The following is a 72,089-nucleotide window of genomic DNA, read 5'->3' on the forward strand; positions in this document are numbered from 1 at the left end:
ACAAGTATGTGTGTGGTATTATGTTCAAGAATGATATATCTACGTCACATGGAAGTTCTATTTCTAGTCCTTTTTCCTCTTTGAGCTATGGCATCTCTCTTTGAATCCTATTGTTTATACCAGAAACTTTCTTCCTATCCTTCATCTCAGATCAATTTATTTATTTATGGTCAGAGCATTATACATTCCTACATATATTATACATTCCTATACACCTCAATAGTAGGCGCATATGAACAATACTTATTTGACTCAATGAATCACAAGAAAAAATAAATAAAACTAAAAAAGGAGTTACGTGTTGTGACAAACCCGACAACAGCTGTTTTCTCTGAAGAGCACAGATAGTAATGTGACCCAACAGAATGAAAGGGCATCTGAGACTTTCTGAACAACAGGGTCACAGCAGAGATAGGAGCAAGGGGCTGGAGGACTTCCGGGGGGCGTCTAAGCCTGTTTTAACCTTTGGAGCTTATGTGGGATGCGAAGCCTTAAGAGATGCATCTCATTTTGGCACCTGATTGTGCCAAGCACTTTACCGGGTTTCACTCCGAGTTACTCCGCCCCACACCTCAGGAGGAAACAGGTAAAAACTCTCAGTCCGGATTTCACTTTGGAGACAGTTCTGAGAAGCGGCAGACCCACGGTCTTGCGCAGGCGCACTGTTTCCCACGTGCGGGGGGGGCCCCAGCTCCGACCTAGGCGAGCATTCGCGGGGGTTCATTTATCACCTTTCCTGTGGGAACCCCGCCCTCCAGTTCCTATGGGTAAAGCCTCGCGAGATCGCCTACGGCAGGCCCGGGCGGTGCCATCTTTGTGTCTGGCGAGCGAAGGCGCCCTACGGAAGCCCTGAAGCCGGCAGCTCTTTGGCCAACCTCTCCCCGAGACCGGATCCAGGAAATACGAGGCGGGCTTCAGTGGGAGGGACGCGGCGAGGGAGGAGGAGGCAAGGGGGCGGCGGCAGCGGCGGCTCACACCGGATCTGCCCTCGGCGCGGCGCGCACCGAAGGGGGTTCGGCCGGGGAAGTGGCGCCCGCCCGGACCCCCCGTGGGAGCCTGTGGACAGACTGAGGGCCAGGCAGACGAGCTTGGAGAGACAGCGAGGGCTCGGTGAGTGGTGGCAGGGAGGCCCAGCACCTGCCCGAGGCCAGGACTTTCGGGGTGCCCTGGGGTCGTCCTAGTGACCCCGCGCCCACGACGTTGGGCGTGTGCGAGACTGCGGGTGTTGGCGGGGCTCGCCTCGGCCTCTGGCTCTTAGCCCGTCCGGGTAAGTACCTGGCTGCGGGAGATTTGCGCAGGGCCTGTCGTGGCGGCTGCGCCCGCCCGGACGCCCCGAACGCCCCGAGGGCCGAGGGGAGAGGGAGTGGCTGCGGGCTGAGGGTGGAGGGGCTTGATCGCTATCTGCGCTCACGTGAAAGGGAATGATGCGGTTCCTCCTGGGCTCCTGGACATCATGCAGAATGCACCTCTATGGACAGGTTTGAAGTCCCGGTAACGCGTATGGGGATTAAGGCTCGCAGAACTAAGGCTAGTTCTCCTGAAGGTATTGGGACATGTGCACAAGGTTGTGACAGTAGTGACTGTCGTGGAAGAGGTTTGCAAATAATTGTTGGCTGATATTGAGTAAAGCTAAGACATTGCGTCCTTTTAAAGATGACACTGAACAGCCGTCCTCCGAGGTCCAACAACAGATTAGAGTTGGTCCTAGTTGGAGTTTTATAGTTTAGTACCGAGTACCTGCTTATAAAGTAGAATAAGTAGGATGGGTGGAGGTAAGATGTAGGCAAGGTGAAGGAGAAAGTAAGCTTCACAATAAAGAACCAAGTTTAGGCTCAAGGCTTGTCGAACTATAAAGCACTTGTCTGTTCTGAAACATAACATTTAAATTTCCTGTTAGTGGTGCAAGGTAGGGCTCTTCAGTTGTGGTCTTCAGTACCCTTTGTCAATCTTTGTCATTTATTATATATTTACTTAAGAGTTTATAAGAGGAAAGGAAGTAGTAGTATAAGAACAACTTGATGAACCAAGCTTGCTATGTATTTGGTGGTGGGATCTGGGCTGGGGGGGAGTTTTCTTTTTTGCTTTATGAATGATTTGTAGGACTGTAAAAAAACACATTTAAAAAGGAAAGAAGTTTCTGGATTTTTTTATTAAATGGAGGTTTAACTGTATAATCAATTACTACATCATCTTCTGTGGTAACTTTTTTTTCAATGAACACTGAAGTGTGCAAGCACTTCTTAAATTCTACACATACATACTTTTCAGTCGGTGGGTTATATAATTTTTACAGATGTAGAGTCCCCCTCCCCTTTCTCCTAGAACTTGTTTAATCAAGGCAAAGTTCACTTTAGTGAAGGTAGATATTAAATATGTGATTACCGTGGTTATAGGGCATAATGAATGTTCCGCCGTCACCTTGGCTTTTTTCTGTTATTTGACATATTAATTTCTTTAATTGTATTTGCAGTCACTGGGCTTGGTAGGCAGTATGAATTTTAATTTAATCTTCCTAGTTTCTCCATGTTAAATATAATGTCTGTTACACAGATAGCAGCATACAACTTCAGTATTTTTCTGTGGCTGAGGTTATATAGCCTGTAAACAGCAAAGCTAGAACTCAGATTCTTGTATATCTAAGTTTAGAACACATGTACTTTCTACATATGTATATATGTTTATGTGCTGATACAAATTTCTTGAAGGTGGAAATTTTTTTATTGTAAAGAAATCATTCAATTCTGTTGAAGGTTTTCATGTGTCTTTAACAAAAGATAATCTCAAATATTTTTGTTTTCCTTTTAGATGTATCCATTATCTGGACAGAAGTACTATTTGAGCTAATGTTTAAAGATTCTAAATAGCTAGTATTGACCTCTACCTGAAATTCATGGTTTTGGTAACTTCACCTTCTACTTCAAAGAGTAAATGTTGTATCTTCTCTGATGTTGGATTATATTTATAATTGCACTACTAAAGTAAAGTAGCAGCCTCAGTTTGCTTTACAGGAGTTTGGCGATAACATATAGTTACCTTTTTAGACCTCAGTACAGTATTTGTTAGGCTATTTTGCTGTTCTTCTTTGTATTTAGTTCCAAAGTTTTAGGGTTAGATTGTGTTTTGCAGAAAATGTGGCTAATATGAGGACAAGCAACATCATCTCTTATGGGCCTAGGGGTGAACAGATTTTAGATCTTCCAGAGCAGCAAGTTTCTGAGCCATTGGGACACTTTGCAGAGGTGTTAGGTTGGTGAAGGCATCGCTTTTGGCTCCCACTGGTCTCTGCTGTTGGGTCTCCTGACGTGCTGTTGAGCTCTGTTGAGCTCGTTGTCCTACCTCTTATCTCTGTTCAAGAGACAGGCCCCACATCTGGGTAGAGTTCAGCTGGAAGAACAGCCAGAGCAGTTGGGGGTGGGGCAGGGTGGAAGACACCTAAGTGGTGCTCATCCTCCAGCAGGTCATTTGGACAGAGTTAATTATGTGGTTAATTACCTTTGGCTGGAAATTCTAGAAATGCTTTGCAGTTCGGGATTTTTTTAAAGGTATAAGTTATTTTAGAAGCCTTCCTGGAGCAGACCTGTCTCATAGACACTGAAAAGGATTTCTGAGTTACTCAGTCTGGGTATGTGTTCTATGGAGTATGGGACAGGTTTAAATAGCACTTTGTAATCTTGATGGACAATCTTTGGGCTGAAGGAGCAAGTTTTTAATTATAGTTGTACTCTCAAGAAAGAGTTCAATATACTTTACTTGGGAAGGTAATTACTCCTGGTATTTGGTCTCTTAGAGTGGAAAATATTAACAAATGAGAACACCTACCTAGAAGTAAATAGAAAACTTTTCTGACATAATTTATATCATCACTACATGGAAAAACAGGCACAGCAGGAAATTGTATATATCTAGAAGCTTATTTTCATACCTTTGTCATAACTATTAATATCATAATCATGAATATTAGTCTAGAAGTAGGAAATATCAGTCTAGATTTAAGGAAATATCTGAAACTTTCCAACTGAATATTTAACAGCATTTTTGTAATTTAATTAATTGAGAGCTCTATTGGTTACTATCCAACTGTCCAGAATCTCACTTTTCTTCTTGCTTAAAGTCGTTGAGCTTGTATTCCATCCTTTTTTGATGGTTTGCTGCCTTCACTTGGGTCTTTAGTTCTCAGTTGATCTTGGGGTCTTTTGCAGGGTGCATGAAAAATGAAGAGGACTACAAAGCCTTTAAGCCCATCCCTCTGGTCTGAATTCTTTTACCCTAGCAAGTCAATAGGAATGCCGTTAAGACCCCATAACCTACCAGTTTGTGTCTTTAAAAGGAGAATGAGAATAACAGATTGAGGGAGGCAGTGTCCAGACTCTTGCTATGGTTTCCTGTCTCCCTTCTCCTTAAGAGTCAAGGAACTAAGTTTATAGAAGCCAGTGTGCTGCAGAAGTGGGCAGTGTTCCCTCTCCTCTTCACCACCCACCCCACTCTCAGTTGTTTCATTCTCTCCTTTAAGCAATCACCGCAACTTCTGTCCTTCTAACTAGCTTTGGCCTTCATCCTCTCTGATCTCTCCCCTACCCCCAGCTCTGACTTCTGTCCTTTTTCATGCCCTTTCTCCTGCACTGCTTTGATCAGATCTTAAGGAATCTCAGACTGTTTTCTTAGTGAGGGAAGATTTTCTTATACTTCCAGAATTTAATAGGGCAGGGTTACTTGGTATGGTACTGAGTTGGCATGCTAAATGGGTTTTCCCATAGAACCATTGCTCACCAAGCTTAGTGTTTAGTATACTTGTTACCTTATGGATGTTTAAGTTTTCATGGATTGGTTCAGAAATGTACTATATTTATCATTGTTTCCCAGGAAGCCCATGTTTGAGGTTCAAATGTATGATTTTAAAAGCACAGCAAGGCATGTGTGAAGTGGAAATTTCTGGTTTCTTTGGCGACTCAGTTGTGTCATATGAAGTTTTTATGGAAACTGTGCCTTTCCTTTCCACCACCTCTGGTGGGTGGTGGGCTAGAAGAGAGGGTAAAACATTTAAGTGCCCATATTAAAAGTAGGTCTTGAAAAATATAAACCTACATAGCTCTACATATGAATTCAAAGTGATCTCAACAGTGTGCACAAGACTTGTACAAGCTCAATACGGGACAAATCCCAGGAGTTGGGCACAAAAAGTATTGGTAATTGTTTTAGCTGTTAGGAGAAACAGAGTTAGTTTTTTCTAACAGTAGACCCTGATACGTTAATTACACTCCAGTAAAAGGCTACACATCCAGGAGTATTTGGGGAGCACACATTGGTTTTGCTAGGATTTTCTTTTAAAGGACATGAGGGAATCCGGGAAGAGTTGGTAGAGGGAAAGTGAACATGATCAGAACATACTCTTTTTATAAGGTGCCTTGTGTTCCAGAAATTGTTGGAGGTTATCTGCTTTTTCTGAGAATAGTAGTTAGCCCACCTTTGACTATCCAAATTTAATGTAGTTATGCTGATGGGATGGCTCTTCTAGGAAATAAACTGATAAAGTCGTTTTAAAGTCTATAGCTTTTGAAAATGTGTATTTATACATATGAGAGCTTTGCCAGCATGTGTGTCTGTGCACCGCCTGCCCCAGTTGACCAGAAGGCATTTAGGTCCCTGGAGAATGAAGTTAAAGAAAGTTATCAGATGCCATGTGGAACTGGGAATTGAACTTTTAGGATGTCAGTGAAATTATTTTGAATTTGGGTACATATTTTTTAAAAAAATGATTTGTTTCATCTCAACTTAATGTTTGTTATTAAAGCATATGTTATGGTGGTGTTAGAACAACAGTTCTTGTTTGTCATAAAAGAGTTAATCTTGTTTGCACTGTTTCTTGGCCATCCTGGTGTTATTTACTTTGTTTTTCTTATCTATCGATAAGAAGGTTTTAAAATAAAGCTTTATTAGTCTGCTGTGATACATGCTGTAAATGGTTGTGGTATTGAGATGATTAAATGAGAGATTCCAAAATAAGCAAAGCCAAACTTATTTTGTACTTGTTCTAAACAAATGTATTGAGCCTTAGCTTGCTTGAAGGAAATAGTCTGATAAAAGTCAAGATGAGCCTGTTCCAGGCCATTCTTGTTTGAAAACTGAATTTCACTTTATACCCTCTGTTCATTTTAAGTTTATCAAATTCTCTAATTATATACAGAATATGATGGTCAAAAACAAATCTGCAAAATTCTCCAACTGCTAGATCTTTAGACACAGACTAGCACTGTGTTTTGGGCAAATTGCTTAATCTCTGACCTGTTTCCTCAGTTTTGAAATGAGGATGATGTGGTATTTACCTCGTGAGCATTAAATGGGCCAGAGGATACATTATATTTAAAGCATGACTAGCAATGGTAAATGCATAGAAGGATTGTTTTTGCTATTAACATTGTCATTATTGTTAATACTTGACCTTCCTTTGGAGAGGATAGCCTTTCTATTGTGGTAGGAATAACTGTGAAAGATGTCTTTAGCTTCTTGATAGTAACCGTGAAGCCAAAGCTTCTGGAGGGGCCCAGACTCCATACATAATAACTGCTGGATCTACTCACAAGTGCTCACAGTTCAGGAAACCCATAGAATATTAAGAATTCTGGCAAGAATAAAATAAAGACTATTTGATGTATGAGCAAAATAGGATTGAGTAACTATTTTCTTTATTAAAATTTAATGATAATTGGCATCAATAAAGTTAGAGTCTGTAGAAAGGGAGCCTCAATTTCTATAAGGTCTATAAATACATTTTTTTAAATTTGAAATGTACTGCACTTTCCCATAGGGGGAAAATTATATGGTGTTCTGCTTTTCAGGCCAGTTCAGCATATCTGAATTTGAATATTGATAGTACTGTAAAAACTAACTTTGTCTATGACAGTGTATCAGCAAAAACATTCATGCAGAACATCAGGTACTAAAAGATTATGGATGTAGCTTTGCAGAAGAGACAGTGGGCCCCTCCTTCTGCATGAACAGCAAAGATACACCATGCCTTGAGGAAGAGCTTTCTTTTCTGGTGGAGGTTATGAATAGGATAAGTAATGGCAAGAGCCATTCACATGTATTCTCAGAAGTCTGTACTGACTAGTAAAGTGGCTATGACTACCAGCTATGCATCCAGAGTGCCTGCCTCCACATCCCTGTTCCACTACTGACAGAACGTCTCATCTATACAGTATAAGTAGAATGGTACTTTCCTTACAAGGTTTGTGGAAGCATTAAGTGTATTGGTAATGGGTGAAATACATAAAACCATATCTTTCTGGAAGGTGGATGTTAGATATTCATCTTTGTTACACTTTACTGTTTTAGAATGTCTAGAACACCCTGCTCTACTTGATTGTCGACTGCCTGTCTCTGGTGTACCTTAAATAGTATTCTCTCCAGAGAGAAGTGGATTTAGATTCCTCATTTTTATTTTGATCCAAATTGAGATAAGTTTTGTTTTGTTTTCGGCCTTTTGGGTTTGATGGTATAATGTTAGGAAAGTAGCTAGCATTTAAAAACTCCTTTCTGGGGGCTCTCTGTTAGATCTCCCCCTTATTGCCACCCCACTCCACTGCCAGTAGCTGGTTTTATAAAGGTCCAGATCACCTCAAATGTACCTCAGCACCCATCTACAGCAGAGTAGCACTATGTATATCCTTTTCCTTCCTTATCTAATAGCCATAGATCCCACAGCAATATTGAATAGGATACACAGTTAAAGGGATGGCTCTTCCTACTGCATATATTAAACAAAAAACTCCCTTTAGTCTCTGGCCAGCCTAGACTAGAAGGAGTTTCTATTTAACAAACAAGCAAGCAAAAATAACAGCATGGACAGAGAGATGGCTCAGTAGAGAAAACCTTTGCTGTGCCAGTGTGAGGGAGGGCTTGACTTCAAATTTCAAACCTACATAAGGTTGGGTGCCAAACTAGCCAGATAGCTCAGTGGGTAAAAGTTCTTGCTATGCAAGCGTGACCATCTGAGTTTGATACTCTGGACCCATGTAAAGGTGGAAGGAAAGACCTTCACAAGCATGCTGTGGCATGCACACATACTCTCCAGAATAAACAAACCAATAAATAACTGCTTTAAAATCTTTTAAAAGTCTGTTTTATAGTCTCACCCCCTCTTCATTAGGTGGACATGGAAACTTGCTTGTGTCCTGTTGAGGTATACATTTCACAGTTTTTAGTGCCTTTTACAAAACTATTTATTTTTTCTTTCATTCATTTATTGTTTTAGAACATCTTTAGACTTAAATTTGCAGAAATAATATAAATTGCCCACATACTCTTCATCCAGTCCTGCCCTGTTTGTCAAAACTAAAACTGTATTACTCAAGCTGCAGTTTAATTTTTATCATTTTCCCTCACTACTACCCTTTTTTGTTCCAAGATGTCATGTTGCATTTAGTTATGAAATAGGTGACTTTTTTACATGTATTTATTTCTTCTGTATGTGTGCAAATAACAGCATTTGTGTGGAGATCAGAGACCACGTGGGGCTCCATACTCTCCTTCCATATGAGTCTCCAGGTTTGAATTCAGATCATTAGACAAAGTGGAAGTGGTCTTTTCTTTAAACTCACTGAACAATTTTACTGGCACCATTTTTAATTTTTTTGCATTTACATCATTGTTATCTCCATTTTGTTAGGAAAAATATTGCTGTAAAAGCATTCTGTGATTTATTCTTCAGTTTTAATGCAGGTTCTGAAAGGCTAGGTGTTTCCTCTATGGTTAGCAAAGCCAGAGATTCATCTTAGCACTGAACTTTATACTCTGAAATAATAAAAGGTGAGAGTCCTCGTTAGATTTGTAGTTGAAACTAAGCACATTTATCATTTAAAACCATCTCCACAAGATTAAATGGGCAATTTGTATTGTTGGTGTTTGATCTTGTTAGCTTCAGAGTGTGACAAGGCATTCTTTTAAAAGTATAAGCATGCTTATTTGTTGACATAGATATAAATTGGGATGAACTGGAGAATTTAATTTTTAAGGAGTTATGATTTAATAGGAAACTAGTATAATCATTTAAAGTCAACAGTTAACACATTTGATTGTTTATATAAACTTTTAGAAAACCCTATGTTTCAATCAATCAGTGATTGATTTCGTTTTAAACATTTCTTTAGAGATTCCTTCCATATGTGGAGATTCCCTTATTCCGAATTTTTAAAAATGCTTTAATTTTACTGTCAAAGTCAACTTGGTGTAAACAGAAAGTTATCTAGTAGACCGCATATCACAGAGTTTACAGAGTCTTATCTTTTCTGCCACAGAAATAACTTGGCCTTTACTCATGAATGGCAAAGTAGTTTGGGGTTGGTTGGGTGGAAATGTTTCAGATAAATATGGTGTATATTGAGAGATGCCTTAGAACTTAGCAAATTAGGAAGGGTAGATATAAGTTAGTAATGCCAGGTGTTTTGTACTTACTCAGATCTTTTTATAACCTTGGACAAATCATCTAGCTCTAAAGAACCTTGGTTTCTGTATTTGTAAAATTAAGGGATTTAACTAGCTGTGTCAATCTATTACCTTCCAAAATTTATAAAATACTCTTAACAGAAAACTACAAGATGGCTCTAGATCTTTATGAATCAACACTTGTCACTGTTATTAGACAGAAATCAGTTAATCCTATTGGACTCAAATAGTTTCCAGCCAACATTCAGAGTTTCTTATTTTGACACCTGTGTAAATATTTTTGGTTATTGGCATTTTATTCTTGAAATGATAATTATTTTAATTTTGTTCTGAAACACTGGATATCAAGCTTTTTGCTTTCAAGGTCCTTAAAAAACTTTGGAAAATGTAGTTTTCAGCTCTTAAAAACAACTAGTAGACTCCCTTAGAGCTTTAATAGAAAGTGCACCTTATCCATAGTGAACTGCTCAGTGAATTTCCATTAGCCAAGCACACATTTGTGTATCAGCCCATAGAGTAGTAAACTAAGTAGTAGCAACTATGAATGAAGTCTTGCCTCCCGTGGTATACCAAATGCTAGTCTTTACGTTTACCGCCACAGGTGAATTTTGCCTACTTTTACACTTAATATGAATGGGATTGGGTTGTACCCTTTTCTGTCTAATTTCTTTGGAGTAAGATAGAGCTTGAAAAAGGAATCAGTGTACAGTTCTAGCCTAGTCTTATTACTGTATGCTTCCTTGTGTGAATATATCACTATTTATTGCTGATGGACACTGGTGGAGTGTCAATGTTTGAGAAGAATAGGCAGATTTCTTAAAAGAGGTTTTTCAGTGATGATTATTTCTCTTAGTGCTGAGATTATAGGAGGAATAAGAGGTGTCTTCTTGAATTATGAACATTTAATAATTTTTTTACTTTTGAGACAGGGTTTTACTATGCAGCTCTACAGAGATCCACTTCTCTCTGCTTCTCAGTGCTGACATTGCAGATGAGTAACACCATGCCTAGCTTAACACAATTCTAAAAATCTTTAAAACTTTAGTATGCAAATCTCATGGAGAATATCAGTATTTTAGCTAAATGTTATAGTTAGAGGTCTTTCATAACTCTCGGGTATATATAATACCTTGTCTCTTGTCACTTGCCCATTTGTGGTTCTTTATTATGTGCTGGAAATGAGCTCTTGCTAATTACAAATACATTCTGCCACTGTGTGATGTGTTCTTCCATTTCTTATGAGTCTTTTCAGAATAAAAATGTCTCCTTTTTAATATAGTTAATATTTTCCTTTATGTGTAAAGTACACACAGATTTCAGTTTAAACCATTTTCTCCTATCATGATTTTAAAGATTATTTTCTCACATCTGGAAGCTTTGCAGCTTTGGTATTTACACAAATATCCAGTGATTCTGTTCTTGTCTCCATATGGATAGCAAGATGTCCCTGCACATAGTTTTCCATACTGTTGAGAAGAATTAAATATGCATCTGTATCATTGTTCTGTTTCTGTTCTCTCTGTTCCCTTTGTATCTCCTTGTTCTGACACCACACTGTCTTGTTTATTAAAGCTTCATACTACGTCTCAGTAGTCAGTAGAACAAGTTCTTCTACCTTGTCCTCAGAACATCTTGGCTGTTCTCAGCCCTTCACACATTTATATGAATTTTAGTATCATGTTACAAAGACATACATGCATATATGCATACACAGTCTGTTAATGCTTTAATTATGATTGTAGGGGTGCTCAACATTTGTGGAGAAATGACATCTTTGTTTTCAACTTCATTAACATTGAACATTACTCAATTTATTTTTTCTCTATATTTATAATCTCCAGAAACTTTCATTCTGATATATTTGGTATTTTCATGTTACTGTATATAATGCTTGTAGAAAATGTAAATGCATTTGTTTACATTTTTATGCTGACCTTATATGTAATCATTGAGTTATTGGGTATGTAATCATTACCCTTAGTACTTATCTTTGAAATCATTTACTAGGTAGTTAACCATCTTTATCTGCCAATACAGGAAATTTTATTTTTATCTTTCAAATTTTTATATGATTTTTGTGTTACTGCACTGGTTAATTCTCTAATACTGACTAGAAGTAGTATTAGTGGGAATGGATTTTATTCCCTTTCTCAAAGCATTTACCATTTCTGCACTAATTAAAATATTTGTGTTTCACATGGTACAAACTCACTGATAAGTGGATATTAGCCCCAAAACTCGGATTACTCAAGATACAATTCACAGACCACATGAAGCTCAAGAGGGAAGACCAAAGTGTGGATGCTTCAGCCCTTCTGAGAAAGGGAAACAAAAATATTCACAGGAGGCAAAATTTGAAGCAGAGACTAAAGCAAAGGCCATCCAGAGACTGCCCTACCTGGGGATCCATCCCATATACAGACACCAAACCCAGACTATGTTGCTGATGCCACGAAGTACATGCTGACAGGAGCCTGATATATCTGTCTCCTGAGAGGCTCTGCCAGAGCATGACAAATACAGAGGTGGATGCTCACAGCCAACCATTAAACTGAGAATGGAGTCTCCAATGGTGGAGTTAGAGAAGGGATTGAAGGAGCCTAAGGGGTTTACAACCCCATAAGAACAGCAATACCAAGCAATCAGAGCTCCCAGGGATTAAACCACTATGCAAAGAGCAGACATGGAGGGACCCAAGACTCCAGCTGCACATGTAGCAGAGGATGGCATCGTTGGGCATCAGTGGGAGGAGAAGCCCTTTGTCCTGCCAAGACTCGCCCCAGGGGAGGGGGATGTCAGGGCAGGAAAGGAGGCAGGATGGGGTGGGGTAGGGGAGCACCCTCATAGAAGCAGGGAGTGGGGTGGGATAGGGGATTTATGTAGGGGAAATTGGGAAAGGGGATAACATTTGAAATGTAAATAAAATATATCTAATAAAAAAGAAAAATATATATGTGTGTTTATTTTTTCCTGGCTTTTTTAAAAATAAGGAAGCTTTGGTTTGTTCTTAGATTGGTAAACATTTATATTATTAGTGATGGGATTTCATCAGGTGTTCTTTCTGGCAAAATAACCATATCATTATGTTCTTCAAATCAAATTTATTGATTACTAGTCAGTAAATCAACTTTACAACCCAGTCGGGTCAATAAAACAGTTTTCTTTTACATTACTTGGAAATTTCAGACCTTTGTTCATGAGTAAGATTGCCTTGAATAACATATTTTTGTATTCCTGTCAAATTTTAAGAGTTTTATAGCAGTTTTTGTTGTTTTTTTTTTTTTTTTCTGGTGTTGGACATTGAACCAGTGAGTCCTGCAAGAAAAAGTGCTCTTAAACACTGAGCCATGTCTCCAGCCCCTTGCATTATATTTAGAATCTCACTGGTTCTATCCTAGGTGTCTGGGTCCCAGCCCTCTAGACAGTGTCACGGGTGGGCTCCCTCTAGTGGCTTGGGTTTCAAGTTGAACTAATCATTTGTTGGCCACCCGCAAGTTCTGTGCCACTTTTACCCCAGCACATCTTGCAGGCAGGACAAATTGTAGGTCAGAGGTTTTTTTGTCTGGGTGACCTAGTCCCTCCACTGGAAACTCTGCCTGGTTACAGATGATGGCCAGTTCAGGCTCGATATCCTCCATTACTAGGGGTCTTCTGTAGAGTCCTAGGGTCACCCTCAAAGACTCTAGGGAATTTCCATTGCCCTAGGTCTCTACCACATTCCCGAAATGTACCCCAGTTCCAGTTGTCTCTCCCAGTATTCTCTGCTCTTCCGCTCCACCCCCTACAACCTGATCCTTCCTGTTCCCTTCCACACACACCTGCAGTCCACCCACAAAATGTGTCTACCCTTGAGCCTTTCTTGGTACTGAGCTTTTTTGGGGCTATAGTTTGTAGCATGATTATACTATACTTTACAGCTTATAAGGGAGTACATACCATGTTTATCTTTCTGAGTCTGAGTTATCTCACTCGTGATTTTTTTTTTCTAGTTTCATCTATTTGACTGAAATTCTCATTTTTGGATATGTATAATAACATTTTCCCCTTAAAACCTTTCTGGCCCAGGACTTTTTTTTTTTTTTTTTTTTTGGTGGCAGGGCGAGAGATTTTTAATGACCTCGTGTATTTTTCTTAGGGGTTATAGGACTATTCAAGTAGTTTACCTGATCTTGATTTAACTTTGTATCTGTCTAGAAAATTATCCATTTCATTAAGATTTTCCAATTTGTGGAGTACAGGCTTTTGAAGTAAGACCTAGTAATTCTTTGAATTTCCTCAGTGTCCATTGTAATACTGGGTTTTAGTTGGTCTCTTGACAATGCCATATATGTGTGGCCTTTTATGTTAATGTTAATCTACCCTGACAAACACCATCTGAGTTTGAAACATTTCATCCATTTAAATTTAATGTAATTGCTGGTATGTAAGGGATTAAGAACATCTTTGCTTGGTAATTTTTCTTGTAGCTCTATTTTTTTTCTCTTCCTTAGCTTCTTTTTGTATTAGTTAACTTTTTATTTTAATATCACATGCTCATTTCTATTCCTTATGAATAGAAATTTCTATTGCATTTCCAATATATTCTAATACTTGTACCCCATTACTATTTGGAAGAAGTATATTTTACACGTTAGTTCCATTTATTATCTATCTCCTGGCATTTAGGCAATTGATATCCTGTAATTCTTTATACATTTCTACTTCTGGAAACATACTTGCTTACACTTTATTGATCCTTCTTCGGTCAGTTTTGTTTAGCCTTAATGACTTTGTAGTTAGGATTGGCTGGCTGTATTTTCTATTTTTTTTATTTATGAATGTTTCTCATTTTTATTTTTAAAAAATACTATATGAATGTATGGAGTGTGCATGTGTACTGTGCACGCATGTGATTCTGACTTTTAGTTCTTTCCTTTTACTGTGGACTTCAGAAATCAAACCAAACTCAGGTTGTTAGTCTTGTGCTGCAAACACAGTTGAACCATTTCACTTGGGACCTGAAATTCATCTTCTTAAATTTTTTTATACGTGGGTACTGTGTATACAACCACTGAAATTCACTATTTTTATTTTTGAATTTGATACATGAGTACTCTGTTTACAGTCCCTAAGATTTCACTCTTGATGGATGTTTCCCCAAAGTGGAATTCTAAGCTCTCAATTATTGTCTGTTTCTGGGAGGCACACACTTTTTATGGTCCCCCCTTTTTGTCAAGAAGCCTTCAGCCTACTATTTATTTCTTTGAAAGCATCTCTTCTCTATAAGGATGCTTTTAAATTTTCATTCTGTGGGTTTTGGGTTTGGGTAATTTATTGAAATTTTAAATATGAGGTTTGACATCTTTCATTGTTTTTGGAATCTTCTCAGTCATACACAGTATGTCTCTTCATTCTTTGTTTTTTCATGGGATTTCAATGACCTTTGGAATATTAGAGCATCAAACTATATGCTATTTATGTTACTCACCCTTTCTCTTCATTCTGAAACCCTTTCCCCAGTCTTTGAGTTCACACTTGTAAGTGATAATATCCATCACCCATTAAATATTCTTTCATTAATTAACTCATTTTTTTGCAGTTTTAGTAGCAGTTCCTTTTCCTTTAAAAATATATAGTCATTTGGTACATGACATTATTGTGACAACAAAGCTTCACTCATGTGTGCAGTCAGTGTCCCCAAGATTATATTTCATAATAATGCCATAACGTGTTACCTTATACATTATGATGCCTGTGCAGTGAATTATTTCTTAAAAGCTCTATTTGTTAGGTATAATATAATGGCTATACTTTGCTACTTTTTATGGATTTTAGGTTTGGTGCTGAGATTTTTTGGGGGGAATTGAATATAGCATGCATAATTTAAAACTTGCAGCCTAATAAAGCTCTAATAAGTGTAGCCCCTATGATTCTGTTCTGGACTATTTTGTTGTATCAGTGGTGATGGTGATGGTGGTTGTGGCTGTTATGATTTGGTCATCTCTGCTTAGTTTTAGTTTTCTTTAATTTTATTCTGGATATTGTATTTGAAAAGTAATTTTAGAAATCATTGGAAACCAAAGGTGATTCATTTCATAAATGTATGTGGGTATGTATGTGTGTGGGGTGGGGTGGGAAGAGAATTGGCTTTTGCCAGTACAGATATTACTTAGTAAAATTTCAGGTAGGGTTTTTGTTGTTTCTTTGGTGGTAGTGGTTGTATTAGGAATTGAACCTAAGGCCTATACATGCTAGGCAAGCATTCTAATGCTGAGTCAGTCAGATGACTCAAGACCACATTATATTCAGTGATTGATTATTAATTTACATTTATTTCTAAAATGCTAGTTCCAAGCTGAAGGTGGGAAAGAGTACCCACCAGCCTTGTGGATGTGGCCTGTCAGGCTGTCAGGTAAAGTTTAATCTCCCACTTTCTTAGATCTCAATGTACTTTCCTGATAGATCTTTGACCCTTTAAGAAAAATACTTTTTAAAATGTGTTTTCTAATTCTATACTTGTCTGTGGTGGCAGGGTTGATTTAAATAACCCAGGATCTTGTAGATGAAAAGGCTTTTGATGAGTCTTAATTGACAGAATTTACTTTAAAATGTCAATGAGTTTGTTTTCTTTGAGACTTCAGGCTATTTTCATAGATGGACACAAGCTTTGTTTTAAATAGCTGTGCACACGTGTATAATTATGTAATTTTTACTCAAAGTTTACTATATTCTGTGTATGTGTGAGTATAAGTAAACTATTTCCGACCACCATTCAGCAAGAGTTTTGAGTCCTTCTAACTCTAGCAGTTCCTAGTCCTTGGCAGTAGTTACGTTTATTATATTCATGCTGTATAGAAATACAGTGTCTAGAAGGATTTTCTTCAGAATGTGAAAATCATCTGGATTGCTATTGAAATTGAAGTGCTTAATAGCAACTAATTTGTATTACTTTTAAGGAGAAGAATAGTAACCTAGTTTTCCGTCGACCATGACATTTTCGTGTACCTAGTTGTGGGAATAATTTGCTGTTAAAAACAAAACACAGAAGGAACTCTGGGAAACTTAGATTTGCTACCATATGAGTTCTCAACTGAGTGAACAAATATGACACATCCTGTGAATAAATATAGCAAAACTCTTTTCTTTTATGTATATTAATTTCGACAGTAGCCTTTGAAGTTAGTGTCTAATTATGTGTCGTTTTAATCAAGTAACTTGTCTGTGGCCCTACACCCAGAAAATGATGTATGTTGTCTTTTATTAGTACACATTTTATTTCAATTCTTATGGCCCAGAGATGCACACTGACGTTTCAGTTTTATCTCTGTTTTTCCCCCATATAAACCCTAATATCAAGACTCATGTCCTAAAGATAGAGATAGTTAAGAGATGAGTCTTAAATATAGAGGCAGATGCTCTTAGCCAACCATTGGACTGAGAATGGGGTCCCCAATGGAAGAGTTAGAGAAACGACTGAAGGAACTGAAAGGGTTTGCAACCCCATAGGAAGAACAACAATATCAACCAACCAGACACCCCAGAATTCCCAGGGACTAAACCACCATCCAAAGAGTACACATGGGCAGAACCACGGCTCCAGCTGCACATGTAGCAGAGTATGGCCTTGTCTGGCATCAATGGGAGGAGAGGTCCTTGGTCCTGTCAAGGCTCGATGCCCCAGTGTAGGAAAATGCCAGGGCGAGGATGTGGGAGGGAGGGAGGGAGTGGGTAGGTGGGTTGGGGAACACTTTCATAGAGGCGGTGGCAGGGGATTGGGAATGGGGTGGGATGGGGGATTCCAAAGAGGAAACCTGGAAAGGGGATAACATTTGAAATGTAAATAAAGAAAATAGCCAATACAAAAAGAGATGAGGGCTGGAGAGATGGCCCGGTGGTTAAGAGCACTGACTGCTCTTCCAGAGAGGTCCTGAGTTCAATTCCCAGCAACCACATGGTGGCTCACAACCATCCTTAATGGGATCTGATGCCCTCTCTTCTGGTGTGTCTGAAGACAGCTTCAGTGTACTTATATGTAATAAATAAACAAATCTTTAAAAAAGAGAAACTACTGCTTTAAAAAGAGAGAAAGATGAGTCTTTGCTATCCTGTCCACACTGACTCTCGTACTACCCTGTTTCTAGAGCATTATTTTCCTGGCTCTGAGATTGGCTAACCTCTGTGCCCTGTTAATGAGCTTGCTGTGTTACTCTTCCCTTTTGTCCCTGTACACATTACTCATTGGCCAGTTCTAAAGAAGCTGTCTCTCTGCTTCCCATTCTATTTTTTTACCTTTATGGTTAAACACAGACTTTCCTAACTGTCTTCAAGAATCTCTTCTGTAAACCTTCCTTGTTTTCTTCTTTAGCCAATCTTGATAGAATCTTAGCCAAAATCCTGTTTGTTCTATCCTTCTAAATATTAACAACCAAAAGCCAAGCTGCTTCAGGCCTGTCCTAGCTATAGTCAGCACTTGTGTATGTGTGGTGCTTGCACATGGAAGTATCCCTCACTTCCCATTTTCACTCTCTATGCTGTGGTCCCCTTGAAACACTAGTGTACATATCACTCCTGCAAACATGAGGGCTTTTATTTAGTTGTGATGTGTCCAACTGCATGATATTCAGTTCCTGTACTTCTAAGACATGAGTATGCCATCTCCTACAGTTTTGTATTGCTGTTAGTTTGTATAATATTTTTTCATTACCCTTGTTTAAGGATTCTTTTGGGGAGACTACATATTAATTTTCAATCTCCCATGTTCCACTCACAAATCACTTACAGTTTTAAAAGTGTTGAAGGAATTCTTGACTTGTACCAAATCCCTTTGACTATACTGGTATACTGGTTTGTCCCCCTTTTTTCTTTTAATGGTCCATGCTTTCTGTGCTCTACTTGGAGGTTATTTTCCTTCAGCAAACTTACTTTTATGAATCTATTTTTCCCTTTTATAAGCTTCATTCTCAGCGTACATGTTCACATTTCACCAGCTCAAGAGAACCAGGGTATGGAGTTAGTTTATGTTTGTGTGCTTCATTACTTTCGGCAAAGTTATTTGAGCCCCTCCCTCCCTCCCACCTCTCTTTCTGAGCTGTAGGTGTAGATGTGTGAAAGCTGTCATAGTTGGGGCAGGGTATCCCATGGTCACTTACTCTCCTCATTTTTGCCAAATTTGGACCACTGACATAGCATCTGCCTACTGAATTTTTAAAAAAGCTTTGGTGAGGCATCATTGGGAACTGTTCTTATCTAGGGGGTAAGGATAAGTATTTAGAAGGCAGTTGAAAACTAGATTATTTAAGTAGTAGTAGTTTCTCCTCTAGGGCTAGGTTGACAGTTCCACACTTCCAGTTGAGTGGGTTTAGGTTACAGTTAGACAGTTGTTGATTACTCTCCTAAGAGACAAATGACTCATTGCATTTCTAATACATATACTACTAGCTTTTTTTTTTTTGCTTCTAACTTTCTACCTATACTTTGAATTAGATAATTAACATAATCCCTTTTCCTCCTATATTTTTCTTTTCTTATATTGATTGAGTCAAAGTCTTTCTGTGTAGCCCAGGCTGGCCTTGAATGTGATTTTATCCCTTCCTTAACCTTCCAAGTACTTGAATTGTGAGTGTGGCCTTGAAATGAACACTTGAATTGAAATGTGTTCATTTTTTTTCCTCAAATATAGTGATTCTTAGTTGATTACATGAAACTTTATGAGTATTTCCAAATATACATGAATAAAAAGTTAAGCACACTTTTAATGCTGTAGCCGACAACATACATATTGCTACATTTGTTTTTCCCATTGCTTTTTCTATTTTTTTCAACAACTGAAAGCATAATAAACAAGATGTAATTTCACTCCAAACTGAATGTGCCTCATAACACATTTTCTTATGTAACTTCTTCAATGGCATTATCACACAACACACCTAATAATACTCTAGCAGCAAAGGCAACACTTAATCCATATGAAAGTTTCCTCAGGTAAGCCTCTTCCCAATTTTCTTGTGATCTCTATTAGCTCTCCCTGCTTTTATAAATTCCCTGTCTGGGGAAAGGTTAGTTTGTTCTTTTAACCTTTGTATTTCAAATGGACTGTAAATGATCTGTCTGCTTAGTTAGGCTCAGCTTACAGTTTTGGAGGTGTGGCAAGAGCACTTGCTGTCATTTCATATAGCATCATGTAGCATCATACCTGAGAGCATATGATATATAGTTTGGTCACTTGTGTCATTATTAGCTTTTGTTTTTCTCCATGGGAAATCCATATTCTGTTTCACAGGTATTAGTTGCTTAACCCAAAAATCTCTTGTCAGTTGTATATTGTTTAAAAAAAAATTTTAGTTTGGGGATATGAAGACTCAGCCTTCATCTTTAATACTTTTTATTGTTTCACTAAAGCTTATGATAAAGTAATTTTCTTCCTTCTGAAAAAAGTTAAGTCACTTCCAGAATGGTAGATTAGTGATTTTTGTGGGTTACTTGGAAGTATCTAGTCTCCTAGTTCTGGGTGAGTTATCATATTCTATTGAGATCGAATGGTAGGAAAACAAAATCAGAAAGAAAAAGTGGACCTACTCCATGCTGCTGCCTTGCAGTTAGGGTGCTGTGGGAATGCACAAAGTCCTGTAATTTACTGGAGACTAAATCAGGCTCACTATGGAGTCATTTAAATTTTAAAGACCCAGGGCCTTAAAAGAGCTCCAGCACAGTTTTATAATCAAATGCATTAAATTTTAATGGCCACTTTATCTTGGGAAGCTGCAGGGACCCCCCTGATGGTTTACTTTTCTTGCTAGCTTTCTCTGAAGCCAAACTCTCAGCAAAGCTTTGTTCCCTTGCAATTTGGACCTGTGCCTTAGGCCCTAGAAGTGACTGATAGGAGCAACCTATCTCAGGCAGCCAAGGGAACATTTTTCTTCAGTGTTGATTAAATGTAAATTTAATTTAATGAAATTTCATACACTCAAATGACCATTTACATTTTCATGACCTTTCATTTTATTGTACACAGTTATCATTTATTCATGATTCGTTTAAAGCCTTTCACTGTTTTTAGTCTTACCTCTTCAGTCATTCTTCCTTTTATAGGACAGTGGTGCCAGCATTTTCTTCAAGTTATTCACCCCAAATTATAGTGTGTCTAACTTTACAAGGTGTCTTAGCTGAGAAATTGAAGGTAAGGCATCTGTATAGCTTTGTTGACAGTGGATCTTTATTGCTCTTAACATGTTTCATATCTACAGTGATCCCCACAAGTAATCCTTTCCCATTATGCATGTAAAGGTAATATGTGCCTATAGTTCCAGCTACTTGACATATTTAGTTGTTTATATCCTTTGAATGCACATAATGAAACTTCACATGAAAACTAAGCCAAACCAAGCAATCTGCAGAGCAAGGAGAACAAAAGAAAAAGATGCCCATGTGATTTCTTTTATTTAAATTTTGGCCTTATACCCTAAGCAGCTGTTACTGACTGTTTAGCAGTAGAAATTATAAGCTCTTTGGATAATTCATTTTGGGTTAGATACTAATCTGGCCCATGGCTCAGACCTCTATTGTTTGGAGCTACTAGAATATAGAAGACCTACCCCAAGCATCAATTTTTACACACACACACACATCTTCTAGATTCTCACATTTTCGTTCTATGACAAAATTGAACAAACAGTAATGCCATGTCTTTAACAAACAAGGATATCAATTTTTAGTTGAATTGTAGTCATAGTTCTGGCTTTGAATCTGGTAGATTTGAATCAATTGATTATATAATGCTTTGATTACTACGTATCTTATTACCTTTGAAATTTTTCCTGCTCTTTTAAATGCATTCTCTATTATAATTGTGTGTGTGTGTGTGTGTGTGTGTGTGTGTGTGTGTGTGTTAGCCCTTGCAAATTGAACACTAGAGCCTATTTAATACAGACTGCCTTTTTAGCCAATTTTAAACCCTTCTTCCCTTCAGTTATCTTTAGTAAACTAAGGGTTTGGATTGGGCTTGGGCTCAGGGATTATCTCTCAGCTTCAGTACTATGATATTGAAGTTGATGATTCTTTGTCATCAGGGATTGTAAATTAATGGTTTTAAATAGTGTTTTCGTTGACTCTTCAAATTCATCTACTAGAAGATTCCCACAGCCACAGAACTTGAATTTCTGGATTAAGAAAAACAATAGCTCATTTTAAAAAAATTGTAGATGTATTATAAGATAGGAATCTCTATGTATATGTGAAATAGCTGAATAGAAACACTGTAGGCTATATTTGAAAGGCACAGATTAATAGCATAAGTTGCTTCAGTTTTTATATAGACATTTTTATCACTTTTTTATTGTGTGTGTATATATGTGCATGTGTGCCAATGTATGCATGTGGAAGGTGAGACTAAAACATGAAGAAGTTTGTTACCTTATTCTACCATGTGGATCCTAGGGAAGTGAACACAGGTTGTCAGGCTTCATGTCAAGCACCATTGATTACTGAGCCAATCTCACTGGACCAAAGAGGTTTTTGTTTTAATCAACTAGAAAGCTTCTAGTTATTAAGAAAAAATAAACAGGGATAGCAGTAAGTATTTTATCTCAGTAACCTAGAATAGTTACCGTACTCTAGGTTAGTTATTAAATTCTCCAACAATAAGAAACACACTTTAATTATATCTAATACATATACACACATACTCAAAACCTGTTTTCCACTTAGTATTTATCTGTATGCATTGAACTTCATTATTTTTCAGTTATCTTTGTTTTATCTTAAAGAATAGCCATTGCCTAATACAATTGTCTAATATATAAATAGGTCATGACCCTGGGATTTGAAAAGCAAAAGTAATAACATATGGAGATTATCTGCCTCTAGAGTATGTCACTAACAGGTTGTCTTGCCGTTCTTTAGGAATAACGTCGTTTAGGAATCAAGCCAACAAAGACATTAGGATACCTTAACCAGAGCATATTAAATTTCCAACTACTTTGAATTACTCTATTTTGACATTTCTACTAAGTATTTATAAATTCTACTAAGTATGTATAGGTTAGTGTACCCAAAAGAGCTTATCTTTATTGTGTTGAACAATTATATTAATAAAACTTAGGAGAGAATAAAAACTTAATAGATACATTATGTGAAGTTCTAAACGTGGTATCAAACACTAATTTTTATAGACATTTAAAAGGGAGAAAACTGTATTTACTCATTGGAGTTCCTGGTAGAGTAACACAATGTGGGCTGGAATTTTGTTATGTGAAAAACTATTGCATGTGGTAGAAATAGCAATAAGTTGTACCTCATACTTAAATATCATTTTTATTCAAGAGAAAATGAGAAGTTTTACAATTATATATTAAAGTTCTGAAAATATAAACAGGATATGGTATTTTAGCTCTGTATTTATGAAATGAAGTTGCTCAGGAGATTAATTAGAAACTTGTGTGTACAAAAGCTGTGATAGAATCTGATGTTACCTTTGGATTGCTAGGTTTATTGAGAGTGCAAATAGATTCTAAATTACAGAAAGTGTTCACTATCAAAATAAGTGAATAAGGTTACAATTCTCAATATAAATCCTTCTTTGTCAAACAGAAACATGCAAAAGCATTTTCAAATTAAATATTTTACTTATGCAATTAGAAATTATTTGCATATCATAGGTCCAGATTTAATGCTTCCTTATCTAAATAGAATGAGAACTCAGGATGGTAAGTTACAGCCAGGTGCCACAAAGCCTCAAAATAAGCAGTATACTATACCTTTGTCCTTTTAAACTGCAGCTTCTTCTATGGGACAATGGAGAATTTAATTACTGTAGGAAAAATTATCTAAAAAGATGAGTCAGCTTGTGATGATACTTGGCAAAGAGCCGCATGCACTAGTCTAGTATCATGTCTGCCATTCTTGTAAGTCACCAGAAGTCTCATAGGTGTAGTGCATTTTCTGTTGAGAAACCAGCAAAAGGTATCTTTACATTTTCTCAGATTCCTAGATAACTGAAAAGGAAGTCATTTCAGAGCTGGAGATGTGAATAAAAACTTGTTCCAGGACTCATGGACTATATTGAGATATATTTTCTCCAATTTTAAATAGACTTTAATTTTTAAGAACAGATTTATTTTGCAGAAGAACAGAGTACTGACTTTCCATATACCCTGTACTCAGTTTCCAATATTATTAACAGCATATTTGAGCATGCTGTCTTTGTTATAACTAATAAACCATTATCATTAATACCTTTATTTTGCTCTTTATTCATTTTTCCTTGGTTTTTAACCAGGTATTTTTTTTCTTTTTGTTTTAAGTTTCCATACGGAAAAATATATATAGTTTGGTTGTTATGTTTCCTCGGGTTCCTATTGGCTGTCTGTCACACTTTTTTTAGACTTTTCTTTTTCTTTCTGAGACCATGACAAGTTGGAGGGGAACATGCTGATCAGGTACTTTGTAGTATTCCTCAGATGTTTTGCTCGTGACCAGTCGGGTTTTATATACATACATATATATATATATATATATTAATGTATATGAGGAAGGCTATAAAGTACCATTTGATGTTCTTTTCAAATAATTTCTGATAGAGTGTGGGCTATCAATATGGCTTATCAGTGCTCATAATGACTTTGATTCACCTGGCAGAGAAAATGTCTATCGTGTTTCTCTGCTATAAGGCCAACCATTTGTCTTTATCTTGTTCTGTATTTTTGCTCTTTGGAGAGAAAACAGGATATACACCACACATAGGAGAAGAAAGTTATGCTACATCTACTTTGAAAAAAAATGATCTGCATGAACCATTTGAAATTCTCAGGCATAGGAAATATATGCCCCCCCTTCCCAATTATTTTAGCATTTCCTTTTATCACTGTGGACTTACTTAGTTTATACTCTGCTTCATAATCTAATACTTCTTTATTTTGATGTCCTGGTTCTTTTAGCTGTGGTGATTGGTAGTTTCTTTAGTTGTCTCCTGTGTTACTTTGTTGTGACCCTATCATTATGGGACTTTTGTTTGTGTATTGAGTACTTCCTTGTTTTCTGGCACTACAAGACGCTTCAAGCTCATCATATATAATCCCTGACCTAGTTCTAGAGTCATCTATTCCTCTATAGGGTTGTGATTCATTCTGTTAGAGAATGCTACTTGAAACTTAGCTTTTTTTAGATGAGGTCATTCCATCTAGATAAGTGGTTTTCAACCCTCCTAATGCTGAGACCCTTTAATACAGTTCCTTGGATTGTACTGACCCCCTCCCCATCATAAAATCATTTTGTTGTTCCTTCATAGCTTTAATTTTGCTATTGTTATAAATCATAATGTAAATATCTGTGTTTTCCAATGGACTTGAAAGGGTTATTAGACACCCAAAAGAACACAAGCAATCCTGTGGTTAAGAACCGTTCATCTAAATTCTCCTGGCTAGTATTTTGTGGATATATCTTAACACACACACACACAGAGTGGAGGAGGGAGGGAGGCAGGCTTATGTTTCAGTATTTTAACATATAGGTTACTGATAACAAACACATAATCACTTGAGAATATTTTAGAATGAAATTTAACATGAATATACTTTTGTTTATTTCTAGGACTATTTTTAACTTGAAAGGCTTTTGTTGACCATTTTAATGGAAATGCTGTTTGGGTTTCCCTTCTTTTGAGAAATGAATCTCAAATCTGCGACTATTTAAAATTAGTTTTCACTATAATGAAAATCCTATAGGATGCTTCTTTTAGAAATTATTAGACGATCCTTTTAGGAGAAACAAGTGATCATTTCCCTATTTGATTTTAGATAAATGTGCAAAAAGTCCTAAAATTGGAAATATATTTTTGAAAGATCTGCTTTTTCTTAATTTCTTCAGTATTAGAAACTTTCTGTTACCATTTAATATGAAAAGTTCAGTCTAATACAAGTACTCCTGTTTCAAAGAAATGTTTATTTTCAATTTTCCTTTAAGCATTAAGGCATCTTCAGAATCTTACCAGATAGCAGGACAGGAAACTACTGGCTAAGAGCATAGACTTCTTACATCCTCTGTAACATATTAACACTATGTATTTGCCTCTGTGCCTCAATTTTCCCCAAGTATAAAGTCTCTCATGGGAGGGACTCAAATGAGCTAAAGGACTTAACACAATGCTTGGTATATAGGTAATATTTAATAACTACTATTTAAATTAAACCTCCAGAGCAGCATGAGAATGAATGAAAGTTAAAAGGTAATATGCTAGTATATATACTTGGGTTTTGTTTAGTAACTATTACTTGGCAAAACAGAAAAATGAATGAATCTTAGCTGGGTTCAATAGCACACTCTTGATACTTGGAGGTAGAAGCTGGAGCTTTAGTTCAGGCCTTTACTACAACAACAGAGTGAGTTCAGGACTAGTCTGGGTTACATAAAAAACCTGCCTCACAGAAAAAGGAAGAGAAAAATGTATGATTCGTTCATTTTCAAAAAAACTTAAAAGTCCTCTCACAACAAAGTATATTTTCCTTCAAACCCAGAAAATGCTTGTCTCACCAATCAAGATTGTCATCCAGGGTATTCTCTAGTGGTCATTTGCTCCTTCTGAGATTTGTTGCTGTGATAGGCCACTGAGCTGAATAGCTCCCCTGTCCTTGGACAGTCTTGATATAATAAATTACTGTTCTTCAGATTACCGTATCAGTATTATAATATACCATTAGACATGCTAAACTGATTCATTCTTTATAACACATTTCAGGCACCACAACTCTAGAAGGTATGAAAATAGATGAGTGGCTTCTAGTGAGTAGGATTGGAGTGGATTTCTAAAAACATGGCTTCAGCCAGTTATTTCTTATAGTTTCCAGATAGTCTGACTTTGAAAAGTTGAACATTGACCTTTGTGTGAGTTATCCTATTTTAAAATGTATTTCACCTTTAAATAACTGTCAAGACCAAACCTAGCACAGCTATATGCTGGATTTGGCCCCTAGACCATTGATTTGCAAGCTCTGGTATAATTATTTTAGGAAGTGAACTAAAGTTCTGGCAGAGATAGAACTCTGACCCATAATGGTATAATCCTGTATCTTTGCTGAGCTTAGAAAAGCCTGTAGAAACCAAACACTTAGGTATCAATGTCATTTTCTAGACTATGGGGAATTGTGGTTCAGCAGAGCTATGAGGTAGCTTCCTCTTGTTGGGAGGAGGAATTCTTTGGGGAGAAATTCTGGCAGAATCCTGTAGATTACGGGGCTCTGATCTTAGGAGATGACTATGCAACCAAAGAACCTCTCTATGTTGCCACTACTAAGCATAATTTCTTTCCTTCTAGTCTTCTTATCAAAAATTAGGAGTCCCATTCATAGGTAGCATATATCAATAATCCCATCACGTGAGATGTTTACACAGAGAGACCACTGTTTAGTCATTGGCCAGTTTAAGCTAAAATGTGAAACCCAGTCTTTTCAAAAAAGAGGAATGGAGGGATAGAGAGATGGCTCAGTGGATGAAGCACTTGCCTCAAAGTGTGATGACTGGTGTTTGGATTTCTAGAACCAATAAAAATCTGCTTGTAATCCCAGCACTGAGGAGACAGTCAGGATTGCTGAGGTAAGCTAGATAGCTAGACTAGCTAGAATGCGGGGTTGTGGATTCAGCAAGAGATTCTGCCCATAATAAAGAAAGCACAATTGAGGAAGACATCTGACATCAGCTCCAATCCTCCATATACATGTGAACATACACATACCGCACACATTTAGGAGTTCACAAAACCCAAAAGGAAATAAAGGATCAACAATCTTAGAGAGTCTTCTGGTACTAAGGCAGAAAAGCAAGCATCATTAAGAACACATGACCTTGCTCACCAAAAACACTGATCTGTGAGTATAGCAGAACCTTGTTAGTTGTTGAATTGCTGTGGTTTTTTAGCAAAACAGTAGTCCTTGGTTTTCTCTAAACCTATGTTCTGTCTAGTGTCAGGCCCTTGCTTGTATTGCAGTGTTAGGCATGGTTTCCAACTCATGGAGTGGGCCTTCAATTTAATCACATAGTAGTTGGTTACTCCCACATCTTTCGTGCTGTTATTATGCCAATGTATCATGAAGACAGTTTACCATTGTAGAGCAAAGGGCTTGTAGCTGTTTAATGTTTACCTGTCTCCTCTGCTAGCATGCAGAGTACCTTCTACTATCATGAACACTAGTCAGTAGGGGTGAAGACTAACTAGGTACCACCTCAACTTCTCTGTTGTATTCACTGAGTTTTATAAGTTTTGTCTTCAGCAATAGGGCCTTACTATCAGATTGTGGAGAGCAACCAATAGCCTTGGCAATAGCCTGAGTTATTTTGAGGTAGGGGTGTCTATGAAGCCCTAGAGGTAGAAAGATTGTAAGAGTAAGTGGGGATGAAAGATACCAACAAAATAAAAGCCTTCTAGACATAACAAGGTTGATGTACATATGAACTCACAGAGACTATAGCCACATACACAGAGCAGAGCTTCAAGCCAGTGGGATCCACAGCATTGAGAGAGAAAGTGGACACAATATCCCTGCATCCTTACCCAGAGCTATCTTTAATTGACAGTCACTCACAAAGAAAAATCCAGTTTCTTAGCAGAGCCTCACTGATTATATAAACCACATTTAAATACAGGGAGGCTCTGTTTATCAGTAGATGGCCAACACAATTAAGTGATATGCTTGGCATGCTTTTGGTTTTGTTTGTTGTTATTGTTGTGGTTTTAAGTGGTGGCCCATACCTTTAAGCTTAGCAGAAGCAAGGACAGGTAGATGCCAGCCTGGTCTACAGAGCACATTTTTTTCTGATAATGCTTTGTCTGGGTATATATATATATATATATATATATATATATATATATATATATATTATCCTTACAGACCCCCATGCTTATATATTATAGTTGTTGATTTTTGTGTTCTTATGGGATTGCTATATGTGCAAGTGTGTGCATATCTGCATTTCTTTCATGTCCTTTGTCTTAGGCTCTCTTTTTTCTTTTTTTCCAGTTACCTATTGGTTTTCTAGTGAGAATGATAAAGAGTTGTAGATTTGGATGGGTGGGAAGGGGGAAAGGAAATGGGGAAAGGGAAACTTTGATCAAAGCATAGTGTATGAGGAAAATCTGTTTTCAATAGAATAGTGAATAAAATATAAGCACTGACCGTTTTTTTAAAAAATAATTCATGAAGAATCCCAGTACAAAAGGCATCTTCCTCTAGCTTTGAACTTCATATAAAGTAAAAATCACTAATTAATTTGTACAAAAAATGTTTTGCTTCTAGCCTTCTACCCTTTCACATACCCAGAACTTCCTATTCGAATGACAAACCAATGAGAGTTCACTCTCATTTTTTCCCCAGCCATTGAGAGACAGAAAGTCATCTCTGAGTGTGTACATTGGAATGGTTAAAGATATCTACCAGGACTTTGGTAACGCAGACTTTGGTAAAACTAGATTTGGAGAATGCAAGTTTTGGATTTGAGTTGTGATTTTGCTCTAAGTGTATTCTCTGAATTCATTTTGTAATTTGCAAAGTGGAGCTAATTATAGTTACCCTTGATGGCATAGTTGTTTAGTAAATTAGAGCTAATAATAGTGATAAATTGAATGGAAAGTTTGTGCTGACAGAGTACTCTGAACTCTGAACATGGATGGAGCCTCTGCTGTGGCACTTGAAACCAATTCTTGTCTTTTTCTTGCTCATAATAAGAAAATTGCTGGCTTTGCATTGTAAGAACTTCTAAGTAGGATCAGGAAATTATTAAAAAGGAATCTTCTTAAGCTACTTTGCCCACTCTCCCCCAACCTATTCAATATGTACTAGATGTCCTGGCCAGAGCAATTAGACCACAAAAGGAGATCAAAGGGATACAAATTGGAAAGGAAGAAACCAAGATATCACTATTTGCAGATGATATGATAGTATACTTAAGTAACCCTAAGAATTCTACAGAGAACTCCTGTAAACAACTTCATTAAAGTGTCTGGATATAAAATTAACTCAAACAAATCAGTAGCCTTCCTCGACTCAAAGGATAAACAGGCTGAGAAAGAAATTAGAGAAACGACATCCTTCACAGTAGTCACAAACAATATGAAATACCTTGGTGTGACCCTAATCAAGCAAGTGAAGGACCTGTATGACAAGAACTTCAAGACTCCGAAGAAGGAAATTGAAGAAGATCTCAGAAGATGGAAAAATCTCTCATGAGCATGGATTAGAAGGATTAATATAGTAAAAATGACCATCTTGCCAAAAGCAATCTACAGATTTAATGGTATCCCCGTCAGAATTCCAACTCAGTTCTTCATAGAGTTAGAAAGAGCAATTTGCAAATTTATTTGGAATAGCAAAAAATTCAGGATATTAAAAACTATCCTCAATAATAAAAGCACTTCTGAGGGAATCACCATCCCTGACCTCAAACTATATTACAGATCATTTGTGATTAAAAACTGTATGGTATTGGTACAGAGACAGGCAGACAGATCAGTGGAATAGAATTGAAGACCCAGCAATGAATCCACACACCTATGGTTATTTGATCTTTGACAAAGGAGCTAAAAGCATTCAATGGAAAAAAAGACAGCATTTTCAACAAATGATGCTGGTTCAAGTAGCAGTCAGCATGCAGAAGAATGCAAATCGATCCCTTCTTATCACCTTGTACAAAGCTCAAGTCCAAGTAGATCAAAGACCTCCACATTAAACCAGGTACACTGAAACTAATAGAATAGAAAGTGGGGGAAAAGCTTAGAACACATAGGCACAGGGGAAAATTGCTGATGTCTGGTGGTTCCTCAGAAAATTCGACATAGTACTATCTGAGGACCCAACTATACCACCCCTGAGCATATACCTAAAAGACGTTCCAACATCTGACAAGGACACATGTTCTTAGCAACCTTATTTATAATTTTCAGAAGCTAGAAAGAATCCAGATGTCCTTCAACAGAGGAGTGGATACAGAAATTGTGGTACATTTATAACATGGAGTACTACTCAGCTATTAAAAACAATGACTCCATGAAATTCTTAGACAAATGGATGGAACTAGAAGTCATCCTGAGTGTACCCAGTTACAAAAGAACAATCATGGGGTACGCTCACTGATAAGCAGATACTAGCCCAAAATTTCAAAAAAGCCAAGAAACAATTCAAAGACTTTACAAAGTTCAGAAAGAAGGAAGAACAAACTGTGGATGCTTCAGTCCTTCTTAGAAGAGAACAAAATACTCAAAGAAAGAAATACATGGACAAATAGAGGAGCAGGGATTGAAGAAAAGATCAGAGACTACCTCACCTGGGGATCCATCCCATATGCAGCCACCAAATCCAAGCACTATTGCTGATGCCAAGAAGTGCTTACTGGCAGGAACCAGATATGGATGCCTCCCCAGAGGCTCTGCCAGAGTCATACAGATACAGATAGGGATATTTGCAGCTAACCATTGGACTAAACATAGGGAGCCCAATGGAGGAGCTAGAGGAAGGACTGAAGGAGCTGAAAGGGTGTGCAGCCCCATGGCAAGAATAGTATCAACCATTCAAACCCCCACAGCTCCCAGGGACTAAAACACCAACCAATGAGCACACATGGAGAGACCCATGGCTCCAGGTACATATGCAGCAGAGGATAGCTTTGTCTGGCATCAATGGGAGGAGAGGCCTTTGGTCCAGTGAAGGCATGTTTTCCCAGTGTAGGGGAAAGCCAAGGTGGTGAGATGGGAGGGGGTTGGTGGGACCATCTTCTTGGAAGCAAGGGGAGGGGGAAGGGAAGATGGGTTGGGGAGAAAGGGGATAACATATGAAACGTAAATACATAAAATATCCAATAAAATATTTTTAAAAAGAAATCTTAAAGCCTTTGGATATTAAGTTATTCATTAAAATTTGAATTAAATAGTCATGAATTGTTTTGGTTATGGCAGTCCCTCGGTAGTAAGAAACTTGTTGCTATTTCTGTAAAATGCAGACAATTTTGGTAAAATCATTCTTAATAATTTTTTCGATCTTATTCATTTCACTTTAAATCTACTAAACACCTAGTCTCTGCTAGGCTTTGTACCTAGTTAGTATATACACTGAAAAGTTTTACAGGTTGAATCTCTAATTCAAATGCTTGAGACCAGAATTTTCTAGATTCTACTTTTTCTTCATTTTTTTTTTTACTATTTGCACAGAGTTTATGTTTTGCTTAAATAATCTCAGTTGGAAAATCTGGAACTTGAAAACTTTTAATGCCTGAAACTGATTGCTTTGTTGGTGCTAAAAAATTTCCAATATATTCACATATACACAACACACAGTATGTGTATGTATTTTCTATTTGAGAGTAGGTACAAGTCCTTTACTGCCAAGAAGTTTTAAGATACAATTTCTAAACCTAAGTATTTTTTCATGGGACCACAGTAGTAGAGTTATTGGTGCAAAATATTCCCCTTTTCAATCAATATGCTTTAAGGAGATACTTGAAAGATTTTATACACACACACACATACATATAATCTCCCACTTTCCCCAAATTTCCTCAAATTTAGCATTCATTAATGATACATGGATCAATACTATGATGAATGCTAATGTTTCCAGCTCTAGCACTAACCTGCATATTTACCATTTGGATTCTACTGTATAATACATATGTATATTTAACTTTTTATCATATATATGAAGTCCAGGTGTTTCATTTCTATAAGCCTATAACTCATTTGTGTTCTATTATTTTGTTGTTCAATTTTTTGCAATCTTTAAGCTGACTTCTCATCCTCACAAATGATTTTCTCATATTTTGATTACTTCCTTAGTTTCTGAAATAACAGGCCATTCCTCAGCGACTGGGGATTTATATAAGTCATTTTCTGGTACCTAGAGGTTTTAATTTTGTTGCATTTGGTTCTCCTGTGGTGTTCAGCACAGCTTGTAGTAGCAGCATAGTGAAAGCCCTAGGAAAGTATAGTAAGACTGAATGGAAGGAAGTCATGGGGAGCCTCCTTAGAAAGATGCCACCATTACTGACATGGACAGGACGAGTGCATATGTGCAGGCACTCCCTTATTTTTGCTGGTATGGATTTACTTATTTCCTGTGTTTTCTTGAATGTTGTTACCTTCCTTGGGTTGGAATTTTCCTTCTAGTACTTTATGTTGGGCTGGGTTTGAGGATATTGTTTAACTTGAAATACCTAATTTTCTCCATCTATGGTGATTTAGAGTTGTTCTGGGTACAGTAGTCTAGGTTGGCATGTGTGGTTACCTAGACATTTCAAGGTATCTGTTCAGGCCTTTCTAGATTTTAGATTCTCTGTTGATAAGTCAGGTGTTATTATGCTTGGTATGCCTTTGGATATTATCTGGTCTTTTTCTCTTACTGTCTTTAATATTCTTTATTCTAAAGATTTTGCGTTTTGAATTTGTGGTGGGAGGATTTTTCTTTTTCTGGTTCAATCTAGTTGGTGTTCTATAAGTTTATATGTTTATAGGCATCTCTTTCTTTAGGTTTGAGAAGTTTTCTTTTATTATGTTGTTGGAAATATTTTCTGGGCCCTTGGTGCTGGGACTCTTGACGTTGTTTCATTCCTGTTATTCTTAGGTTAGGTCTTTTCATGGTATTCCAGATTTCCTGTATGTTTGTGTCAGGAATTTTTTTTTAATTTAACATTTTCTTTGACTAATGTATCAGTTTCTTCTATTGTATTCTTCTACACCTGAGATTCTCTCTTCCATCTTCTGTATTCTGTTGGTGGTGTTAGTATCTGCTGTTCTTGTTTTTTCTTCCCTAGGTTTTCTTTCCATCTCTAGAATGCCCTCAGGCTGTGCTTTATTGCTTCTATTTCTATTTTTGGGTCTTGAACAATTTTATTTATTTCTTTCACCTTTTTAATTGTAGCTTTCTTATTATTTCAATTGATTTATTTTTTTCTCTTTTATTAAAGGCTTCTACCTATTTGATTGCATTTTTCTGTAATTCTTTAAGGGATTTATTCGTTTCCTTTTAAAAGTCCTCTCTCATCTTTATAAGATTAGATATAAGGTCATTTTCTTGTGCTTTGGTTGTGTTAAGATATTCCGGGCTTGCTGGAGTAGGATAGCTGTGCTCTGAAGATGTCACATTGCCCAGGCTTTTGTTGTTTCAGGGTCTTTATCCATCTGGTTGGCTTTGGTCCCTGGATATTCCTGTGTAGTAGGTATTGGGAGGGGGCCTAAGCTCAACGATGATCCTATGTGGTAGGTCTCTGATGGGTATCCTTGGGTTTTATGGTTCATGATCAGCAGTTCTGATAAAGGCAGCCTGAGATGTGGCATGAGAATGGGCGTCCATTGGGGATTGCAGGCTTCTCGGGGTGGCTGGAGTGCTACAGGGAACTCAGTATAGGCAAGGAGAATGGAAGGAGATAGAATGTAACCTGTATTCTTCCAGAACAGCAGGTTATGGGGTGACTCATTGTTGTCCTTTTCTAAGCACTAATTTTGTTGGCTATTGTACATCAAACGAAATAAATTGAATGTGTCCATTTTCTAACATTGGGCCCAGGTATATTTTTTCATTTTCTTGATTTTAATAATTGATGGTATCTGAGTAAAGTAAAATATAGAATTAGACTTAACAAAACTTTTATTTATTTTAGGAAAAAAATGACAAAGTTTTTGGAAGATTACTTTTGGAAGATCTGTTAATACCCATTTCCTAAGAGATAGTTGACCAACATTGACGCTGGCATGGCGCAAAGCAGTCCACAGCTTGATATTCAGGTTCTTCATGATCTTCGACAACGGTTTCCTGAAATTCCAGAGGGTGTAGTATCTCAGTGCATGTTACAGGTACGTTTCCTGAAAATGATGGTAACACAACAAAAATATTACAGTTTTCCTTGTTAGAGTTGCCAGTGTGTTGTGGTAGTGCATGGAGTCTCGGATTTCTCAGACTTGGTACCGTTGATACTGTAGGGCAGATAACTGACTAGTGAGATCTCTATGTCCTGCTCACTGGATAACAGTAGTATCTTTACAGTTTGGACAATGAAAAGTGACTTTATGAATTTCTAAATATTCCACAAAAGGTACAATCTCATCCACTTAAAATCCTCTGAAATTGGGAAGAATAAGCTAATGTAGCTATAAAATAAAAGGTAAAGGTGCTGCCAGGCCTGATGTAAGAAGCTATCACCACAAATTCCCCTGACCCTCACATGCATACTCCTAATGAATAAATCATTTTTAAAAAGATTGCCATTAATCCCTAAATCTTAAAAATTCAAGCTCTCTACCTCAAAACTACCCCTAGTCCCCAGAGATACATTTGAAATCCCAAACTTAGGTTAACTTCTTTAGAAAAACTCTTTATTCCCTCTTCATTATTTCAGCTCATAAGTCCTTACTAGGTAAAAATGTGAGTCGACTTTCTTTTGTTCAGGAACATTCCCTTTGTCTTGCTCTGAACACTGAAATCTTTTAGTTCTTAGTTACAGACTGTACTTTGAGTCTGTTATCTTGGTGTCATTCTTCATGATATCTCAGTGATTTAGATTTTGGTTTACATGGCACATGATATACAGTGTGTAGCCATGTTCATACTTCCTTACTGCAGTTTGAGAAGTGAAGGATGCAACAAAAATCATCAAACAGAAATGCAACAGGTTAATTACAAGTAGAGACTAGACAGCCCAGGGATTTCTATTGTTTAAAAATTCTTTACTAAATCTACACCTTTGGGCCCAAGGTTATTGTGCTATGTGTGGTGGCTTTTGCTCACATATGACCATACCTATCTCAGTTCTTTAGGTTTATGTTTGTGGAGGAGAAAAAGCTACTTTCCTGTATAGTAAAACTAAGCCAGAGTTGAATCTTCTAGTTGGAACCATTCTCTAGAATTGACTTTGTTTACTTAGGACCCGGTCTAGCTCCAGCATACTTGTAACTTACTTTGGCCTTTCATTAATTGTACTGCCATGGGCACTTAACTAAAGGAATAAAATGTAAAACTCAGCTCAGTGAACACTGTTCTAAATGTTTCACTGTTTTTTTGACGTTAACAAAATGTTAGTGTGGACATTGACAATCTACTGACTCCAGGAAGTACCTACATTAAAGCTCTATATGATGCTACATGCCTGTCATTAGGAAGTGAGGTAGAAGGAGTGCTGCAAATTGTGGCTAGCTTGGGCTACCAAGACCCAAAAAGCCTTGTGTACACAGTGACATACAGGAGCCTAGTAGTTTGCATTTGAAACACAGGCTTTAAATCCACTCTGGACTATCTCCCCCTAATTTACATCATTTTGTTCCCTTAATTCTTTTAAAAGTGTTTATAAGCAGATACTAGCCCCAGAAAGCGCTGAATACCCAAGAAACAATTCATAGACATGAACCTCAAAAAGAAGTAAGGCCAAAATATGGATGCCTCAGTCCTTCTTAGAAGGGAGAATAAAACTCTCATGGGAGGAAATGCAAGGTCAAATAGAGGAACGGGGATTGAAGAAAAGATCACTCAGAAGCCGCCTCACCTGGGGATTCAACACATATGCAGTCACCAAAGCCAAGCATTATAACTGGTCCCAAAAAGTACTTACTGGTAGGAACCAGACAGAGATGCCTCCTTGGGGACTATGCTAGAGTCATATAGATAGAGCTCAGCATGCGTACATATAACCAGTGGTCGGAACTCGGGGACCCCAATGAGGTTGCTAAAGAAAGGACCTAAGGAGCTAAAAGGGGTTACAATCTCATGGGAAGATAACATCATCAACCCACCAAACCCTCCAAAACTCCCATAGCCTGAAACACCAACCTCTGTGTGCACTTTGAGAGACTCATTGATCCAGTTGCATATGTAGCTGAAGATAGCAGTGTCTGGCATCAATATTAGAAGAGACTTTTGTTCCAGGGAGGGCATGTTGTCCCGAAGTAGGATAATGACAAGGCAATGGGGTGGAAAGGGGGATCAGAAGAGTGCACCTTTGTGAAGGCAACTGAAAGGGGAGGGGGGATGAAGGCGGGCAGGGTAAAGGGATAACACCTCAAATATAAATACAGAGTATCTAATAAAAATTATACAAAAATAAAAAAATCAAATTTTTGTGTATATATGTGCATGTGCGGAGGCTATAAAAGGACATTATTTGCCCTATTGTATCACTTTTCACTTTACTCCATTTAGTCAGGGTCTCCCCTTCAATCTGTACCTAGCTGATAGTATGCCAAACAAACCTAATGGTCAGCATGCCTCAGCAGTTCTCCTGTCTGCTTCTTTTGGCACAGAGGTTACAGGCACAACATAGTCACACACAGCTTCTTTTATGAGTATTAGGATCTCAGCTTGGGTTCTCATGCTTACATCTTCTTAAATATTTTTACCTGTTACTAAGCCAGTGGCCCACACCTTTAATCCTTGCTTTTGGGGGAGAATGAAACAAAAGGGTTACAAGTTAGAGGACACCCTGGGGAGATTAATGGGACACTGTTTCAAAAATGAAAATGACAACAGGAGAATGTATAACTTAGTGGTAGAACATGTATAAAGGCCTAGGATCAATTTCTAGTTCTGCATAGAAAATTATAACCCTTGTATCCAATTAAACAACTTTGAACTCTGATTACTCTTTGACATGTTTATTCTTTTTTTGTCAAAACATTAAGCAAATCAATTATGGCATTTGAGTCTCCTCTGTACTGTTGCTTTTATAGTAGTTCTGTAACAATAATATTTACATAGTCCATATTTGTAGTTTAAGTTTTCCTGTATAGAATTTATTCGTGTATTTTTACATTAGGCATGCCTGTGAATATGTTGACAGTCTAACTTTTCATTGTTTGTATTAGAATCCTTTTTGTAAGATTACTATTGGGCTTCCTGATTTGTTATGTAAAGAATAAGGCTTCAGGGTTATTCACAAAAAAATACCAAATACTAAAAGTATGCCCCCCCCCAATTTTATACATTTGTTAAAATTTTGGAATAGTTTATTTACTATTTGTTTTTCTTTCTAGTATCTGTTACTGACTCAATCTAGTTATCAGTCTATCTGTATTCTTTTGACTCCAGATTTTTTAAAATTATTTTTTACTTTATGTTCATGAGTATTTTTGTACATGTGTGTCTATATTATGTACATACCTAGTGCCTACAGAGGCCAGAGGAGAGCCTTGAATCCTTGGGACTGGACTTAGATAGTTGTGAGCCACCATGTGGTTGCTGGGAATTGAACTCAGGACCTCTGGAAGAGCAGTCAGTGCTCTTAACCACTGAGCCGTCTCACCAGGCATTTCACATTTAGTTTTAATAGGTAGCTTCTTGCTCGGCATGATTTTTCAGGCAGGACAAGAAATTATATTTTGCAGTCTTAATTCTTCCTAAACATCAATTAGTACGTTTTTCTGTAGTATTTTTTAAATACTTTATATAAGGCAAATCAAGTTACCTATGTTTTTCATGAAGCAAATTCTTTAAATTACTTAGAGTTCATTTTGCAAATGTTTGCTAGACTATTTTTTTATTAACTTCCTTAAGCTCCAGTTTAGTAATGTTTTTTTCACAACGCATCCTTTCCTTTGAAATTGCTGTGTAGAAAGAGCACTGACACTCGAGACCAGGAACCTAGAATTGGTTGTATGGTTAACTAGTTCAGTGGCTCTGGTGAGGAATGCTCCTTCCCAGTCTTCTTTCCCTGCATCTGGAATTGTCCGTGGGATTGTGGAAGAACTCTAAATTTCCCTCAAAACTACTGTCACTTCATTGCATGTCCTGTGGTAGGCTTAAGATCTTATTCAGGTTACTGCAGAAGTAAAGTAGTTCCTTTCATTTTTATGTAAAATGCACTTACGTATGATAACATATATGTTTGAGTTACAGAGAAAGTCATGTTCATTAAGTTTGCTAATTATTTCAAAAGTAGTGAATAATGTGGTTTACTTTAATAGATGAGAGTTCTATATTTTAATGGAAACTTAAAATGATTTTAAAAATTTAAACTAAGCATTTGATTACTGTACATTGAAACTTCTATTGGAATTGTTATCTGTGCACAATTAAAAGCTATTTCAAGAATATTAAATTGCTGTTCAGCTTGTACAAACTTGGAATAGTGGTTTTTATTAAGGCAATCTAGATATGGTTGCTTGTTAAATTCCCATTAACTCTGGCAAAATCACAAAGAAAGACATGGGTCAAACTATAGAATTTTGCTTGTTGCTCATTTTTCTTACTTTGTTTAAATCTTTGCTAATGATACACATTAATGTTATATGATGATAAATTTAGATGAAAAAAGGAAAAAAGTATGACATTTTATTGTTTAAAATCTTCTGGAATATTATTTTTACTTTTTGATTTTGATACGTTTTAAAACTAAAGGATGGTTTTTTTTTTTCATTTTTATCAGGTTAAACATTAATGATGGATGTTACAGCAATTGTGGTGAATCCAAGAGTAGCACAACATTTTAAGTTGTTGAGCTGCAACAAGTGTAAAATGAGTCCTGGATTTGGAATGAGAAAACTTGGGGTTGAGTCCCTGTGTTCATTAGTAGGTGCTTTACATTTCTGTAGCAGTAGTGGTAGAACTAGCAATGTGAGTTAATGCTTATTCTTCGGATTGTTTAATATTCCTTTTGTAGGACGGATGACCATGATGGGTTTTATGGTTAACATACTGCGCTCAACTTATTCTATGACAGTGTTTATGTAACTGACTTCCATTCTTAAGCTTTGTTAATCTTGCCAACCTTGTTTGTACCATTTTCTCCCATAGAATAACAACAATCTAGAAGCCTGTTGTCGAGCCCTTTCCCAGGAGAGCAGTAAATACTTGTATATGGAATACCATAGTCCAGAAGACAATAGAATGAATAGAAATCGCCTTTTGCATATTAATCTGGGTATCCATTCTCCTAGTAGCTACCACCCCGGAGATGGAGCTCACCTTAATGGTGGTCGAACACTGGTACATAGCTCAAGTGATGGACATATTGATCCTCAGCATACAGCAGGTAAACAGCTGATATGTTTAGTTCAGGAACCACACTCGGCTCCAGCTGTTGTGGCTGCTACTCCCAACTATAATCCATTTTTTATGAATGAACAGAATAGAAGTGCAGCTACTCCGCCTTCACAGCCACCTCAGCAGCAATCTTCCATGCAAACAGGAATGAATCCGTCTGCTATGCAAGGTCCTTCACCACCGCCACCACCTCCATCCTACATGCACGTACCTCGGTATAGTACAAATCCAATTACTGTTACAGTGTCCCAGAACCTTCCTTCTGGACAGACTGTACCAAGAGCTTTACAGATTCTTCCACAAATTCCAAGCAATCTCTATGGATCTCCTGGTTCTATTTATATTAGACAGACATCTCAGAGTTCATCAGGAAGACAAACTCCTCAGAATGCTCCATGGCAGTCCTCACCACAAGGCCCAGTGCCTCATTACAGCCAGCGTCCTTTACCTGTTTATCCACATCAACAGAACTATCAACCTTCTCAGTATTCTCCTAAACAACAGCAAATTCCTCAGTCAGTTTACCACTCACCGCCTCCTTCTCAGTGTCCTTCTCCCTTTAGCTCTCCACAGCATCAAGTCCAACCACCCCAGCTGGGTCACCCAAGCTCTCATGTGTTTATGCCACCTAGTCCTTCAACTACTCCACCCCACCTATATCAACAAGGACCTCCTAGTTATCAGAAACCAGGAAGTCATTCAGTAGCCTATCTCCCTTACTCAGCATCCAGCTTACCCAAAGGTTCTATGAAGAAGATAGAAATTACAGTTGAACCTTCTCAAAGACCTGGGACAGCAATAACTAGAAGTCCGTCACCCATCAGTAACCAACCATCTCCAAGGAACCAGCACTCACTGTATACAGCTACCACCCCACCTTCAAGTTCTCCTTCAAGAGGGATATCTAATCAACCAAAACCTCCATTTAGTGTTAATCCCGTGTATATTACATATACACAGCCAACTGGACCTTCATGTGCTCCATCACCTTCTCCTCGGGTGATACCAAACCCAACAACAGTTTTTAAGATTACTGTAGGCCGAACAACAACCGAAAACCTTCTAAATTTAGTGGACCAAGAAGAACGATCTGCAGCACCAGAACCTATTCAGCCCATTTCAGTGATACCAGGCTCTGGGGGAGAAAAGGGGAACCACAAGTATCAAAGGAGTTCTAGTTCTGGATCAGATGACTATGCTTATACACAAGGTAAACGTTTCCTATTTATCGTCATGTGTGATAGATGATTGAGCGTAAGATTGAACATATTTAGTTTCAATTAGATGCTTAATGTATAGTAAATGTTGCGTGGTAATATAACCAAGAGTAAAATTATTGTTTCAGAGTCATCTATTTGCTGTTTTAAAATATAAAACTGTGAATATGATCTTTGTAATCTTGTAACCTAATAAGACTTTATTGGCGGATATCATTCGTTGGTATAAAATGTAGACAAGTATAATAAGTATATTGTGAAATGGATACATACATCATGGATCGGTTTGTTAAGTCAAAGAATTTGAGTCTTTTATAAAAAGATTGGAAGGGCATAATGTTATTTGTAAGTGATATTATAGGAAGTAGAATTAATGAACAAATGTATATTATTTAAGTAAATAAATGTTTATAAAGTCTAGTCTTTTTTTCAAATTGTACTAGAATATATGAGAGTTTAGCATTCTTTCAGTATTTAGAGAAGGGAACTGATTATAATTGTGATTCAAAATACTTGATGTTAAGCCTTTATTAATTTAGCAGTCTGTGTATATGTTTATGAATATGCAAATGTGGGCCTGCTGTGCCATGTGGAGGTCAGAGGTACTATTCTCAGGAGTCAGTTCTCTCCTGCCACCTTGTGGAGTTTGGAGATGGGACTCAGGTCTGCATGCTGCTGAGCCATCTCACTGGTCCTGAAGCATTTTAACACACACAAGTATAGATAAAGAGGCTCTCAGGAAAACTAAATGTTACAGAACAAGAGGCATGAACAGATGATGTTATTTTGGTGGCAGTTTAGAGCTAAATGAAAGCAGAAATGGATGTGGCACAGCATTATTAAGACCTTAATGTAAATGCTGATGCCCAGGTCAGATGAGACTTCTGGTCATTGACAGTGTGTGTAGAAATTCTCCTGTAATTTGTTTGCTGTAACTTTCTGCAATGACTTTATCTGTCATGTTGTAGCCTTGCTGTTACATCAGCGAGCAAGAATGGAGAGGTTAGCAAAGCAATTGAAACTTGAAAAAGAGGAGCTAGAGCGCTTGAAAGCTGAAGTTAACAGTATGGAGCATGACCTGATGCAGAGACGGCTTAGAAGAGTCAGTTGCACCACTGCAATTCCCACGGTAAGGCATCTGTTGCAATATATAGTGATAGGAAGATATGGACATTCTCTGTTAAAGCCATTTTTCAAGTTCTATTCCTGGCTAAATTCTTTGTAAAAGTAATGAATCCAAGAGATTTGCCCCCAGCAGTTCTTGTCAGATTAACCAAATGTTTTTTATTTACATTGCACTTACACAGGATTATGGTTATTTTCAAAGACTGGCGGTTAAAATGTAGCATTTACTGCAAGAATATATGATAACAAAAGGCTTCATACATTATTCTTCTATGCATAGGCTGCATAGTTTTTTAATTGTTTAAAGCGAGTTTAAATACGTTACCTACTAATTTTGACAAAGTATTGGTGGTAGAATTTCTTAAGACATGGTAGTTTATTGTGTGTAATTGTAGAAACTAAGATATTCAGTGTGGACCATTAATGCTCTGGTAAAGAATTTTTATATATTTAGCCTGTTGGATAATGTAGTTGATTCTAGTAATGTCAAATAACTTTGAAAATCATTAACTCTGTCTCCTTTGACATGTCACCTTTTTGTATAATTGATCTTCTCACTAATCAATAATCATGTATTCAGTGTTTATGAATATGATATGTTAGGGACTTAGTACTTACCTATTGGTGAAAAGAAGTAGACTTCAGTGGCAATTGGTCTATTTGCTTATGGGTAGTGAAGGAAATTGTCCAGTAACTGGTTTTATGAATCAAATCAGTACCCATCTCCACTTTCCTTACATCATCCTGGAATGGCCTTCCAAAACTTCACGTGTGTAGATCCTGTCTGTTTTCAAGGGTCTTCATTTTCTTTCCCTCTCTAAACTTGGGGTAATCTGGCTCTTCAACATATATGTGAAGCTTCTTGTCCTTGGGGTGGCTGCAGCCACTTTCTTGGAGACTTTGTCCTACATTATAGACAGAAAGGAAAGGGGAAGTTATTTTTGAAGGGAAAAGAATATAAGGTAATTAAGGCTTGAATTCCAGACAGCCTTACTTTCAAGAAACAGTAATTAAAGCTTCTGTGCTTAGGCCTGAAATTTCTAATGAGTTTACAGAGGTTAATGAGCATAAAGGTGGAGTGCTGTGTAGGCCTTGAACACTGTATTAAGGTGCTTGAGCTTTATTCTGCTGTTAGAGGGAAGCAACAGAAACATTTTAAGGAAGAAGATTCTTGAGAAAGAGGCATATTCAATGAGTTAATGACTTTCTGCTGTTAACTATATTCCTCAAGTTAGGCATTATTATAAAGGAGAACTTTAATTATATAAAGCACTGAAAAATTACAAAGTTAAATCACACAGTGATGTTAATAGAATTAAGTATCTTTTCTGATTTTAAAATCTTCATTGATTCTTCTGCTGAGGGAAGTTAGCAAAGGGTAGTTAGGCAGCTTGTAATCATTTAAGGATCAGTACTTAGTTTTTGTCAATACTTTGTTTTGAAACACCTGGTCCTTTGCCCCAGAAACAACTCACAGACTGTGTGAGGTTCAAGAAAAAAAGAAAACAAAACAAAACAAAAACAAACAAACAAACAAAAAAACGTCATGCTCAATCCTTACACACCAAGAACACGTTGACTAATTCCGGGTTACACCCTGTTTTACATGTACTTTTTGCTCATTGTAAATAGTAAGACCTTAATGGAGAGTATCAAACCTTAAAAAAAAAGAAAAAAAAAGCACTGACACAATTGTATTTGTATTTATGCAAAATTGTTTAATTTTTTTTTCTTTTATCTTTGTTTTTTAAAATAAAGTTTAAAAAAAAAAAAAGAAACACCTGGTCCATTATAGCTCCTGCTAAATAAACCTTAGTTTTAAAATTAGGAGTACAAAACTGTCTGTTATAGTATTAATTAATGCTTGAAATACGAACACCCACAGTTTATATTGCAGTTTTTATTGCTGAGTCATTTCTATTTCTTTAAAAGGGGGGGGGGGACTTGGTAGACCTTTCCAAGACTGTAGTTTATAGTTTAAATTAAACGAGTAATAAAGCAAGTGTAGCTGTCCCTTACCTGGAGAAACTACAGCTTCTTTCAGTGCCTTATCTTAGACTGTACTGCATGCTAGGACAGTAGGACATGGCTCAGGGGTGGCTGCTTTGTCATGAAGGTTAAGTCAGCCAGTGGATTTGCAAGCACAAGTTTGAATATTGCTTTCACTGCTTCTGTCAGTCATATAGTCTCAGGTATATAACATCTGTGCTTATTTTTTAATCTTTAAAATATATATAGTATAATGCCCATGGTGAGGGATTTTATTTAGAATTACATATGGCATGTTAAGCAATTTGTACAATATCCAACAAATAGCAAGATTATAAACTAGCTTGGTAACAAAAATGCTGAAAACTTTTGCTTGAAATAGATAACACAAATCGGAAGCATTTTATAAAACAAATTTTGTTTTAAGATAGCAATAAGGTAACATTTACAACTAACTTGGTAGAAAAGAAACCAAAAAAAAAATCTAGTTAGAATTTCCAGTTTGTTAATTGAGTTTCATTTGAAAGAATACCCATTTGGGATTGGGAATCGGAGTATCTCTGATACTTACTAGCTATATTGACTTCTCATTAAAGGGAGGTGCTAAAGCTATGTTATAATATTGTTCTCATACAGAAGCAATGTATGTAGTATGTCTTGGGTGTCATTAAGTACCCAGCAAGAGTATATAAATACCAAAAAACTGACACTTTTTCTAACAGCTACTCACCTCCCCCTTGCTTAAGTGTAACATGTATTATTAATATTTCCATGATTAGTTACAAAGCATCAATATTTGAGCCCACTGTAGCTAAAACTCCTCTTTCCTATTGCAAAACATATAGGAAGGATAAGTTCATAGGTACTGAACTCACAAAGTAGGGGTCATATGTTCCTAGGAGGATGAAATTATTCATGTTGCTACTCAAGCATGTGTTCTCTATACCATTTTAATGTCACTTGGCAAGCATTTTACACATTAACATCCCACACTATGTCCATAGGAATGAAGAAAGAATACTAAATGTTTCCAGATGGTTCTTGTTGATGCACTAGCATTCTGAGGACCCAGAACTTTTTTCTTTTTCTTTTTTTTTTAAGTTAAAATGCAGTTTGATATTTTTCTTCAAAATATTTGAGACTAAATAATGATGGTTATCTGTAAGGTCATGAGATAAGTGGGCACAAAGCACATGTAAAATTAGCAGTCTTCAAATGCTCTTAAATAAGTAGGTCGTGTACAAATAATATCCATAAGTTGCTCTTAAGCCTTTTTACATCACTGTGTTGAACTTTGGTCCCTTCTTGTTTCTGGACATTGCCATTTACTCTGTTAGAATCTCCCAAAAGCATAAGGCATCCTATGCTCATATTTAGTCCCCTGTAGAACATGTTTAGCCTTTGGCAGAATACATGTTTTGACAGAACCAATCTTTTTCCATCTCTCTTTGCCTCTGTCTCTCTGTTTTTCTCTCTCTGACTCTCTCCCTCTCCCCCTGCCTTCTTCCCTTCTCCCCCCTGTTAGTAGGTAATTGAACATTCTACTTCCTATAGTTGAAATTACCCTAGTAATTTAAGCAGATACCTTGGCTATGTGGGAAATGCTTCGGTATCCATACCATTAGAATCCAGGCACAGAAACTGCAAAGAAATTAAAGGCTCATAAGAAAAAGTTTTTTTTTTCCAGTTATTGAAAAGACCCTAATGATTGGAATGGACTGGGCAGACTAATGTAGAAGAAACAGAGGAGTATATTGATACTTGATATTTCTCTGTGTTAAAGTGTTTCTCTTGATCTAGAAAACAAGTTTCTGTGTATGAATTTACTTAGTGATTTTGTATAAGTTCTGGCTCTACCACTTACGAGCTTTATACCCTTAGGAATCTTAACCTCTCTGCTGTTTTCTCATCAGCAAATCCATGCAATATTACCTATCTTAAAGCTCCTTTTTTAGCAGGAGTGAGAGAATTCTGGTAAACCTGGTACCCGAAGCTAAGTAAGCACCAACTTTTACCAGGTTAGACAAGACTAAAATCATGAACAGTGCTAATTTAAAGGTTGGTTGTTACACTTTCTTTACCATAAAAACATAAATAAGGTATTTACTGTGTTATTACAGTAAACATAGCTTTTTATGATAGAGCAGAGTTCAATTTGTACCCGGCCATCATACATGGTGTTTGTTACTATGTGGCCACATCGATGTCCTCAGTGAACTTGTGACTTCAAAAGCGTACATAGACCTGCTCTCTTACAGACAAGGCTGGATTCTTAGTTATACCCCCATCAGATCAACTAATGTGAAACACAGTTCTTAAATGTTGGGCTTGATGTTGACTTTCCCACAATTGCTATTTTGGGTGCTTTCTTACTAGCCTGAGGAAATGACAAGATTGAGAAGCATGAACAGACAACTCCAGATAAATGTTGACTGTACACTGAAAGAAGTTGACCTCCTTCAATCTAGAGGTATAGACTTGATTATTTGGTAAACCATAAGTCATAGTGTGGTATTTGAAGCTGCTTAGATGGCAATGCATTGGGGTTCATAGATTTAAGGGCAGGTTTTTATGTAACTATTGTAAGAATGGCTTTAAAGAGATTTCCACACTTCATGGATCAAGGTTTCAAAAATAATGTCACTTCAGCAGTGTCATCATTTATCCTCATTGTTTTGTCACTGAATGTGAGGGTTTTGTAAATTGATGGGTATGATTTCTAAGACATAATTTATATTATGTGATAGTCTTCCAAAATCTGACAGAAAGGGAGTCCAGAGTAGGATATCTGAGTTCTTGGATCCATGTTACAGTAAAAGCTCTCTGAAGTTAGCCAGCTCATCAGATGACAGGACTTGCTCTCCCGTATACTGACACTCCCATCGACTACATGCGATGCATATGCTAGTTAGCTATGCTTCTGCACTTAAAATTAATTTTTCATAACTAAGAAGAATTCATGAGAATGCTTCTCTTTTAAAAACTCTTTGGCTTTCATATAGAGTCAAACATAAAATTATAGCAACTGTAATTAGATTTGAATGAAAACATGCAGAAAGGGAAAGACTTTGTAAGAAAGTGTTCTTACTATATATCACATGCTGCATTCAAAAGAAACCAAAATGCAAAATTATAAATCAAGGCTCAGCAAACTAGGGCCCTACTGCCTGTTTTTATAAATAAAAGTTTTAACCAAACAGGCATGCCCATTTTGTGTACCAAGTGTCTGTCTATGGTTACTTTGTGTTTCAAGTAGAGTTGAATTCTTGGAACATGTTGTACCGCAAGTCTTCAAAACCTCAGTTACTATCTGCTCTTTGACAGAAAGTTCGCTGACACTTGGCTTTAAGCTACCGTGGAAGACAATATGAACTATGCTTGTTCAGCATCAAATGTTTGCATATATGATCCCTGGGGATTTCAGTCTCCAGCACTGCATAAGAAAAATAGAAGAACACAACTATATGTTACATTCAAAATGTTGCATAATTATACTTACATTCCTTTCCTTGAATCCACCTACTCCCAAACTTTAGTATTTTTAATTACGGCAGCTAAGAGAGCTTCTACAGTACTTTAAGAATAGTATATAATAACAGTGAACTAAACAGTTGAACCAAAGATAACTAAGCATATGGAACCATCTGAATATGAAGCTAGGTTCTCATTTTCAAAGCCTCATTACTCTTATGCAGCCTACTAGCTTTATGCCAGTAGTGAAAGAATCACTATGCATACTATGCAGGGTATATCAACCACTGCAACTATATAAATACATCAGTTTTAAAAAAACTGATATGGTTTCTGAAGCAAAGTCAAAATCAATAAATAACATTTGATTAGGATGATTACAGTATGACTTGTAACGTAAGTTCCTGATGTTACATGTACAGCAGTTATTAATACGCCAAGTAGCGTTGTGTCTTTCAGGAGCCATAAGATTTTTTTTAATTCTCTTTAAAATAGCCTATTCAAGTGAATGGAACTTTGTTTAATAGGACCAGTTAAGGCTATTTTAAGGAACGAGCTGTGTTTGGTATGAATTGACCAAATGAGGTCTTTTTGTACTTAGGATTTAGACATGCTTAAAGTGTCCAGATACCATATTCTCTTTTTAAACTGCTTTTTGTCAGTAGGGGATGCACTTTCAAGTAGATGCCAATAGATCATTGTATGACTTGATGAAAAGCAGCTTAATATTTGATTTGTAGTAAGGAAATGTTTCATTGAGGGGAAAAAAATCTTACAAATAAGAAACTCAATACAGTACAGCATCCTTTATGTCCAAGCTCAGGTGGATTTGGGTGCAACAGGCAGCATCTAGGAGTGAAGGTGAGAATGAGAACCAGCACCTAATGCAATCTCACCTTGAAGGAGTCTCAGGGTATATCACTGATACGGACATTTTAAGCCAGAGAGTGAACAGATCTAGAGAAAATTTTGTAGTAGCAATTCTCCAGGCTTGTTTACTCTAAAACGTGTACAATCATTGATAAGTCCACATGGTTATATAGCATATACATTTGGCTTCTTCCTTACATAGCTTTATGATAAATTATGAAAAGAAGTGTCAGAATCTTCTTTCATGTTTTTTTCATTAGACCAAACAGGTCCACCATTCCTTGCTACCTATATATTGAATCTTCCTTATGGATGCTAGCCTTACACTTAGAAATATTTCTTTAGGTATATATTATAAATAAACAATGTTCTACTGCTCTGCTTGGATCTTTCCTCACAACCATAAAGAAAACAGGATAGTATAATGACATTTGAAACTCTAGGAAACATGTTCTTTTCCTATCTTTCACCCGTGTATTTTCTTTTTAAAAGATCAAGTAATAAAAGAACAACTCCTGAATACCTGTGGTTTCTTATTTTCTTTGTAGGTAACTTTGATCCAAAAGCCATAAATAATTTTTATGACCACATAGAACCTGGCCCAGTTGTACCACCAAAGCCATCTAAGAAAGGTGAGTAGATGTGATAGCCCAAGTACTGTAGAATTTGAATAGATAGTCACTAGAATATGGTCCTAATAAAAAGCTATCTATATTAATGTGGAAATAGTAAAATAATCCCCAAACTTTATTTTTTAGTAAACACCAAAAGTAATGTTAGAATTGTTGTAAGACATAATGCTGATTTCTTTAACATAAAAAAAACTCTACCCCTGAAAGAAAAGTCTTCTAGAACAGTGAGGATCTTGAACAATCCTCAGCATACATTGTACATAAGAATTCTTTTGCTGTTTGATAAACAGTGCAAGCTTGAGTAATAGGGACATGAGTGTTTTCTCGTCAGGAACAAAACAAGTCCGAAGTTGTTTTCAATATCTTACAGCAAGTGATTGGATGTAGATTGATTACTCCTTTTCTTCCCTATTCTTACAGTCCTTACTGTTATATATTTTCAATATACAACTAATCTTTAAAGTTCATATTTTAATCCTTTTGCATTGAGTAGTTTAAGACAGTTTGGTTATTAAGACATACTAAATAACAGAGACTGCGTAGATTCTACTTCATTTATAGATTGCAGCTTAGGAGCTGCTCTCTTTATTGTTTTTTACTAGTGTAGATGTTTCATCTGACCTACATTTGAAATAGTGTAATGATTTCTAAAAATGAGTCAAAACGAACTTCAGTGGATGACTGCCAAGTACTAAATTTAGCACTGTGGCAATGTGGTATGTAGTTTCAAGCTGAAAGCCTCTGGGTTATAGATCATTGATCACTTTAGCCCTTTAGGTTCATAAAATAAGCATCTTTAGACTTGATTTTGCCTCAGTGCCTTCTAAAGTGATTTTTCTTCCAGATAGCCTAGCAGAGTTACATCTTAATGAGCTACAATTAAGTGAGTCAAAGGCTGTCATAGAAGAATTGACTAAATTCATTGGAAATGACCAAAAATCCGAGCAGTCCACCACATGTAAAATCTTGAAATTTCCTCAATAGTGTCATCTCCAAGGAACTAGATACAAAGCCATAACTTTCTAAGTTCAAGGACAATGAACTATTGTCTTGGTACTAGGAATGAGGTCAGGGCTTTAGATATACTAAGATCCTCAACTGAGTCTTTCTGGCCCTTAATTGTTATGAACTTTGAAGAAAATTTGATGTTTTGTTTTGGTGCTGGAATGTTATAATAAACAAAGCAGAGAAAAGTGAAACAAAATTAGTAAACTTAAAGGTGCACTGAGTACATTGTTTTTAAAAAGTCCCAATATAGTTTCAGAATAACAGTCTGTTGGTCAGTGAATTCTTCTAATCATTTTAAAAGGGTAGGGAACAATTTTGAACATGATTTTTAAAAAATAAGAAAAGGAAAAACTGCTTCACTTTTGTGTTCCTAACCTTCCAAATGAATCCTAACTCCCCTGCTCCTGTGTGCTAACTTCTTCATCGAAGTAGTGTGTGTGCTCATATTAATGGACCTATCACCCCTTTGTATACAAAGCCCAACTTATCTTAGAGTTTATTGTTGGATTTCATCTGTATTAATGAAACTAGCCGATCCTGATTCCAAAACCACACAAAACCCGATTCCAAAACCCATTCTTACAAAAGAAAAGGCAGCAGATGCATGTACAGGGCTCTGCTGCATGGCCAATTCACTGCAAATGAAACTCGCTGATTCTGATGTGGGCACTCTGTGTAGTCATAATGGGTCCAGTTTTAAGCAGTTTCTCAAATATTTAAGAAATGCACAATTGTAGATAAATAGATGATCCTACTGTGACTCCTGTCCCGAGGAATTCATACTTTATGTGTGAAGTCTTACCTATCCTTATGAATATGTTCCTACTTTAAAATTTTAGTTGAAGTGAGCTTAAAGCATATCTTACATATTATCAGTGACAGTATAAAATGATTCTGTTATTTACCAAGTAATTTTAAGCCTTTAATCACAGAGTAGTAAAGTCAGATATATTTTCTGTTAAGCACTTTATTCCATTTTGAAGACCGTCTTATAAACTATATGCTAGGTTTACAGATGTGCACCGCCATACCTACCATCATTTTTCTGAAAACATCTCTAAAATTAGTACAAATTGACTGCAATACTGTTTGCTTAAAAACAAAACACTATCTAAATAGACTCTACAATACTTTCTGAGTAAGAAATGTGCTAGAGGACTAGTGGACAAATGAAGAGAGGCAACAGAAACCTTTGGGATTGGCATCTGCAGTTAAGGAACACAAGTCTTCAAGTAACTCAGCAACTCTCCCCTGCACCCTCATTGCAAGAACCGTGAATAACCTGCTTGTCATAGGACCTGAGCAGTGGCCTAGCTCACTGTCTTCAGATTTAATCTCTATACCCCAGAGAGGTGACCTGTTCAAATCCTGACCTGTGTCCTTTCTAAGATTTTTGTGTGGGCCAGTGAAATGAAGGCATGTGATATTAATGTGCCTTTCAAATGTAAGACAGAGCTTCACCACTTTGCAGCCTAAGGAAACATTTACTCTGCTCTTACTTATTCTGCTAATACAATTCCAGCTAAGCGCTTAACTACCATTCTTAGAATTCTAGAGCAGTGCTTTCCAAAGGTGCATTTTACTGAGGGATTCCATACAGAATCAGGACTCTAGAAAATGGAAGGTCTTTCTTTTGCTCTTAAAGGCAAGCAATATGTAGTGTGCTAGTTGTTGTTTTTATCTAATACAGTAAATTCATAGCATATATGAACAGTATTCTATGATTAAGTTAAAATCCCTGAAATAAGTTGGGTCCCCATGTTTGTCAGTACATTGTAGTATTTTGTGTTGCTTCCATTTATTAAGTAGTATTTTCTGTGCCTTCCAGTGTGTTCTTGGCCTACTAACTGTTGTCATCACCGTTGCCTGTGTTGTCTTCTTCCTCTTCTTCATTCTTATTCCTTCCATCTTCTTTCTTTCTTCATCTTCTTATTTTTACTTTTTGGTCCTTTGAGACAGGTTTGCACATAACCCAGGCAGACAACTTTTATGTATAGTTTAATTTTAGACAGTACATTTTTACTGAGTGGTTTAATCAAAACTATAGTTTGCCTTCATATTTCCTTTTAGTTGCTGTCACTGAGTTTTTACTCCAAGCATATTTTTTCTGCTGTGACTTAGTGTTTGGGACAAATATTTGTGTAGCTTGTACAGAAGCATTATGTTTACATTTAACCTCAGAGACAAATGAAAGGTCATGTGAAGGTAGGAGAGGTAAATTCTCTCAGCTGAGGGAGGAACGTGAAAAGTCCTGAAAATTGATCTCGTCCCCTCAGTACCTTTGACTTTTCTTCTGCAGACTCCTCAGACTCCTGCACAATTGAGAGAAAAGCCCGAAGAATTAGTGTGACTTCAAAAGCTCCGGCAGATATCCATGAATCCCAGGCAGCGGCTGCAGATGGTTTGTACCTGTGTCTCTGGAGTGTGTTATCCTATACAAGTTATCATAACTAGAACATGCCTTCAGCTTTACTTTTGAAAATTATAGTTCATGTGCATAATGTTTAGCAGATCCTTGGTGCTGGCTGAAAATTGGTTTAAAAGATATTTTTCTTAATTTCTGTGTGCATTATATTCACACCTTGAGATATATATATATATATATGTATATATATACACACATACATACATACATACATACATACATACATACATACAGCCACATGGAAAAACTTCATTAGAGAGGCCAGCTCTCTAGTAATAGTATATAAAAAGGAATGCAAGATAATTTTCAAATGAGTTGCAAGTTCTGAATTTGGTAAAGCTTTTTAAACAAATGGCTAGTGCTTCTTCAGCTCTATGTGCTGCCATTCAATTGAAAGTGGGTCTCTAAAAATATTAATATATGTTATATTAAAGACTTTTATAGTATGCTTAATAAATGCTAAGTCATCCTTAGTTTACAAATGAAAATGTAACATTGTAAGAAAGAACAAGATGCATGGAAGTACCTTGTATATTTTTTCCTTTACCATTAGAATATGTTTGGAATATTAACTTACCTACCATTGAAACCCTTTCTTTTGGGGGAGGTAGTTTGCACGGTAAAATTTCTTTTTTTAAATTTTTATTTAGTATTTTTCTTACAACTTTATTTAATAAAGAGAGATACATATACAGATTTTTAAAGGCATTTTGGCATAACACCATATGAATATTTTTTGTCAGTACTTGATTCTTTTAGAGGTTTGATAACATGCATTGAAATCCCACTAGTTACCATAAGCATAAAGAACATGTAGGACAGAACGTAACATGGAAACCCTTTCTATTTACTAATTCTAATTATTTGCCTTTCGAACACTTTGTCTTTTGTATGATTAATACTATACAAGCAATATTGATTAAAGTATTTATGAAGCTCTTTATTATGAAAATTATTATGTAACTGGAAACGTATTTCAGACCTTTATACAGTTGTTAGTATATGTGCTACATACAGTGTTTCCTCCATGCCTTTTGATTACACTCTTCACTTTTCCTCTTCACTGCTTACTTGGATAGAAATATTTTCCAATAAATATTTTCTAAAAGGTAGTCTGCAAACTGCTTTTAAGTCTTCTATAAAGAAGATTGTTCGTGCAAATCAGAGTAAATATTCTAAAATAGTGCTTTGAAATGAGTTGTATAGATTTTTATACTCAAATTTTTTGGGGGGTCAGTTACCTCATAGTGATTCATGACTTCAAATTAAGTCAGTATGATACTTTAACAGGGAAGAGAGACACAGTAAGAGTCATCAGATAGACGTGAGTTTATGGGGTTCAATGTGGCTTTTTAGTTACTTGCATTGTTTTGAAAACTTTTTTCTACAAACTATTCGGAATTGACACAAGGATGTAACAACTTACAGTTTTGATTCTTTAACCTCACTCTAGTACTATTTATGGAATAACATGTCAGCTGTCTTAGGGTAAAATTTTGAATTTTGGAGCCTGAAAAACCTTCTATAGCAGTAGTTTATAATCAGTAAGGTGGCTAAAAGTAGCAACTGAAACATGTCCAGCCTCTGTTTGTCGTCACAGGAACCCACCTAGAAAACACTGGAAACCTTTCTATTCACTGAGCTTCCTTCTGAATAGGGACTTTTCGCACAAAGCAGAATTGCCAGACGAGTTCTAGAATAGCCCTTTTAAGCATAAGGCCAGAGAGAATTAAGATTAACAGGAATACAGGTTTTGAGTTTGTATTTTCATGTAAGAAGCTCGCTTTCTTAAACTGCTAGTTTGATGTACCTGGTAACACAGACCTGACTCTACATTTTATGTTTCACTCTTTTTGTAAACTGGATTTTTATATTGCCAGGTATAGGCATTTTTCAAAAAGTAATACATGTACAACATTTTTTTTGACAAGGGGGAAGAATTCTGAAAACAAAAGAATCATGTATATAGAATGACTCTTAGCTTTATAAATAGCTGTAGTCTTTTTTCACTATTCTGGGAACAAATTTGTCTTGAATCTTACTTGCCATGAAGAATCATTAATATAAAGCACACATATATCTCTGAAAGCACATGTCCTGTTGAAGAAGATAGCCATTTACTAGACTATGGCCAGTACTTGCAGAGAGGGAATTCAAAGAGAAATAGAGTTCTCTAAATATGCTGTCACATATTTCTCATTTTTTCCTGTTTGGCTAGAATATAACTTAATTATCTACATTTATGGGTAATAAACTAGAAAGACCATCGATTATGGACCTCTCTGATCCTCCTCTTAGAGCACCCATGTGTTTAGAACAAAGCGGAACATGTATGTAGCTTCTGGCAGCTGTTGTTTCCAATGTGGGATTACTAATTAGCTTACTCAACGGTAAGATAGGAAGTGCTTCCTTTTGTTCTGTGGTAGTTTGTCTTTTCAATTTTGCTCAGTTTGGGTTTTGCTTGGAGAAATGTCTTGATCTAGCTTTTTTTTTCTTAAATCCCCTCTTTCCTCAGAACATTTAAGTGGCTGCAAACAGAGTCCTCGGATACAACCCCAAGATGAGGATTATGAAGGGGCTCCATGGAATTGTGACAGCTGTACCTTTCTCAACCACCCTGCACTGAACCGCTGTGAGCAGTGTGAGATGCCTCGGTACACTTGAATTCAGAAGAATTGACACCAGGTTGAGAGTGAAACTTTGAGCACTCGTCGAAGGAAAAGGAACCTTTGGGATTGTGTTCATCTGCCCAGCCTTTTCATTTCTTGATTGCATAGGGGGAGGTGGGGGAATGGCGCCCTGGCCACTGTCTCAAGAAAGGAAAAATGGGGAGTTCTTTCTTTTTTCCTTTCTTAACTCATTACAGAGAGGTAGAAGGGGATACTTGAATTCACTCCTGCAAGAATGTACGCAGAAATGTTAAGGGCTCTTCTGTGGAATCCCAATTGTTAAAGTTACTGCTGAGTGGCTCTTCATTTCTAAAGGTGAACTTTGGATTGTGGTAGGACATGTTACAGTTTATGCAGACAAACTGTGAATTCCAGAGCAGACTTACTTGGTCACAGCTCTCTGGAAACCAAGGCTCCCTGTGCCTCTTCCTGCTGCTTCCTGTGAAGAGATGGACAGGAAAAAGCACCCAGGATATGCTTTATTTTCTTTTTTTTGCAAAATAATGAGTTTATTTGTAATTGCTGCTTTCTTCAGGGGTAATTTCAAACACATTCATACACCAATAGGATACTTTAAAATGTGATTTGTAGTAGTCAGGAATTAGGCATATCTTGCCCTTTGTGAGGAAGTACAATCAGAGGTAGTATTATCTCTTTTGCTTGAACAATGGTTCATCAAGCTGCATTGACACTGGTAACTAAGACCTACTTATGCATAAATTATTGTATATTTTCTTAGGTTATTGCTTTTGAAAGTAATAACGTATGGTTTTATAAAATGTCATTCTCATAAATCCGTACTTTGCCAGTAGCACACTGAATGTATACCAACTGCAAGTCCATTCCAAAACCCATTGGAAATCCTAAGCTCAATTGTATGTCTTAAGAAATGTTTGCAGTATATAAGCCCCTCTTCCCTTCTGGTTTGTAATGAATACATGATGTTTACAGCACAGAAAATACTTTGTGCCGTAGTCCTAATTTAGCTGAAAAGAAATCAATATGAGCTATTTATTTGCACATGTGTTAACCAGCTAATGAGAGGGAGAGTGAAGTTGGCCAACATCATAAAGTTGTATTGATGAAGGTGTGAGACAAGACTACTCAAGAGATACGATTGGGCTGGGGATACAGCTCAGTGGAACATGGTAGCCTGGCATTAACAAGGTGCTATAGGTTAAAAAAACTACTGTCAAAAGAATGATGTATACAGGGAGTTTGATTTTTTTTGTTTGTTTTAGTTGAATAGACATCATACTGAATTCCAATAGTCAGGGAATACTTAAGCACTACTTATGAAACAATGCAGGATACACTGAAAAAGATAATAAATCAGGCCACTGCTGTTATGTATTATGAGAAAATAATAGTATATTTAAGTAGGTTCTTTGCCTTAAATTTCCTTCTTGGCTCAGAATTGAATTTTGGAATTCCATTTCGGTGAACATAGACAGCAATAAAGTTGCTAGGTTTCTCAGTCCTGAAGGATTTCACCTGAGATCATAACCTTAGGACTACTAGGTCTGTCCCCAACTCCTGTATACACAGCCATTTTGTACTGTCACTGTATTCTCATTTAGAGGTAATCTCTGCCAGACCTGAAAAAAAAAAGCTGCACTCAATTGCATATTGAAACCAAAGGTATAGCTCATTGTAGTTTTCTATCAGTCATAATCTTCTGCATCACATATAGCCTTCATATGTGGAGAATGCCCTCAAATAACATCCATTTGTCTCAAGAAGAGCATGATTATGTTATTATCTCTCTCAACTGCGGCAAAACTGTGAAAATAATAATGGTGGGAAAGGAGATACGTGCAAACCCATGGACTTGGGAAGGGTGAAAGGCTTGTAACATGGGTTTCTTGTCAATCCCCAGAACCAGTCCAGCAGTCCTACTGTTCTTTAAGGTGCCCTTGTCTTTGTAGTTTTTTTGTCTCCCTTAGAGATGGACAACTCCACTTGCTGTATGAACCAAGTTAGGAGGAACAATACACTACATGATATATCTAGCCTAAAGGTGTACACGTGTTCATAGGAAGATGCTAGAACACCAACGGCATGGCACTTGTCAGTTGAAAATGACAGGAGCATGTGTGAAAAGTCTGATGTTTTATTAAAACCATGTAGTTGATATTAAAACTATTGCATGAAAATTCACCAAGGTCAACAATCCGTTGACATACAGTTAGATGCATGGTTTCGGGCCTTCGATGATCTATCTAGCCAGTCATTGCTTTCACCTGCCAGGAAAAATGAGGCACCAGTTCATTTGTTTGGTATGGAAGTTAGGTATGAGACATCAGAAGGAGTTTAAGAAAGTTTTGTACATGTTAAGTTTTAGTTGTTCAAACAGTTTCCTAAAAATGAACAAAACAACTTGACCCTGACAAACTTGATACATTTGACTGTATCATATAGACCCATATATAGACTGCTCCTTATCTATGACCACTTTGAATAAGAATTCATTGAACCATCCAGGTGGTCTTATTTCTTTTTTCTAGAATGTTCTCCTGCTCAGATTGGCATCCATAAGCAGGTGGTGTATAGTGGTAGGATTGTCCTTGGTCGGTACTGCTGCAGAGGTGCCTGTGCCCCTTAGTGCGCTCTTGTTGTCATGTGAGAGGCTTGCTTTATTAAAATGCTAGTTTGATGAACCTAGTAATGCAGATCTGACTCTACATTTTACATTTCACTCTTTTTGTAAGGTGGGTTTGTAGAAAGCATGTTAGCTATTGTATTAAAGAACATTGTCCCCTTAAATTTTGGAGATCTTCAAGTTTAAAGTAGAAAGAAAGGAGCCATAAACTTCTAAGGATTGTAAGATGTTTTGGACTGATTCTGATCTAGTTTGGGAAAATGTAGAGGCAGGGGATATTAAAGAAACAAAAGAAACACATTGTACAAATATGTAGTTTTAGTGCAGGTTAATGATGGTGGAGGAAAGTGTTGCTAATTTGTTTATTTCCCAGGAAGAATGGGAAATGTGATATGCAGTTTAATTTTTAAGGAGCTGGTCTCAATTTTAGTACTTTCTAATTATAAAAGAAATCAATGTTTCCTTAAATTTTGTTATTGGTTTGTCACAGTTATCTAGGGGTTTATATCCAACTTTCTGGCAACTCCATTTTATATAACCTTTTTAAAAGTGATTGTTTATGTATTTCTGACAGTATGAAGAGAAAGAATATGAGGCATAGAACTGTCTTTTAGAAATATCACTGATGTATCCTGGAATGTGAAGATGTCCCTTTAAGATGAAAAATTGAATTATTTTACTATTGTACCATTGTCAGATCTTGAATGAATCCATGTTGCAGTGTGTGTCTGTATATTTGTAGAGAAAGGGAAACGACAGTTGAAATGTTACTTAGAGTTGGGCACTGCCTGTGCTGCACCACTACTGTATCTTTCTTGAAAGAATTAACAGTATTTCCCTGTTCTGAAAGTTAATTCTGATGATGTTTCACATTCACCAGATTTTTTTCTGTATTATTTGCATCCCCAAATATTTAGTACAAGTAGAATTGTGCATGGCTTGGGCATTCAAAGATATCTGAATGATGAGTCAATTTTAGTTTCTAAAGCCATGAAAAGTTGCTTTGAGACTGAACAGTTCTGAGTTATTTATAACAACAGCCATTGTCCATGTTCTTTCCCAACTGTAAAAGAATTGATCAGTTTCTTCATTAAAGCAGCAAGAAATTAAATCTTGTACATATCATGTCTCTTAGATTTCTGTGTGTTGTGAAGGGCATTATTTTGAGAAGAAACTGTACAAAGGCATATTACAAGGCTATGCATGCACCGTACCTGCAAGCAGTACATACTGAGAAAGTCAAAGATTCCTGCAAAATAAATTAATAAACTGCAAACAAGCTCTACATTTTGCATCTTTTCTGTGAATGAACTCTGATTCTAAACACTCAAGCTTCCACATTGCAAGAGTTAATTGCTACATTTCCTTTATTTTAGGTCATACAGCATTAGGTTTGAAGTGAGTATCTTATTAGGTACCCTTTAACCCTGATTTGAAAGTTTGGTCATCGTGTGGATAGATAAGTTTTATAGAAAGCTTGGAAAAGTATAGAAGCTCAAATAGTTCACTCCATTCAGTGTTATTTGAATGAGTAATTGGGTTTTTTAAAGTATCATTTATAACTAGTTTTTCAAAGATAAAAGAATCGTACCTGCCCTATCACATTTGCCTAAAGTGCACCATGCTTTCCCATCTCCTGCAGAGAGATCACATATGGATTATAATCTTTGCTTTAAATAAAGGTGGCTTGCTATATGTCTGATATATTAAAATTGCAAACATAAAGAGCAGTTATTTAATGATACCCCATTTGTTCATTAGTCGCCTGCCAAAAGTCTCGTTCTGTCAGCTGTAAATACACTAAGCTGAACACATTGTGCTCATGGCATCTTAAATATTAATGTTAAATTCCCTCAAGAGGTATGACTTTTTAAGCTTTCCTAAATTACAGTATAAACAGAGTATTCTTACATCTTTTTACATACACACACAAATGAATCTTCATATTCTTCCCCTCCTTCAGTTTTGTAAACAATTTATTAGCCAGAATGAGTCCATAAGGTATCAGCCATTTAGTTATGGTATAGGGAGAACGAGAACATGGTGTCTCAGCCCTTAAAGAGGCTAAGACTAGAAACAGAATTGTGAGTTCAAGACAGCCCGGGCTATATTGAGACATACAATCCCCAAGAGTGTATGCAAATATTTTTATTCCGTTTTCTATATCACAGGTTGTCTTTTAAATGGCTTATTCTGAAATAGTTATTTCAAATATTTGCTTACCACAGTGGTGGTTTTCTGTAGTGCTCACTTTTGCAGTGACATCCCTGAGGACCATATTACCTATATTGTGATTTTTCTTCAACTACTGGCCAGGGTCTAGGGGTGTATCTCACTAGTAGAACACACATACCAGTTTTGAGGCTCAACACTACACCATCATGGGGAAAAAAGTCAGATTCTGACAAGCTTAATTTCCACATGGAAGGTTAGGGGATATGTGTTTATGTGTGGGTGGGTGGGAGGAGGTATTTGGAGAAGCCCAGTGTTTGTCTCCTAACTTCAGTTCAGTGCCCTCAGAAACTAAGGTGAATGTGGAGAGTTAAACCTGTACTTAATGGGGGCTGAAACAGGACGGTTATGAGTTCAAGACCCCAAAACTTGAATACACTAAACAGGTGTTCCATTGCTGAGCTCCATCCCCATCCAGTAAGTAAACTAAGTTTTACCTGTTTCTTATTGTCCAAAGTTCCAATTGTGTCTCTTGCCCTGCCTTTTGAAATTGGTCAACTTGACATACTGCAAGAACTGTGAGGAGGCTTTGCTTTGTAGATTTGCATTGTGATTAGGGAACAGTTCAGCTTACCTTCTGCAAGGTACTGTGGTTTGGTTTTGGTTTTTTCCAACAATTTATATATTCACATTTTACACCCAGGTAGCACCCCCCCCCTCTCCTCCCAGTGCCACACTCACAAGTTCCCTTCCCCTTCACTGAGAAGGGAAGCCCTGCCTTGGGCACCCACCTGCCCTGGAACATCAATCCTAGCAGGAGGAAGTGAATGCTCTCCCACCGAGGCCTGACCTGTCAGTCCAGCTAAGGGAAGGGAATCCAGTGGCAGGCAACAGAGTCAGAGACAGCCCCTACTGCAGTTGTTGAGGGACCCACATGATGCCCAAGCGGTGTGTTCTTCGTGATATTCTGGTTGCATGGCAGTGTTCTGGTAATTCTATTCCTTCGTGAGAACTGGTGACCGGAAAGGGAAAAACTCTTCTGAACTTGAGAGGACTGCTGCACTGATGAGCTCACAGCAACTGTGTTGCCTGTACAAGTTCAAAGCCAGTCATCCTGGGTATTTCAGAGCAACTGGGAGTGGAGCTTTCTATGGGTACTGTAAGAGTGGGTGCAGAGCGAGTGCCCCAAGTCTGCTCTGGGTGCAGGTTCAAACAAGAAAGTAATGAAAATATTTTAAGAACAGAACTGACGGATGGCCACCATGGTGCCTCAGACTCAGTATCTCAGCACTCAGGAGAGGATCTTAAGTTTTTAACCAGCTTGATATACAGAGTGAGACACACTGTTTGAAAGAAACTAAGCACACATGCAAATGGCTGGGCATATTGATATGCAAACATGCTGTGTTAATACACATCTTTAAGATATGAGTCACATATAATAAGCTGGACATGGAGTAGCAAGCCTATAATGCTATCACTCAGGAAGCTGAGGCAGGACCAAGAGTGTAAGGCCAGCCTGTACATACCAAGAACTTGTCTCTCGGAAACAAAACCTCCCCAACGTTTACAGCCACTTCTCAATCCCATCCCTCAGTTCTGTTTTCTTTTAAGACAAAGGTAATGGTACATTAGTCTGGTGCATGATTCTGGAAATAAATATCTCAAGGTATTAGAGAAGAGGAAGAAACAGCACATGCTCCTACATACACTATTTGACAACGAACTAAATGCCACCACATTGCAAAGACATATTTCAAGGTCACAATTCCACCTTTTCTTCTCAAGTTCCACTATCATAACTAATACAAACAATTTTCGGGGTTGAAAATAGGGAAGAGTGCCTCTCATGTATCAGAAATGGCAGAAGGCAGATGGGAATATATTGAGACAATTATATACTAGTGCCAGCCAAGCTCTTGATCTACCCATCAGTGAAGTCCCGGCAAAGCAGTTCTGTGAGAGTCCACAACAGGGCTCATGACTTAGCTCAATCCTGAGCAGCAAGCCAATGAAAGGGTGTGAGAGCTAGACAAGAAGTAGATTGCAGCATTTGCTTTCTTGCTCGTTTGGCTCAAGTACTCACTAAAAAGAGAAGCACTTAGGAAAACTTGTTTCTCAACTTGTTGAGGGGCATAAGGCACCAGGTCATTGTAAACTTCCACCATGAACAGAGAAAAAACTTGCATGGCTGGTTGAGTATTCCAGCATCCCCTACTTTTGCTGTTTATCGAGAGGCAAAATAAAACAAACCTAGTACTCAGCAAAACAATGAACTTCCAAGTCCTTCTAATAATCAAATAATTTCCAACCAACAAAAGTAAAACTATAGAAGGGTAAAACTATTTTCATTTTTGTTAGGCATTTAAGGATATGAGTAGTGTGATCCATGTGGCATTTATAATGTTTTTGTTTTGTGAGACATCGTCTCATGTAGACCACACTGCTCTAAAACTTACTATATAGCCAGAGATGCCCGTGAACACTTACTTCATTATCTTGCTTTAGATGCCCCGGGGCTGAAATTTTAGGTGTTCATCCCATGTCGTGGATACAACCCTAGGCACAGAATCCAAGCGTTCTACCCCTGAACTGCATTCCTAGAGCTTTTCAAAACCGTTAGTCAGCAAATGTGGGGGTTGAGGACCAGGAGTAAACTTTCTAAAAAATAGTTTTTATTTTTTTATATTTATATTTATATATTTATTTATTATTTATTATATTTATATATTTATAAATGAGTCTTTATTTCAAACAACTTGAGTCAATATTTTATTCCTCAAAAAGGAAAAGTTTTATCTGGAAAGGTAGCATTCAAATAAAAATAAAAGAGATTTGGTTTACTAGCTTGGACAATGAAAGTACAAAAAAATGAAGCAATATAAAAACCAGACTAGATGGATAAAGAGATGAGGAGCTGACATATGAGAAACAAAATCACAGAAATCAGAAGATTGCTTAGTGGCTAAACTGGGGCTTTAGTTTGGATGCCTGGAAATTATATAGAAAGCTTGGTATGACAGTATGCATCTGTAGCCCCATTTCTAGGGAACAGAAACAGGCAAATGCCAGGAGACTTACTAGCCAGACAGTCTAACTGAAATAAATGGTTACCAGGTACTATGAGAGAAACTTTGTCTCTAAAACTAAGCTATAGGGCAATCAAGGAAAATATCCTGATATCAATTTGTCCTCCACATCCATCGCTCTCTCTCCACCTCTCTCCTCCCCCATCTCTCTCTCCCTCTCCACCCCCCCCCACACACATGCATGCATACATGCACAACTCTATTTCCAGTTAAATAAGGAGTCCCAGGAGGAAAAGAGTAACATGCAATACAGAAACACAAATATATGGCTATCCCTCAAATAACAAGGTCTCAGTTAATGAAAGGAGGCATGTATGACAGTATGCTAATAAAATTATGCGGCAGCTGAAAAACTGCTATTGTTTTATGATATCATGGGCATTATCATAGCCCAATACATTTCCCACATGATTATGGTGATAATAAATGTAAACGTCTGTGGGACTACTTCCATAAAAATATAGCAGCACAGTTATTTACAGTTCATAATTCTGTGTTAGTGACCTATTATTTGCTAAGATGCATTTTGAGTCATTATGTTAGAAGTACTCCCACCTATGAAAATGTATTGAAAGTAGCATTCTGTATTAGGCCTTCTGTGCTTTCATAATATCAAATACATTTCTTGATTGCCTTTCAGTTTATATTTGTATTCTCTATCCTATTTATGATAATGAGATTGCCTAACACATTTCTTCAAATATATTCCTGTTTATAAGTGACACATGACTATCTAAGACAACTGAGGGCACAAAGGTTGAGCAAACATTACCCATAAAACTAGACAGTAAGAGTGACACCAGAGACTTCTAAACTTGTAAAATATTCAAACATACCCCTCAGATTTTGAGATGGAAACATAAACTAAATTGTGAATATTATGAACATTCTTAGTAAATCTTCATGTGATAAAATCTTATACTTCATAGCAACTATTTTAAAGAAATTTATTTTTCAGATTATAGTTCCATCATTTTCCCCTTTCCTTTCCCAACTCAAAAACTCCCCCATATAATTCTTATTGTTCTCCAAATTCATGGTCTATTTTCATCATTAATTGTTGTTATGCACATATGTCAGTGCGAATGTGCATTTATATATGTATATGTGTGCTACTTAGTATGTATAATGTTGCTTTTATTTATGTTTTCAGTGAATGTGCTATTTTGAACATGCCTGGCCCAGGGAGTGGCATTATTAGGAGGTGTGACCTTTAGGAGTAAGTATGGCCTTGTTGAAGGAAGTATGTCACTGTGGTTGAGACCCTCCTACTAGTCATGTGGAAAACAGTCTTCTGTTCTACTTCAGAACAAGATAAGGAACTCTTAGCTCTTCAATGCCATACCTGCCTGGACACTGTCATGCTTCTTTCCATGATGATAATGGATCTCTGAACCTGTGAGCCCTTCCCAGTTAAATGCTCTACTTATAAGAGTTGCCTTGGTCACTGTATCTCTTCACATCAATGGAAGAAGCCCCAAGACACTGAGTAATTATTTTAAAATGTCTTTACCAAAAATCAATTTCTGAAATGAAATGATATAAGCTACATTTTTTTCTGGTTCTAAGGTATTAAATGTAAAATTATTAAGATAAATAAATGATTAGGTAAATAAATAAATAAATAAATAAACAACCCCCAAAATCAACAGAGCTCTTAGGAATGCTTAATTAAAACATAAAGTACAATGAAAAAAATTCATTTTTTCAGGCAAATCCACAAAGACTTTAATGAAGACAGCATCTCAAACTACAAAGAAAAATTTCTATTGTCAGAAACTAGGGAATATCAAGAACACCAAGCCATAGCGTTAGTTCAGAGACTGCAAATGTTGCATTCTTTCTAGGAACATATAAACTATCCACATCTGTAGCAGAATAAGTTGCACAAATAAATAATTCAGACCTGAAGGTGCTGTCTCTCATGAGAGATACATTCTCATCTCATGATGTCTCTTTGCAAATTGTGAGATTGCAATGTGGAAAAGCACAGCTCAACTGTATGCTGAGAAAATACTGTATCATGGGAGTCAAGAATCTTCATATGCCTGAGAATGAAACAAGTCCCTGAGCTGATTTGTCGTACACTAGGTAGCCAGACTGGCTTCAAACTCACAATCCTCCTGCCTCACTCTCCCAACTGACAGTATTTTCTTTGAATCAGTACATAGAAGTGAGATAGTATGCTGACATGGTAGTTATATTTTTTATTCATTATGGAACTGCCATATTGTTTTCCACTATCCCTCTACTTACATTCCCATCAACAGTGTTCAGGGCTTTCTTTTTTCCACATTCCCTAAAGTCAGAAAGAAAGATGGCCATTCAATATGGCACAGGTAATGCCAACTGAAACAATTGAAAAATGAAAAGTACTCATATTGGTAAAGGGGTAAAACTACCTTGGATCAGGACCAAGAAGTCAGAGTAAAATGCTCCAGCAACTAACTTTCTACAGGATAAACAAAACATGTGAACAGCTGAATGTACCAAGCTGTCATCCCGGGAACTAAGAAAATGTGTAGTAATTGCTTTTCTATATTCTAGTAAGAAAAGCTGCAGTGAAGAGAGCAAACAGCAAAGACTTTCCTCCGCTATCCCTTCCCCAACTTCAAGCTATTCATTATATGGAGAGATGCCTTCTGTTTGAAGAAGGTGCAGGGATTAAGTGCATACCTTAGACAGGACAACCAGTATTAGGCATCTGTGGTGGAATTCTACACCAGACCATCCACTGGGGTCATTGCTTGAGCCTCTGGATTCACCGTAGGTGGTGAAAGGTCTGCTATAATCACCACTTTCTTTAAGCTCAGGCAGTAGAATAGAGACTAAGAATCTGCTATCAAATGAGGCAGAAGAGTGAACTCAGGAATTTGCCTTAGAGCTCAGTTATGAATCTTCTGCTGTAAGGGTCAACAATAGCTAGTCTCAAACACATGCTCATGTGACCTGTATGTGCACCAAGCATGAATATGTATTATAACAGAATGATCCCTTGTTTTAACATGCATCACTGCCAGTCATTGGAGCTACACAGATGTAGAAGCCTAGGAATGTTACCAGAAAGATGAAACCTGAGCATAGCCAATGACTATAGATGAGGCATCTGGGCCTGTCGAGGATTGAGATGTAGGCCTACAGAGATGAGCTATTCACTTTAGGTACACTATACCATGTTGAATGAGGCACATCGACTGCAGACTTGGAGCTAATCTGGACTTGGTGCATCATCCTCTGGTGCCATCTAGTGCTGACAAGGAAATATCAATGTACTCTGAGAAAATGAGCTGAAGGACAGATACAAACAAAGCCTCATTACAAAAACTGGAGCAAATGTTGATTGTGGTACAGATGATAGTGCATGTTGACAGTCATCAAGCTTTCAGTTACTCAGTGGGAATTATATACAAAATAAGACACCAGGAGCTGATTATACAATGACCAGTATCTGCAAGATCAAGATAGCCTTTTAAAGAAAACTCAAAAAGAAAAAGAGAGAGAAACAGAGACAGACAGAGACAGAGATAATGATACAGAGAGCTAACTGTCATGGTGGTTCAGTTTTTATTAAAATATAGTTGCATCATTTTCTTTGTTCCCTCCCAAACCTCCCATAACTCTTCCCTCAACCCATTCTATACAACCTTTACTCCATCTCAACTTCTTGGCTTCTTATTAGTGGCACACACACACACACACACACACACACACACACACACACACAATTTAAGTATAGTCACTAGTCTTCTGTTAAATGGACATAGTATTGAATTGACTTCTAACAATTTATAGTCAGACCTTCATCTAAGGCGTCTCTTAACCCTCATTAAAGTAACCTCTATTTGCAGTAGACGATAAGTCATTCAGAGAACCACAACTGATTAATGTTCAGAGAAAAGGAGGTCAGAGTGCCTAGCCCTAATTGTATTATCTGCTCCACATCCCACATCCCGTCCTTCAACACCTCAGAGATCATTGTGGAAAGGGGATTTGTCAAAAAAAAAAAAAAAAAAAATACTGCAAGGTTGCGGATGGCAGTGTGTACTCGCAGTGGTTATGGCCAATCGCACAAGACTCAATCAAGTTCAAGCAAGACAAAATTTCAGCACAGAGAAGGGAGGTTGCACCCCTAGCTGAGTAACTGTTGTCAGTTTATAGTTACTGGCAGAGAGAACGCATCTTCTCTAAGAAGGTGTCCCTTGCTAGAACAACTGTTCTCCTATGTAAGATCACTTATATAAGAGCATGGGTGGTAAAAATTAGACTTGGATTTACAAAACAAAACTAAGACACAGTTAGATAGTAAGGAAAGATGGGTTAGATCTCAGAAGAGTTGAGGGAGGAGACGAGTATGAAAAAAACAGTGCATGAAATTACCAACTAGAAATTAAATTATAGTAATAAGTTAAAGAGATAACTCTTTAATTTCATAGTATAAAATTCTAAGTATCTATAATTGAGTGTTTACTGGATGTTGTGGATGGCAATGTTTGAACTCACAGCGGTTATGGCTGCTTGCATAAGACCCAGTCAAGTTTGAGCAAGGAAAAATTTCAGTATGGAGAGGGGAGGTTGTTGTCAGCAGCAAAGATATGTGATACACTGTACATTGATAAAAATAGAGATATTGTAATGCACATACACAGAAAGAATATTACTCAGCTATAGTAAGAAGTAAACCCTACCTTGTGTGACATGATATCTCTTATCAAAATATTATAGAGAATCCTAAAGAGTCAATAATGTAGCTTAGATGTATGCTTATAGCATGCACAAAGTCGTGGATTAAATTTACAACACTGAAAGGGAAAAATACAAACATAGACACTACCTGGTGTGGCAATCATTGTGGGCTAAGGGAATGAGGAGACTAAGAGTTGAGGGGTTGAAAGGTGCCAAGTATCATGAGATGTACATGAGTTTAGTATTCAGCATGTAATTTATAGCTCACAGTTATAAACATAAAACTTAAAAGATAAGAAGCCTGTGGATGGCCTTGATGGTAATGATGATTTGACAAGTGCATATTCGTCCCAAACTTTTATCAAGATTAAATATGTGCAACTGTTTAAATACCAATCACATGTTACCACAGTGATTAACAAAGTAAGATATTAGAAAAAGTTCTGGAGGCCACTCTGACCAGGGAAACAGGTAGGCTAACTACATATCTTCACATCTCCAACAACTCCTCTAAATATCACCCTAGTCTCATCCACAGCTCTGTAGTAGAACTTTTGCTGTGGCCTCTTCTGACTTTCTGTCTCTATTCCTAGGGGACTAAGCAAAACCAGATAGAACCCCTCCTGTGGAATTCCTCGACCCACCAAGTTCATTTTCATCGTATATCCAGAAATTTATATTACCTGGAAACCCCAGTGACAGCACGTATCAGAATCCCAAAACAGTTTCCTATCAGCAAATACATAGTTATAACACTCTCCTAAGAACTAGAGAGTACATCATAAATCGAGGAACAAAGCACTCACCCCACCCACAGAAACAAGAGCAGACATCAGCATCTAGAATTATAATCTCCTCAATGGCAGATGCCTAGACGTCAGTATAAAAATGCAATAACAGCCAGAATTATTTGTGCACTAGATATCAGCAAACCTGTTACAGCAGACCCTGAGAATTCCAACACACTTGAAGCATAAGATAAAAATCTTAAATAGCCTTTATGAATATGATAGAGGTCTATCACTTGATTTTTGACAAAGGAGCTGTAAACATTCAATGGAAAAAGGACAGCCTCTTCAACAAATGGTGTTGGTCCAACTGGCACTCAGCATGCAGAATAATGAAAATAAACCCTTTCTTATGTCCTTGTACAAAGCTCAAGTGTAAGTGGATCAAAGATTTCCACATTAAACCAGATACACTGAAATTATTAGATGAGAAAATAGGGAAAACCTTAGAACACATAGGCACAGGAGAAAATTTCCTGAACAGAAAACCAATGGCTCATGCGCTAAGGTCAAAGATTGACAAATGGGACTTAATGAGATTGCAGAGTTTCTGTAAGGCTAAGGACACTGTCAAGAAAACAAAACGGCAGTCAACAGAATGGGAAAAGATCTTTACCAACTCCACATCAGATAGAGGCCTAATATCCAAGGTATACAAAGAACTCAAAAAGCTAGACACCAGAGAATCAAACAACCCTATTAAAAAATGGGGTACAGAGCTAAACAAAACGTTCTCAGTTGAGGAATATCGAATGGCTGAGAAACATCTGAGGAAGTGCTTGACATCCTTAGCCATCAGGGAAATGCAAATCAAAACAACCCTGAGATTCTACCTCACACCAGTCAGATTGGCCAAGATCAAAAATTCAGATGACAGCAGATGCTGGTGAGGTTGCGGAGAAAGAGGAACACTTCTCCACTGTTGGTGGGGTTGTAAACTGGTAGAGCCACTCTGGAAATCAGTCTGGTGGTTCCTCAGAAAAATGGACATAGTATTACCTGAAGACCCAGTTATTCCACTTCTGGGCATTTACCCCAGAGACACTCCAATATACAACAAAGATACATGCACCACAAAGTTCATAGTACCCCTATTTATAATAGCCAGAAGCTGGAAGGAACCCAGATGTCCTTCAGAAGATGAATGGATACAAAAATTGTGGTACATTTACACAATGGAATGCTACTCAGCCACCAGAAACAATGACTTAACCAAATTCTTAAGAAAATGGATGCATCTAGAGAATATCATCCTGAGTGAGATAACCCAGTCACAAAAGAAGAGACATAATATGCAGTCACTGATAGTGGGATGCTAACCCCAGAAAGGTCTGAACACCCCAGAAACAAGTCACAGACTCTATGAAGCTAAAAAAGAAGGAAGGCCAAAATGTGGAAGCCTAAATCCTTTTTAGAAATAAGAAAAGAGTAAAAAATCATGTGTTCATCATATATTATTAAAGGGGTTATTCAGCTTCCACTTCCACATTGCTGTTGCAAAAAGTCAGGGCACAAACTCAAGCAGGACAAGAACCTAGAAGCAGGAGCTGATACAGAGGCAATGGTGGAGTGCTGCCTAATGGTTTGCTCCATACGGATTATTTAGAACCAAGTTCTTTCTTATAGAACCAAGAGCTTTCAACTCAGGAAAATCACCACCTATAATTTGCTGAGCCTTCCTCCATTGATCACTAATTAATAAAATACTCTACAGGTTTGCATATATACAGAGACACACATACATATATGAAAGTAATAGGGGAAACAGAGCTTCAACTAACCAGCTCTTGTCATCAAATAAAGTTTCTAGTACTGGGAATGAGCTAATTAAATTGTTGGCCAAAGAAGTCTCACAGAAACCCTGAACCAACCCAGACTATTGCCAAAACTATAGGTTGCTCTCCACAAAATGAAGGCAAGGCCCAACTGCTGAACACATCTACACAACTCACTGAACAAGGAGAAATCAAGCTGGTGCCTGCAGAAAGATACAGTGTATGCTACCAACGGAGAAATATAAACACCAACTAGGCCACAAACCCTTTGATTTACAATGGTATCCTTCCTCCAAGGTATGTTAATACAAAGCTTGTGAGGGTAACAAACCAATATGTGATTTGACATTGGGCTTACTCCACAAGATTAAACCCATAGTCAACACTTCTGAGTGCCTTCTTTAATTTTTATTTTATTATTATCTTTTTTAAAAAAGCTGTTGGGTAATGATAGTTAGAAAGGGGTGGATCTGGATGGGAGGGGAAGTGGAGAGGAACTGGGAGTAGTAGAGGAAGGAAAAAGTACAATGAAGAAAAAAGGCTATTTTCAGTAAGAGAAACACCAAAAGCTAAGATATTTCTACACCTATGTTTCTTCAGTATTACTAACCATAGCAAAAAGTAGAACTAACCACCAACAGATGAATAGTGAAACAAACTATCATGCATATGTATAATAAGAACCACTCAGCCTTAAAGGGGGAATTTCTCACACATACTGGAATATGGACATTGAGGAGGGAGTGCTAAGTAACATAAGATAGTCACCAAAAGGCAAAAAAAATCATGTGAAGTACCCAGTCAAATATTCAAGAGAGGAAGAGTAGACTGCTCTGATGTTGTTTGTATTTTGATGTTAATTCCACTTCCCCAAGAAGGGCTGCCAAGTCAGATGCTCCTGAGGTGAATTCATCTGAACCTGCCCATTTTAATTAGTAATAAAAGGAAAGCCAGTGACTGGGTGGGGGGGGAGGGGAGGTGGAAGAAGGAGAGATCTGAGAGGTCAGGGAGGAGGGTGTAGGTCACGGCAAGATGGAGGTTCCCAAGGACCAGCTAGACCCAGGTGGGATTGTTTGACATTAAATAGCTATGGACATTAAGATTTTATAGGTCTAGTATATCTCATGTAGAAGGGCAGTTTGTATCTTTGTCTATTTGATGTAATTTTGTTGTGTAGAGGGTTTGTGGATTGAGAGTTGAATATATAAACCTGTATGAAGAGCTATCAGGCTGTAGAGTTGTGTTTGTGTTGAGTTTGGGGTAAACAAACAGCCGACAGAGGTGGAATGCAGGCAGAAGAAGACTGCCAAGGAAAGGGAGTTTCGAGGACAGGGTTGGGCCATGGGGATGGTTCGAACTGAGGGAAGGAGGTGCTCACAGCTCCGTATCAGGGTCGGGCCTGAGGAGTGAGACCTCAGGACCAGTAAAGAGATAAATTGCTTTTTATTTTTTAATATTTACTACTACAAGGATGTGGAACAGAAAAAGAGTTTCTGTTTTACAAGATGAAAAAGTGTTGAATATTGGTCATAAAATAATGTGAGTGTATTTAATATTTATGTTGCTTTTAACACGAAAATTTGTGGGTTGCTTTTCTAAGACTTAAAAACAAAAATACTTCTTAAAGCTATGGCATACTAATGAAGGGAATATGGTCCAGCCAGATAACTAAGATACCAATTAGACACCCAACACCCTTATGGTGGCTCACAACCACCTATAAAACTCCAGTTCCAGGTGAAGTAACATCTTCTTCTGGCCACCTTAGAAACTGAACATGAGATGCACTAAAATACATGCCAACTAAGCATAAAGAAAATTAAATAAACATTCACCACAGTTCACTTATAATCCTAGCGCTGGAGAAACTTAGGAGAATCTATAGAGCTTACTGGCCAGACAGCTTAGCCTAATCAGTGAGCTTTAGGTTCAGTGAGAAACCCTGTATCAAAAATAAGGTAGAATAATTGAGGAACACACTAAATACTGACTTTGTCTTTTATATGTACATGTATACACCACACACACACACACACACACACACACACACACACACACACACACACACTTACACACACATTCACACAAATACACACATATACACACAATATATATATCCAAAATGTATGTCAAAATAATAGCTATGTGCAAACAAGTATTAAAT

At 37.2% G+C, this 72,089-nt stretch overlaps 1 protein-coding gene across 1 annotated transcript; it reads left to right on the plus strand.

Annotated features, from left to right (window-relative positions):
• Positions 1–1,022: 1,022 nt before the first annotated feature.
• Positions 1,023–54,811, plus strand: TAB3 (TGF-beta activated kinase 1 (MAP3K7) binding protein 3; the record flags this gene model as incomplete). The annotated part of the gene is made up of 8 exons (XM_080910800.1): positions 1,023–1,110; positions 34,045–34,237; positions 39,162–40,620; positions 41,596–41,756; positions 46,118–46,211; positions 48,631–48,714; positions 52,022–52,123; positions 54,663–54,811. Exons 2-8 carry the CDS (start codon positions 34,136–34,138, stop codon positions 54,809–54,811), a joined length of 2,151 nt encoding a protein of 716 aa, XP_080766926.1. The 5' UTR covers positions 1,023–1,110; positions 34,045–34,135.
• Positions 54,812–72,089: the final 17,278 nt, after the last annotated feature.

Source organism: Micromys minutus (genome assembly GCF_963924665.1).
Source record: "Micromys minutus genome assembly, chromosome: X".
Taxonomy (NCBI): Eukaryota; Metazoa; Chordata; class Mammalia; order Rodentia; family Muridae; genus Micromys; species Micromys minutus.